Source organism: Talpa europaea (genome assembly GCF_964194135.1).
Source record: "Talpa europaea genome assembly, chromosome: 2".
NCBI classification, from domain to species: Eukaryota; Metazoa; Chordata; class Mammalia; order Eulipotyphla; family Talpidae; genus Talpa; species Talpa europaea.
The window spans coordinates 34249554-34321642 of NC_140068.1; positions in this window are offsets into that span (position 1 = coordinate 34249554).

Consider the following 72089-nt stretch of genomic DNA (forward strand, 5'->3'; position numbering starts at 1 on the left):
GTCTGGATTTCTTACCAGAAGAATAAAATAGAGAAACGTACAGCTGAACCATAACAGTCCTAACATGGGTAAGACATTTACCAGTTATATTTCAGAGTATCTTTCTGAAATATATTGAGAGCTATTTATCATTATGGAAATTATTCCTGTAGAAGTAAAACCATTTCTCATTTTCATACTTATTTTTATTCTATATTCCACCATGTCTTTTTTTTATGAAACAAGTTAGTTTTGTTTTGATTGCAGAAATATTTGAAGATTTTAGACTGTCTTTTTGAAATTCATATTCCAGTTTCTACAAAAATGTTTTTAATTTTTCATCTGATTAAAAAAAAAACATTTACCTTGAACAATTTTCAAGAAATGAGATTTTTGCTAGTTACATATGTTCATTCATATCTTCAGTCTTTTTTTCAATTAGGAAAGATTGATTTCCAGAACTCTGCTTACCTTCCTCATTAGCTTGCCTCTATTTTTAATTCTATGTGATACTGAATTTCAGGATATGCTTTACTCAGAAACTCAACATTTAGTTCAGATTCTCATAATCCTCATTCCATACCATGAACCTAAAGGGCTTATATTGAAGATCATTGTGATTTCTCAGTCTTATAGGTCCTTTGTCCTCTCAATTATTTTGTTTAAAAAAAATCTTTTGTATATTAGAAATTGTGATAATACCTTCATAGGAAAAGCAAGTAAAACAGTAACTTTCTCAAGACTGGGCCAGAATGGAAGAAACTCAGACATCTTCCTGTAGCTGAGTTATCACCCCATTCCACAGCAGACTGGCTTGGCTTGAAGAGGTTAGCAACTACATTTATTTTCCTGAGTGCTTTCTTTATCAGCATCTCCCCCTCTACCTTGCTCAAGTAGGCTGGGCATTACATAGGCAGTTTCGAGAAAAAGAACTCAACCAGTGGTGAGAGTTTGATATACAGGCAACTTTTTCCTTTGAGTGGAGTAATCCTGAAACTCAAGTGCACTGCCTCCAATAATTCCTCAGTAGGAGTAAGATCTTATAGTATATAGTAGTAATTCGCTTTTTAGCATACACTTGATTGACAGTTTGCTTTTAACTTTCTCACTCTCATCTTAAAATCCTCTAGAAATAGGAGCTGAGACAAGGAATCATCATATATAATTGATTTGGGGGTGGTGGTGAGGGGGTGGTATAAGGAATATTGGCAGGGAAGGGGAAGAAATATATAGTAAGGAACCAATCCATTCCAGTGCATTACTAAGCTGACAACCGAGGATTTTCTTAACTCTAGGGGAAAGGAAAATGCATGGCTCAGTGTTATGTCCATCAAGGGAAAAGAGAGGTGGGATACACACCAATTCCCCATAGTTACTAATTGAGGACTTAATGGGATTCAAATAGTTCCCCAATAAATCTACCCTGCTAGTTGCTCTAGTAGAGTGAGCTACATATTGGGGGAAGTCCCTATTTATAGAGATGTAGATACTAGCCTTTACAAACCATAATAACCATGTTGAAATAAGAGGGCTTGAGGATAGTGGATAGGACAGGGAGGGCCCTGGTGCCAAGAACATTTCATTAAATGGTTACAGAGCATCAAGGGTGGGGCCACGGAACTTCCTGGCCCAGATGGAGGCAATAATGAAAACAATAATAATGCCAATTAGAAATTAGCCCAACTTTATTATCATACACATTCTCAATTCTTAAAAATATTGATGAAAATATATTTTATCTATGATCCTGTTTCTGTAGTAATACATATGTATGATAAATATATGCTTATTTTTATATGTTTGTTAATAAACTTTGTACATTACATAAAAGTTATTTTGAAAACTCTCTGGTTATCTAATGCTTAGAGATATTTAGCCAAGCGTTTGCAACAGTTTAGAATCTTTTGAGCTTTCTTCTAGATCAATGTTGTGTTTTTCACCCACAATCATTTGTATTCCTTCATTCAGATTGTAGACTTGAAATAAAGACTGATATCCAGGGATTATAAAATGAAGAATCAGAAACTGAGTTACTTCTGTTCTGTCATTTGGGAATGCCAGGGGAAATGACAAAAGATGCTGCTGTCACACTGTCAGCAAAACTAAAATGGCTAATATTTGAATGACTTAATTGTTTATCATAAACTGAACTCTGAACTCTATGTAACCTCAGTGTTGTTAAAGTGTTATAAAAGCTTGCCTTTCAGACTTTCCTGTTTTCTTTTTAAATGGAAAAAAGTTTTAGAAATATTTAGCAAATATGTAAGAAATTCAGGGAATTCTTTTTTGATGAAACAAGTTAGTATAGATGTTTTGATTGAAGAAATATTTGAAGATTTTAGACTGTATTCTGAAGATATGTAGGTAGGGAGAGTATGATTTATTTTGCATTTCTTGCTCGGTGGGATGTTTCTGACTCTTTTCCAGGATTAAGCTAACAGTTAAGATAAATTTTCCTATTAACACACACATACTTTTTCAAAATTTCCAATACAAAAATGAACTTTTAAAAGTGTTTTTTAGCAATTAAAAAGGAAAAATTGATATAAAAAGTTGCTACACTATTAAACTTATATGTAATTTATTTAGCATAAATTAGACATCTTTGTTGTATTGTCTTATGAATTTTAATGCATATATACATCAATATAATAATGACCACAAAGAGGATATAAAAAAGTACAACTGAATTTTTCTCATGCTACTCATTGGTATTCAAACCCCCTAGCCCCTTAACACTGGCAAATATTTACAATGGATATAAAGTATTATCTTTTGGAGAACATCACATAATGGAATCTAATAACATGTAACCTTTGCATCTGACTTATTTTTCTCTACATAATGCCTTTGGGATTCATCCAAGATACTGTTTATGTAAATAGCTTGTTTCTTTTAATTGCCGAGACCATTGTATGGATATGTTACATTTTGTTTATTGGCACTTTAGAGTCAATTTTTTTTCCCAACTGTTGATGGTTATGAAAGATGCTACAAACATCCAGAATAGTTTTTCTATTTAAATACAATTTTTTTTCTCTCTAGGATGAATGTCTTACAGATGTATTTCTGAGCCATAGGGTAAGTGTAAGTTATAAGTAATCGCTCAACTTTTCCACAGTGACTGTATCATCTTGCATTCCCAGCAGCAACATACTAGGGGATCAGGTGTTCAACATACTTTCTTGCACTTGACACAACATTGTTTATTTTTATACTAGTCATTATAATATTTGCATACTAGTATATCATTGTGTATTAATTTTCAATTGCTAAGGAAAAGTAATGACATAATTTTTTCATGTCCTTTGTTACATCTATATGTTATCTTTGGTGAATCATTTAAAATACCTATTTTCAATAGGATTGTTCATTTTTTTAGTGTTGAATTTTAAAGTTCTTTATATATTCTGGACATAAGTCTGTTGATACATAATTTGCAAGTATGTTCTCTTCAGTCAAAGTATGTCTCTTTTTTCTTGAGTGACTTTTACAGAACAATAATTATTTTGATAATCCAGTTTATCAATCTATAATGGATTATATTATTTTATTACATCTTCAAACTCTAATCTCAGGTCAGAAAGATTTTCTCCTATGTTTACCTCAACAGTTGTTTTATATTTATATTTGTGATTTGTTTAAATTTTTGTCAAATGTGGCTGTTTAGAATAAGCTTCTTCTTTTAATATATCTATTGTTCTAAAATTTTTTGTTGAAAAGATCATACCTCCTCTGAACCTTTGTCACAAATGTAATAGTCATATTTTCTTGGGTAAATTTCTGGATCTCTATTTTGTTCTAATGCTATATATTCCTATATTTCACCAACACAGATTGTCTTGGTTGCTGTGTCAATTATATTCTTTTTTCAAAATTACTTAATTTGCCCTATTTTCCATATAAATTTTTGTAGTTTTTTTTTTTATTTTGTAAAGAATCCAGGTTGGATTTTAATTGAAATAACGTTAATTCTATAGATCATTTTGGAAATTTTTGAAGTCTTAACTATGTTGATTCTTCCAGTTCATGTACATTTTGCTTTGTCATTTATTTAGGTCCTCTTTAGCATTTTGTGGTTACGAACATTCAGTTCCTGTACATGTTGCACATATTTATGCCTAAATATTTCATTTTGGAGTTAGATGATCATTTTTCAGTTTCTAATTCCACTGGTTTATAGTCAATGCATAGTAATTAAGTTGAAATGTGTCTGTAAAAGTTATGATCTAGATAATGCAGAAACATATCTGTAGGAGTTGTGATCTAGATAATACTCTAGGAAATATTACATATTCTTTGTAGATTCCTTGGAATTTTCTACAAAAATATTCATGTCACCTGTAAATAGGAAAAATTTTATGTCTTCCTTTCCAAAGTATATGTTCATTATTCCAGTTTCTCTATTTCTTTGACTAGGACTTTCAGTTATAGTTTGAATAAGTGTAGAGAGAACATTCTTATTTTCTTACAGGTCTTACTATGAAAGAATTCATTATTTCACCATTTACATAGATGTTATCAGTAAATGCATTGTAGTTGTCTTTCATCGTGTTAGTAAATCTTTTCTAATCCTAGAAAATTCAACATTTTATCATTAATGATAGTTGACTTCTGTCATATGATTGTCTGCATTAATTGACTTACCATACGCATTTTTGTTCCCTTTCTGTTTCTATGGAAGATTGCATTGATTTATTATCAAATATTGAATCATCTCATCATTCCCATAATAAAATCAACTTGTTCATATTACATTATTATTCTCATGTATTTCTAGATAGTATTTATTAACGTTTTTGAACATTTTGTATCTATATCCATGAGGATTGGGGTCTGTATTTTTCCTGTATTGTCTTTCTTTAGTTTAGGTATTAGGGGCATTAGGATTCTATTTCTGTATAACAAACTACTACAAATTAGTGGCTTAAGACAATATTCAATGTCTCAGGCATTTGGAGGGAAAGTTAAAAGACTAGGCATAGATGGCTTCTCTGCTTAAGGTTTCACAAAGCTAAAAGCAGACTGTTGGTTAGATCGCATTTTGGATCTAACTAGACTGGAGCTTAGACTAGTCTTTCAACTAAAAAATATTTTAACTTCCCTTGAGATTACCTCATTGAATCATGAGCTATTTATGAGCATGTTGTTTAATTTTCAAGAGTTTGATTTTTCTTTTATGGTTTATTAATTTCTAACTTAATTCCATTACAAAGTATATTTTGCATAACTACATTTCATTTCAACTTGTAAAGGTATGTTTCATTGCTCAGGATATGATCCATATTCACTTTAAGGAATGTGTATTCTGTTGTTAATAAATGGAATATTCTGTGAATGTTAAATAGATGCCCTTGGTTGGGGGTGTTATTCAGAACTTCTGTTATTTTGCTGATTTTCTCTGGTTGTCTTAAATAAATGTCTGAATGGTAGATAGACAAAGAGTTTATTATACAATCAAGTTAGGTTTATTAGATAATCAAAATGAGTACTGGAACCCTGGAAGCAAACCTACAGATTCTACTCTGAGACTGTTCCAACAATCACAAGTTTTAGTTCAGTATATATGTCTTATTATAGAGTAAAATATACACAGAAGAGAAATGAACATTTATATAAAAAATACAATTACTCTTGCTGGGGCTTCTGGTTTTAGATCTTCTGATTTTCTCAGTTATCTTGGCCTAAAGAAAATGTTCCTGCTACTATCTCTGCACAGAAGAGGGAAGTGTTGGATTTTAATCACTTTCCTGATTTCTAAATAATGCACCATGAAAACTCAAAGGCTAAGTACTTATTGTTTAAAATCTTCTTTAGTGGAGGGTGAAAGGTTGGTAGGTACCAGATATCTGCTTGGCTGCTTCACAGAACAAGACAGAGTCTGTTTTAACTTCAAGTTTATGCAGATGGTTTTGCTCTCTTGTCTGCTAGACCAAAGAAAGGGGTCCCAGAATGTTCACAATATGTTCACAGTGTCTATTCTATTTATTAGTGAGAAAATATTCTTGACATCTCCAAATATAATTGTGGATTTGTCTATTTCTTATTCAATTTGTCATTCCCCCGACCCAGTATTTTGAATAAATGATTCAGTTACAAATTGAAGGCCATTTTCTAGGGAATTTTTATTAATCAGGGGGATCTGTCTTCTTATTCTATTCAGGCATTATATTTATTCTATTCAGATACTCCATATAATGGAGAAATACTCAACTTAAATATTAATCTTACCCAAGCAAATCTCCAAATGGACACATGAAATTAACCATCACACATCCTTTCTTTCTCCGCCCCCCAACTCTTTACTTCTCCCTCTTCAATCCCCCTTTCTCACTCTCTCCTTCTTATTAGAACTGTTTGAAGTGGTTTATATGCTTATCTGCTGAAGAAACCATATAAGAAGAGGTAGAAGTTTGAAGGGAAGGATTATTGATTAAAAAAAAAAAATTGCCTGCATTACTTACAAAGCCCAGATGCAGATAGTTATAGATCAGAAGAAAAGAAACCTCATCTACTGAGAAAAGAGAAAACCCTAGTACTGTCTATTTTCCACCATACTTCCACTCTTCCCACCATGCTGAACTTAGTTGCAAATATGCCATCTTAAAAAAATAACATATGCAATTCTGCCCTTGAATTTCAACCACCCATCTCATTTCTCCATTCAATCCTCCTTCACTATCTGCTAAACTGCCAATCTCTCTTATCTCTGAACTCTCTAGTAAAAAAAAAAAAGTTTCTGATTTTTAAATAAGATTATATTCTTTATATAGCTCATATCCTCCTCTAAGCTGTCTCCTAAGTATTTATGGATATATTAAAAAAATTGTATTGTTCTTGTTTGTTTGTTTTTTTTACCCTGATATCTTATTTGGTTCCCCTATATTCCTCCTATAACTGAAACCATCCAATATTTTTCTTTTTCCTGCTGACTTATTTCACTGAGCATAATTTCTTCTAGCTCCATCCACTTCTGCAAATGGCATGAGTTTACACAACAAAACAAAAACAGACCATTATAAACCAGAGACATCTGCAGGAGAGGAGGCAGGAGAGGGATCAGAGAGAGGGCAGGAGGGAGGAGCACAGGGGACTGAGGTGATGGTGCACAGGTGCATTGGGGAAGGAAATTCTATGGGGACTACACCTGGGGGTGGGAGGGAAGCAAATATTGTTTAAAAATAAACAATGATGTAAAAAATAATTTTTAAAAATTAAAAAAAAATGCCAATGGGATTCAATTAAAATAATCATAATTCTTAACTTCATCCAGGTTTTTACTTAATTTCAGAAGCATATTTGTCTTGTAGGTTACATGTCACAAATTTCTGGGACCTAAGATGATTCCAGGATTCAACTTTGTTTCCACATGCTTAAACTTCCTTAACTTATATAACACTTCACAGAAATTGCTGTATGTTATCTGTGTTCTTCTTGTGACTGAGTCATAGGCTTCTTCTCCTACAAAGTCCTTTTTTTCTTCTTGATTTCATTATGTTTACTATATCCTTCTTGAAAGAACCCCATCTCTTCCTTTCATTACTGATTATTTTCTGTTTTCTCAAACATCAAAGATGAATCAAAATTGCCCTCAAAATATAGTTTGTTTTATCAATGCCTACATTTTTAAAATGAGATTTTTTTTTTTTTTGTTCTCAGTTACATAGAGATATTGTGAAGAAATACTGAAGAAATACTCATGGTGCTTTATCTTGTCTAACTAACATCTAGAAGACTTCAAGAGTGAGTATTTTTCAAAAGATGTTATTTTCACAAGTTAGCTTGGGACATTTGCAATCATTTGAAAATAATATTATAGCAAGCATTACTCAGTAAAAATGAAAAGACTGTACTGCTTTGAAGGGAAGGTCGACCACCTAAGAATATACAAGTTGACATAGCTAGAACTACTGTAGTAAATACTGATGCATGTATGCAGCTGGGTCAAAAATTAAGAGACCTGAAAACCTCAGGTGGTGCTATGATTAGTATCAACAAAAAAAGTTTGAGTAAATTAAGCCTCTATCAAACTTAGGAAAAAGGCAACTGACCATAATAATTGTCATTCACATAAAGACTTATAATATGTAGAATAATAAACGAGGCCTAAATCACAGAGTAAAGATTCAGGCTCAAAATACATTAAAACTCCCTCTTCTTTATAAAGGTCATTAAGTAGTGGGAGGAATTAATAAGAGAATTAAAATAAATTCATTCCTTGTAGGTTTTAAATGATAGATTGGCATCTATTTATCTATCTGAGCTGGCATAAACACGGGGTGAGGAGTTGAATTTAGTAGTTTCCTGAGAAAAATGTACCACTATATGCTAATAGTCAGGAAGATTACAATAAACTCATAAACAGCCGCGTTAGGTCCACCCAGAAGATAAGAACAACTGGGACAGATGGGACATTTTTAAAAGGAAATACTTCCTTTTCTTTTTTATATTTTCATCATATATAGCATACATAAACACTTCTATGCAGAAGTCTGAGATAGATGAACACTTTTAAAACTAACAAAGAAAACAATTTGCTAGTAAAATTCTTTCATTGAAGAGTTTATGTCACTGGAAGACAAACTCTTCACTGCAAGTTTGATTTTTTTTCTTAGATCATCAACAATTTAATTGAAGACGCACTGTGTGTATGTTTGTGTGTGTGTTTGTATGTCTGATTTTTAGCTAACAATTATTATTAATATCTTATTTTTACTCTAGTAAAAATTGTTTCTTCACTCACTTCTCTGTCTTTAACAGTCAGGGAATCTCATCACTGACCTAGAAAAACCCTGCCTCATGTTAGCTCGAATCCTGATCTATCCAACACACTAACAATATTATTTTTGACAGAAATCCAATTAATTTCAAACCTGGTCTCTATAAACCATTTACGGCTATGAGCAGTCCTCACAGGCAACTTTATTCTGTATTTATGAATCCTTTTGGAGCAGATTTCTTATTGTAGCTCCATTTCATCAGAATAGAAAGGGGCCAAATACCTATTTCTTTCAAAAATTTTTGTCCCTAGACACACGTATCTATATTCAAAGAAGGAATTTCTAGAAAAAGTTAAACTCATTCACAATCAATTGCTCCTTTTGTACCAAGCAATTTCATTTGGGACTGCAGTGATGGACATTTGTAGGATGAAGCAGCAAATGCATTAGTTGAGTATTTGGAATTTAGCCTGAGTAAACCTTCTTAAAGAATTCAAAGTGCTGAAACTCTAAGCAAGACTATGTTATGAATAGATTTAGGAATTTTATAAGAAGGAAAATATACCATTCTAAAGGATAACTTCATTTGTTTTTTGACATCCCCAGGATCCAGTTACCTTGAGGCTAAAAAGTTCTCAGTAAAATAATAGCTCTCACAGCTCAATGCTACAGTCTAATGGGGTGCAGCAGGTGGGGCAAGGGTTGAAATTATCATGGTTTCCAGCAGTCTATGCTATATTTTTATCCTTGGTCCTTTCATTTAATCACAGATATGCTTACAGAAGCATGTAGCATTCTCTTATCATAAAAAAAACCCTTTCAACTGAGAATTGGTGAGAATTACTATAATAATCTCATTATTATTACTTCTTGCTTTTGTCTCCTCTCTACTCAATTGGTAGCAGTCTCATTATTAACTAAGACCTTTGGTAGGTATAAAATTCCAGTTTCAAAGTTGCATCTTCAAATATTGTTTCTGAAGTATAGTTTTGGCCTTCAACATTCCCCCCATCCAACCTACCATTTTAGATTTTTATGCTAATAATTATTGACAATTGCAACAAAGCATTATCTAAAACTGTCCTAGAGTTCAACAATTAGAACAAATCAACTGAAAGGATTTCAAAAAATAAGTTATTTGAAAAAAAATGAACTAAAAATATTGAATCATAATTAAAATGAGACAATTTCAATTATGCTATTCTCAGAAAGAGTATAGATTCCCTTTTACCAGTACCTTAATTGCAGATTAAATTTTTTAATCAATCTGTAGTATTGCCTATTTGTATGGAGATAGCACAATCGACTATTTTTGGCATGACAGCAAAAAAATGTAATTTGAATTATTTGTAATATTTCAAGTATCTGTATTTTATATTAATGTCTTTATACCACTCTCATAATATTTATACCATTGTACTCACCATGGAGAGCTAGATAGTTAATTTTATGGGTCAACTTGCCTGGGCAAATATTGGTCAGTTTGGTCAAATACCAGCCTATAAAAGTATTGTTTTCATGTTGTTAACATTAAAATTCGTGGTCTTTGGGAAAAGCAGTATATATTACCATAATATGGGTGGATATTATCCTTTCAGTTGAAGGTCCTCCAAACAAAAAGAAATTCTGCTTCCATATTGCTTACAGAGTCAAAATGGAAGCATCAACTCTTCCCTGAATCATTAGTCTGACAGTCTGCTTTGCAGATATTGGACTTGCCCCTACCATTGTAAGATTTGATTTTTTTAAATAAACATGTGTCATGTTCACTATTGCTATCAGTCTGTCATCTATCTATCTATCAAATATCAGGTTAAATATTTAAATTGTCCTCAGACCCTAAAGCACAAAAGCAAAACAGAGAGCTTATCTGACCTTTTCATTGAGATTTATTTTCAAACAGCAGTCTGGATCACTATTAGGAAATGACCCATTCTGAGCATGCACAGATGCAACTAATCTTAAGTTAAGCTCCAAGTGGGTCCACACAGAGGTGGGGAACTCCCCAGAGATTCACACTTGTGGTTTTTGGACTGCCCTGTAATTAGCCAATAAGCTGCAACTAAATCCATTTTCTTTGTCGTTAACCTGTTTTTTAGTCAATAAGATTTAACTCCCTTGTTCTCAACTCCATTCCCTAGGGGATAACCAGCAGGCCAAAAGACAGATGAAAAATTGTTCACCTTCACTTCTCAATAAAGGGATGCAGGTTAAAACCACAATGCAAACTGGTACAAGCTTTATGGAAAGCTATCAGGATTTCCATGAAAAAACTAAAAATGGAAATACTGTAAGACTCTGCCACCCCACTCCTGGGTATCTATCCAAAGAATATGAAATCATCAACACAAAAGCCCATATATCCTACATTGTTCATAGCAGCATTGTTTACAATAGCTAGAACATGGAAGCAGCTTAATGTCTTTTGCTGGATGACTGTGAGGAGTTAGACCTTAACAGGCAGTTAGGGATGTGGCCCTGGGGGAGACAGAAATGGAGGGAAGTTCCAGAATATTCCATCAAGGTAGGGCAGGCATAAAACACAGTATCAAAAGCATGTAAGGGGGTCTCCCTGGTGGTGCAGCAGGTTGAGCACCATGCTGTGAAGCTGTGCACAGCATCTGCGGCATGGGTTAGATTCGCAGCCGGTCAGGGAGATACCCACATGGCGAAGCAGACCTCTTCTGCCTTGCCTGCTGCTACCCTCAACAGTGTATTTTGGTTGTCTGCCTGTTCTGTTCCCCACACTGTCTCTGGTAATTGCTCTCACCCTCCCGTGCCTCTGGCCTGCACCCCAGCTCTTGTATAAAATAAATCTTAAAAAAAAAAGAACGTTAGAATGAAAGTTCCAAACCATCAATTGAAAACTGCATAACCAACACGCCCAAGACCCAAAACCTGAGCACTGTTACGAAAACGCTGATGTGATCTTTACTGAAAGGCAATCCTTGTTGGGACCCCTTCCCTTGTGGGAGCTGTTCTTCCCCTTTATCTGTCCTTGAATAAATCTCAGGCCTGCTGGCTGCTGTCAGGAAGGAGCTGGCCTGTTTCTTTAATATATTATATACTGATGAGTTCTCAGTAAAATAATAGCTCTCACAGCCCAATACTACAGTCTAATGGGGTGTGGTAGGTGAGGCAAGGGTTGAAATTATCATGGTTTCCAGCAGTCTATGCTATACCTTTATCCTTGGCCCCTTCATTTTAATCACAGATATGCTAAGCAGAAGAATATAGCCATTTTCAACAAAATTAATGGATTTTGAGAGAATTATGTGGTAAAGCAGATTAGTATGATAAAAACAAATGCTGGATCTTTACATAGCAGACAATTTGATAATGTAAACTTAAAAAGCCAGTGGATATAATTAATACGGTGAGAGCTCTAAAGTTAAGTGGGGGGAAATGAAGGGGTTAAGGGGACGAGTGGTGGGGTTAAAGGTAGATAAATAGGTTGATGAATGCTCAATCAATTCAATGAAACACATAAACAAATCTTGACTGGAAGCATGGACAGATATTAGTGGGTAACCATCAGGGTGAAAGCAGCCTGTTTCTACACCTCTCCCAATGCAGGTTATTTGAGTCCCCCATTATCAGGAGTTATCAGGAGTCCCCCATTTAATTAATGCTTCTTTCTGAGAAGCCCAGCTTGACGGGGAGCTAGAAATAATCAACCATCACTTTGGAAAAGGTTTTCCTAGATCCTTTTAGGTTACTGTGCAAAGCATTATACATTCTCCTATTTTCCCTCCTGGGGAGGGAAGGAAACATATCGGTGGAAGATAAATTCACAGGGACCTATAAAACTGTTTTATATTGGAAAAAAATCAAGAGGTATCTAGCTTAAACAGATCTATTTCACAACCATATTTAAAGATTTTAAACTTTTGCCTAACTTTTTAAAAAAATTTTAAAGATTTATTTATTTATGCATACAAGAGCTGGGGTACAGGCCAGAGGTGCAAGGGTGAGAAGATTCACCACAGACATTGGGGAAGAAAACAGGCAGACTGACTGAAATACACTGCTGCGGGGAGCAGCAGACAAGACAGGAGAGGTCTGCTGCACCATGTGGGTAGCTCCTTGGCCGGGGATCAAACTCGTGCTGCAGTGGCTGCAGATAGCTTCATAGGTTGTGTCTTAACCCCTTGCGCCACCAGACATGCCCCTTTTGCCTAACTTTCAGTATACATATTGCATTGTGAACATATTAAGAATTACTTGATTAGTTCTTATTTTCCTTGACTCATTCAATTTATACACTTCTTATGTGTCAAAGAAGTATTTAGGACAGCTTAAAGTGAGAGCCATCTATTTTAACTACAATTATGCAGTTAATAGTGTAAAACTCAAAATAGCCAGATACATAGATAACAGATTTTCTTTATTAAAATTTAAACTCAGATTGCAATTTCAAACTGGAAATAACTAATTTTAAGTATATTACACTCCATAGGTGAGGAAGAGGATAAACAATTTTCTGTTTTTATAGAGAGAAGTGTTAGATACCTCCCCCATCCCACCTGACAGAGTGGAAAATAATGTAGACACATGCAATGTAAAGAATTCTAGGCTTTTTCTCGAAGTCCTGGGAATTTAAATACATACCTAAGAACAAAAATCCCTAATATCAAACAATCTAAACAATAGTTGTCTCCAAGCAGGGGTTTTATGTGTATGGGTGTGCACAGATCTATAGGGATGATGTTTGTCTCTAGCCTGGACCTTAATTCAAGCTGTAACCATTGACAATCTAAGGTACACAGAAATTTTATTATTATTATGGATCAGTACAATTGTCTACATAAATGGCTCAAGCTCTAATTCTGATCGTATGTGAGAAGTAAAATATTTCTACAGGAAGTGAAAGTAAACATCTCTTACATATATATTGTGTATACATTTCCATATCTAAGGAGATGAGGATTTTTTCGGGAGCACTGGGAAATCTCCAAAGTTGCTTTAGTCTACTTTCAGGCTAGAAAAATGTATTGGATAATGTCATGATTGATAAAATATTAATTTAGTATAACATTTCTCTATGCCAAGCAAAGTCTGGTTATGATTTGATTTTTTTTCAAGCCATAAGAAAAGATAAACTGGGGCTTCCTTGCCCCTCCCTGGCCTGGTTCCATGGCCTGGGAGTCTGACGTTATTTATGTTCCCTTTCTCCTCAATAAACTTTTTCTTTCTCTAAAAAAAAAAAAAAAGAAAAGATATACTGACTAGAGTATTTATTTCATGTCTATTTGCAAGTTACTTTTATCATATTAATTAATAAATGATCATTTTGTTACTTCACAATTCTCTTGGAAGTTGATCAGAATAAGACAGATTAATGCAGCCGATTAAATCTAGCTCTGTAACTAAAAACTTAATTCTAAATCTTGGATTTTCCTTCAGGATAAAACTATTTTGATGTTTGGCTGAATAAATCTCAGATTTAACTAAATAAATACACTTGCAAATTTCTCCTTGAAACAGCCCTGACTTTTTAGAATGGAGAGAAATTTTGGAATGGTCTTATTAACTTTCCTGTTTCACATGATCTGCTTTACCTAATCTGCTTTACCTAAGGACTGTCCTGGCTAAAATTATTTTAAAAATATCCATTCTAAGTTTTTTTTTTTTTTTTTTTTTACTTCACTGGAATACATAACTCTTTTGTCATGGCAACCACTTCTCCAGCATCCAAGGATTATGCTACAGGACAGCACCCTTACAATATCCACTTCTAAGCTCACCCATAGGTGTCTCACTCTTTCTTTCTTCCTCTCATTTTTTTTTTTTTTTTTTTTGGTGGTGTGTCCTTCCTCATCATGTTTATCTATCTCTTCCCATGGAAATAAGACATGGTAAATAAATGAACTCATGGTTGGCTGGTAACGGTCATTTAATTTGACAAAACATTTAACTCATCCTTTACTCATCTATTATATAAAAAATAAATTAATTGGATAATTAGTCAATAAATATTTCCTCTCATATACTGCTCACGCCATGAAATGAAAGCTGAGAATGAGAAATGAGAAACTATTTATAAAAACCCTAGGTTTTTCTCCCCTTCAATAAAAATAACATACTGGGTTTTGAAAATGCTATTATTGAGACTTCACCTTAGATACTTTGAACACTGAGACTAGAAACAAACAATCTATATACTTCATTATTATTTCTGATTACAGTCAGGGCTGAATTAGAAATTGATGCATTTTCAACATAAATTGTCATAAAACTGAATTTTTGTTCATCTTTATACCTCAATTACAGCAAATATCTTTTCACGAGTACTCATATAAAAAAATACCATTTTTATCACTGATTGAGAACAAGTCAAATGACCTTAATACTTCCATTCAGAACTTTACTGGAGAAGCACTACAAACATCACAAACATTCCTCTTTGATCATACTAAAATCAACTAGAATTTTACTCACAAAAACAAAAACAGAAATGTCCTTCCAGCAAGAAATTTACAGACTGCCTCTTAATCATCTAGATAAAAAGAAACTGGAATATAAAGATAATGACAATAGAAACAGCACGTATCATAATTTATGGAGCAATATAGGGAGGGAAGTGGTAAACTTGTTGCAATAAATACTTTGTTAAAATAAATAAAAGAATAAATTAACTAAAAAAAAAACAGAAAAATAAAAGAGTACAATGAAAGAAATAAAAAACAATGCGGTTGAAAATTAAAAATATTAGATTTAATTATAAACAAAACTACATAGACTAGTTCCTTAAATAAAATGATAGAATACACAAACCAATTTCCATTGATAATGGAACAAAATGGAGCAAGGGCAAAAGAAAATATAAAAGGTAAACAACTGTGAAAATGGAAGAAATTTTTAAAAATCATAAGATCACTTTGATAACCTGTATGGAAAAATAAATTAATTTAAATGAGAAAGACAAGTCCTCAGGAAAAAGCAAATACTAAAGTTGACCTTATTTGATTATAATGCTTAATCATTTTTTTTTAAATTTAAGAACTTCATAAAATTTATTTACAGAGAACTTTCCTTCTATCCCTTATGATTCACTCACCATCCTTCTTGACTCTAACATCAGCCCAAGGAAGAAGTCTTCTACTGACCACACTAACAATGTCCTCCTTAATTTCTAATTTATTGGTGGTATTCTTCAAGTTAGTGTCATGCCTTTCTACAATTATGAACATAAGCATGCAATTGGCTTTCTAATTATTTCTAAAGAAATAATAGGTTACACAAAAGTATTTCAAAAAATTGAGTTATCTTAGCATAAACACCATTTAGACATGATAAATTTTTATATTTACTTTTATTGGGCTATTGGTTTCTATTTGTCTCAGTAATTTAAGAAAAACATATTGAAAAAATCAAACAAATAAAAGGTTAACCCATTCGCCTATCACCAACCATATATACTGTAATTTTATATCATCTATACCTTCTCCCACTCTGCAGAAATTTACTCAATTTTTATTATCTTTAACATTTGTAATGATTCTGAAGAAAATGTATATATACTGAAAATGTACAAATCTCCTTTTTATTACATATGCAACCCTTGTCTAATTTCTTTTTTTTTTAAACTTTCATAGATTATATTTGATGACAGAAATATAAACAGAATCATAATGTAGTTTTGTTTTTGTTTTTGTTTTTTTTATTTTGCTAATATTAGTAGCAACCCAGGACACATACAAAGCATTTGAACACATAAATGAATAAATTAATAAATAATGTGGCAATTTTTAGGCTTCATGCAATATACTAATCTGTTTTTCCTTACTGATATAATTTCCCATTATACAAACTCTAATTTTGGCCCACTTTGTTTTAACATAGCATTCAATATTCATATATGTAACTAAGAATTATATATTTGAGCAAAGAAAAAGGGAATAATACAAAAATAGATTCAAAGTATTCTTTATAAGTTTACAGTGTGACACAAGGGACAAATAGTGAGTTTTATATTGTGATAGATTTGCAATCCAATATTGGCTTAGTCATTTAACTGGTTGGTGATCTTGATAAAGTAGCTAATTTCTTAAGTCTGATAGAGGATAAAAAGTAATAACACTGGTATTATTTACAATGTCATTGCTGTTTAAAAACTATTTGTAGCAAAGTGATATACCTATTTTTGTATATGAAATTCCCAAATATAATGTATTTAGTGCTAATTATATCTTAATTCACAATACTGTGTTAGCCATTGGGTCATTTAAGAATATTGTCTTCCAATAATTCTCTCAAAAGTTTTAACTGTGCTTCATTTAGCATAAATGCTAGACTGGTTCACATCATACAAAACCACATAAACAATAATTTATATTGTAGTCATATTAAAATTTACTCTTCAGAATTTTAGACAATTAAGGTAGAGTAACACCTCTTCCAACTGTATTTTTTCTTGAATTCTAATGGTTATAATAAATAAATTCATACAATGTGATCCTTTCCAAAGTAGATTTACCCCTGTCTTATGCATTGTCTTACACATTGCTATCTGTGGGGAAAGAAAGCAAAAGAAGGGGATGTGTATGGAGTCCAAAGAGCAGTCTGATTCTCTCAAGGAATATGTGTTCCTCTACAGCATGTTTAAGATTGGTTTCAGAGAGCAGGGCATCACCTCATTAATCAAAGGCAAGAGAAGATAGAGATCTGAAGAGTCCTTTGTCACTGCCAAGCAACAGTCTAAAAGCCCTTAAAGGGAAAAATTATGGCCATCTTCACAAGAATAACTGACATATAATACTAAGGCTGAAACAGCGATGTAGCAGTGCGAGAGATGGTCAAAGGACAGTGCCAAGGTAGAGGTCAGGTCACTGTTTTATGTGTTCTCACCTGTGCACTCAATTGCAAGACCACTCAGACTCAAGAAACAATTTCCTACTTAATAAAAAGGAAAAACAATGAGTTTCCAAGGCCACAAGTGATTGGCATTGTTACTCCAGATCTGTCCGGAAGTCCCAAACAAAAGGCAACTCATGTAAGATGTCCTGCTAATGAGGGCCTGGAGCTTGTAGCACACCGGCAAGCAGTGGGACAGGATCCAACTCACAAAGGCAGCTGGAGGTGTTCACAGGTGGGGCTGCTGAGGTGACAACACAGCAGCCCACAGTAGCAGTCTGAAGGATGGGCTGAACAGCACCAGATGCTGGACCAGACAGCAATGTAAGTAGAAACACCAGGAGGTAGTGTTGGATGATCAGAAATGGTGGAAACATCTCAAAGGTGACCTGGACTCAGAGTGCCATTCACCTGTCAACAGTGCTGGACGAGATCTCTATGAAGGTCTTCAGCTTCTCTCTTTCTTCAGAAGTCAGCTGTGGAGCACTTCTTTCTTTTGGGGTTGGGTACTGATCCCTCTTTTTTCTTCTTTCTTTGGAGGCCAGGAACAGAATGCCCTAAGCTGGCTCCTGCCCTCCCTTGGATCCTCTATCAGCTACCCTTAGGGGCTTCTGCACTCACATCTGGCTTACACTGGGGGAAGGACCACCCTCAGGCAGCATAAGCCAGCTGTGGGCTGGAACTCCTGCTGCTGCTTGCACATTTTGGGAGCAGCAGCTCCTACTGCTGCTGCTGGCCAATTTCTGCTGGCCAGCCCTCTAGATGTACTTTCTGAGGCTGGTGAGGTGGTATACTTGCTGAGGTGGTGGCATCCACAGAGCCAGCACAACACCAACAGTGGCAGCAGATTTTGCCCCACAGTTAGTGCCATGGGGATCTAGTTTCAAAATTGTGGAAATTTAGGGTGGCCAACATGGCAAGGATTATACAGCTATGGTAGATGTATAATCATCAATCTTTTGATGATTCAAAAGAAACACTATAGCATCCAGTGAGAGGAATCTGATACTCAGGATGTTGTCCTGGAACTGGAGACACTCAGGCTGACTATTCATCAGCTTCATTCATCATTCATCAGCTTCTAGTACCTTCGGACAACTAGCTGAAACCATGCATGATATATAATCAGAAAGAATAAACTGGAAAATGGAAAAGAGGGCTCAGAAAATCCTGACCAGGCTCAAGGTACTGTCCCCAGATACTGCTGCCAGCCATGTTGGTCCCAAGACAGGAACTGAGACTTAGTGGGGTGTCCTAGCCAAGGCCCAAAAGATGATCCTGCTTTTCAGAATCACTTCAGAAATGGTTCTGTAGCCAAGATGTAGCAATTGTTTCCAGACTGCAGATTACCTTGGATACTCAAACTCAATCTTACAAATTTCCTTTAAAGGTGACAGCAGACTCCTTATAGCATCCCATGTTCTAAAAACCCGATTTCTAACTTTGTAGAGTCCCACTTTGAGAATGTAGATTTAGATAATATCAAGTTATTCTTCTTTCCTTTAATCATAAGAGGGATTACTTGTTTCTTAAAGTTATCTTGAACTGTCATGTTTCTCTTCTTGCTCATTAAATGCTCCAACACCTCCATGAACAATCTTCTTTATTAAATTCTCACTACTGAAAAGTGGCAGGATACAAAATCAACACGCAAAAGTCAGTAGCCTTCCTATACACAAACAATAAATCTGAAGAAGAAGAAATAAAAAAAAAAAATCCCTTTTTTTATCGAAAAAAAAAAATCAAATATTTGGGAATAAATCTAACAAAAGAGGTAAAGGACCTATAAAAAGAAAACTATAAAACACTGTTAAAAGAAATAGAAGAAGACACAAAGAAATGGAAAGACATCCCCTGCTCATGGATTGGAAGAATAAACATTATTAAAATGGCCATCCTACCAAAAGTAATATACAGATTCAATGCTATTCCAATCAAAATTTCAATGTCATTCTTCAAAGAAATAGAACAATTTTTGATGAAATTCATATGGAATCACCAAAAACCCCGAATAGCCAAAGCTCTACTGAAAAAAAAAGAAGGAAATGGAGGCATCACACTCCCAGACTTCAAACTCTACTACAAAGCCATAATCATCAAAACTGCATGGTATTGGAACAAGAACAGACATACAGACCAATGGAATCGAATAGAAAATCCAGAAATAAACCCACAGATTTATGGTCAACTAATCTTTGACAAAGGAGCAAAGACTATGCATTGGAGCAAAGAAAGTTTGTTCAATAAATGGTACTGGGAAAACTGGGTTGCAACATGCAAAACAATGAAGCTTGACCACTACCTCACACCATACACAAAAATCAACTCAAAATGGATTAAAGAACTAGACATAAGACCTGAAACCATAAAATACATAGAAGGAAATATAGGCGAAACACTACGTGATTTGCATATCAAAGACATCTTTACAGACACATCACCCAAAGTAGTGATAGTGAAGGCAAAGATAAACAGCTGGGACTACATCAAATTAAAGAGCTTCTGCACAGCAAAAGAGACAATAACAAAAACAAAGAGAAACCCCACCAACTGGGAGAACATTTTTGCACACAACATTAATGATAAAGGACTGATCACAAAAATCTACAAAGAGCTGATGAGACTCAGCAACAACAAAGAAAATAACCCAGTCAAAAATTGGGCAGAAGAGCTAAAAAGAAACTTCTCTGAAGAGGAAATGCAAATGGCCAACAGGCATATGAAAAAATGTTCAACATCACTTGTAATCAGGGAAATGCAAATCAAAACTACCATGAGATACCATCTTACACCAGTGAGAATGGCACATATTAAAAAAACTAGCAACAACAAATGTTGGCGAGGTTGTGGAGAAAAAGGAACTCTCCTGCACTGTTGGTGGGAGTGCAAACTGGTCCAACCACTATGGAGAGCTGTGTGGAGATTTCTGGACCTACTAAACATAGAGCTTCCATATGATCCAGCAATTCCACTCCGAGGTATTTACCCAAAGGACACAGAAACATGAATTCCAAAGAACACCTGCACCCCTGTTTATAGCAGCACTGTTTACAATAGCTAAGCTTTGGAAACAGCCCAAATGCCCAAAAATAGATGACTGGTTCAAGAAGATGTGGTACATATATACCATGGAATATTACTCAGCATTCAAAAAAGATAAACACATGCAATTTGCAGCAACATGGATGGCGCTGGAAGGGATCATGCTCAGCGAAATAAGCCAGAAAGAAAAAGAAAAATACCGGATGGTCTCACTCATAACAGGAATCTAGAAAACTTAAATAAGGGACCAGGAAAATGAATAACTATAAGAAAGTGAAAATCAAAATCAACAAAAAACTATGAACCAGAGACACTTTTTGGGGGGTGGGGGCCAGGAGGGGAGGGATTGGGGTCAGAATGGGGCATTTGCAATTGTATCGGGGAATATAAAAATAAAATTTATTATTTATAAAAAAAAAGAAAAAAGAAAGATTAAGAGTAGAAACAGGACCAGTTAGGACCCTGTTGTGATAATCCAAGGAGAGAAGATTGTAAATTGGAATCAGGATATGATCAGTGGAAGTGATTAACATCTGGGTTAATTGGATTAGTGACAGCTTGGATTTGTGGTGTTAAGTATGAAAAAAAAGTGTTTTAGACTGACCTCTTGGATAGATGGAGTAGATATGAAAGTTGGTGATTGGTGGGGTGGGTTTAATGTTTAGAATTCTCCCAATAGCCCCATTTTGACTCTCTTGTGGATGGAAGGAGGCTGTTTAGGCAAGAAATGAGCTAGGATAGAAATATGCTAATGAAGTATGAGAAGTACAGTAACAGATTGTAATGGATTTTTAAGTGTTCCAAGTTATTATAGTAACAACCAGTTTAGATCTATAAGAATAATGACAATGCTTCAACTTTAGTCAAAACCGAAGTAGATTACCTTAAAATGTTACAATGTATATAAAATTAACATGCTAACAAGCTGTCTAGTTTGGATTAGAAATGCTTTGCAATAAAGGCGTTATTTCATGTGAAATAAATAAATAAATAAATAAATAAATAAATAAATAAATTCTCACTACTGAAAGAGCTAGTATGATTTTTATTCACTTACCAAAACAACTTTCTAAAGTGATCCATTGTGAAACAAGTACTGTATGATTGATATCTGAAAAATGATTTCATTAGCAAAGATCCAAACATTATGTCCTCTTTATATTAAGATAAAACTGACTAATTTATATAGATTTAAAAAGGATATAATATGGAATAAATATGGAAAAATTAAAACATTGCACTGCCATAACTTTAAACTTATTTTTATAGAAATTTGTTATTACTGTAATTGATAACATACATCAAATATACATGTATTTTGTGTTATTCTTATTTCTTTGCCATTATTAATTCAATCATAGATTTTAAGTGGATTTTGATACTTGAGCATTAGATTTTTGCATTTCTTTCAATGTTTTCCAGTATTCAAAAGCAGTAGGATATATTTCCTGAATAATAAAACTTGGAATCTACCTTAAAAAATGTGATAATTATGTATGGGGACCATAACCAAGATGAAAATGCATACATTGTGAAACATGAAAAATGATTTAAAATTGCATAAAATAAAAAAATTAAAATATGATAATTAACAAAAGACTTTAAGCAACAGAATTTTATCAAATATAATCCAGCTAAGACCATTTTATATTTTGTCTATTATGTATTGTATTTGTAATAATGAAGTAGAAATCAATATTAATGGAATTAAATATGTACCACCCATATCCATTATCCTACATATTCATTGAAATCGCCATACCATAGAATCAGTTTTATTGCTGCAAAGAGAAGTGAAGATAATATTTTCCCCTGTTACATAAGCAGAGTAATTACATCCAGACTATTGACAAATAACATAGAACATCTCATTATGGTAGAGAACAGTGGCAACTTACATTGAGCTTAGTGCTATTTCTTTTGATAGATTTCAAATCCAAATCTACAGTTCTACTTAACAGATGAGAAATCCTACAGACAGTACATTCTCTCATACTGCAGTAATCAAAATAATGATAAACTGTAAAATTGCAAACTGAAAAAGTCAAGTACATTTTCTCAGTTGACAAAATGATCCAGACCTTTAGGTGAGAATGGAAACATAAAATATCCATTTGAGCATTTATCTTACTCTCTGACTTTTCTTAGAAAGCACAGAAATCTTTGAAGTCAGAATCAAACTGAGTGACGGGAACACTTTTTTTTTTTTTTTTTTTAGTAATTTGCTCTATTCTAAATATTTTTGTTTCTTCCCCAAAACATCTTCACATTCAGTAATTCTGAAGAGCAAAAAAAAAAAAAAAAAAAAAAAAAAAAATTCATTCAATTGAGTAACTCTTTAAAGTCAATGATACCAGATAGAAAAATCCCATGTAATTCTTTATTTGCTTAATATTTAGACTATGGTGACACTGAAAATAGTAATGGAAGAAGTTAATATAATTTACAAAATATAGATTACTATGTAAAGAAACTGATTTATTTACATTAAATAGTTTTACTTATTACAATCAATTTTTCCACTGCTCATGTAGTTAAGCACAAGACACCAAAAAGATAAAAATTCTTTTCTTAATGCCTCAATTTTTACAGAATTTCCCATGATAGAACTTATTCTCTTGCCTGTTAGGTCTCTCACTGTAACTAAGGACTTCTGAGGATTTCAAAACACATCTGTAATAATTCTCAGCTTTGCAAAATACATGTCATAACAAAAATACTGTGATGTATAAAGAAGTGAAAGTGCTAAATATTTGCTGTTTTATCCTTTTTGTATTATTCATTAGAAATGTAAGCTCTTTTAAGCCTTACCTATTCTACTGTTATATTTTTAATACTTGTGCAATTAGCAAAAAAAAATTTATAATCATGACAAACTATTTCTACCTACTGATCTCAAAGAAATTTGTGAATAAAATATTTAAATTTAACAGAAATGTAAGGGAGGAACTGTACTTTCCACAAAAGTAAACATATATTTTATGTCTCAGGAAGATTCAAACATTTGTCAAAAATTCAGATTCTTGACATCTATCATAAAAATAATATGATGCATTATTTACAGAATATTAACTGATTATACCATATTATTTTGTATTCACCTTTATGTGTATATACCGCATTTTATGTGCACATGCACATAAACCCAAATGTTTTCATTTACTTTTGTAAACTGATTGTTGATTGTTTGTTTTTTCATATAGAACACCCAAAAGGAGGGCCTCCCCTGGTGGCACAGGCAGTTGAGAGCAGCACTGTGAAGCTGTCTGCAGCCGGCCAGTGAGGGTCCCACGTGGCACAGCAGACCTCTCCTGTCTCGCCCGCTGCTCCCCTCAGCAGTGTATTTCATCAGTCTGCCTATTCTGCTCCCCACTCTGTCTCTGGTGAATCCTCCCACCCTCCCATGCATCTGGTCTGTGTCCCAGTTCTTGTATAAATAAAAAAATAAATCTTTAAAAAAAAAGAACACCCAAAGGAGCATCTTACAGAGAGGGGGAAATATAGAAAACCAGACTCATTCTGTAAGTTCTAAAGAAGCTGTGTACTGTAACCTTTGTTCAAATCCTTGTACTGAAAATATTAATATTAATAATTAATTATTAACATACTAAGAAAAAAATACTAAGCAGGTGCCTAAAAATGCAAACAAATTGAACTGCATCATAAAATGCATCTTTTTGTTACATTAGTTAAACCACTGCTACTTTGTACCAAATAATTTAAATTAAAATATATTTAACATGTACAAAGTGAAATAATAATTAGGCCAATTTTGAAAATAGGAATTCTGGTCTAAATGCATCATCATATTACTAAATATATGTCCTTTATTATTAAATTTTTATAAGCATGTAGATGAATTTTTAAAATTCTATTTGGTCTTTTTATTGTAAAGGAAAAAAAGGAGGAAAAATTTTGAATAATCACCAAAAAAATTCAAAATGCGATTAAAATTGTAAAACTATAGAACCAAGAGGTTTAACAAACCCACAGATTCAAGAAACTCAAGTACAAAAAAAAAAAAAAGAAAATTCAATCAAGCCATATTATAGTAAAATTCTCAAAATAATTGATAAATAGAAATAAAAGCAGCCAGAAAACAAAAAAATAAATTGCTCCCAAAGAAAAAATAGTGATGACACTAATTTCATGTTATAAGCAACTGAAGAGAGGAGAAAATGGAACAATGTCTTAAATATGAAAGAAAAAGTAAAGAAAGACTTCTGTCCAATTTGCCTCAATTTATGATGGGGTTATATACCAATAAACTCATTACAAGTTAATTAATCAAAAATGCGTTTGATACATCCAAAAACCTAGCTACCTTAAACATGTTCAGAAGACTTATGTTAGCCTAGATTAGATTAGATCATCTAACACACAAAAAAGTGTTATTTCACAGTGCTTGTCTGTCTGAAAGACTAATGGTATATGTACTATCTCTATGTACTTACCTGTGTGCAGTTTGCATGCAAATGTTTTCATGACTTTTCCTTAAGCCAAGTTATGTTGGGAAAGTTAGCCCAACCATGACACATTAACTCATATGTACCAAGTGAATCATTTTGAAGGTCAAAATCATAATCTCAATTGCCTAATAAAGGCCTTTGAAGGCCTTATAATCTAATATATTATTAAAATATTTGGATAAATATAAATAATTCTCCAAGATATCTTCAAAATCTTTGGTAGGTCTCATTTCTTTTTAAATATTTATTCTTAACATAATTAGCAAGAAACTCTATTTGCAAATATCTATAGGATGCATGGTAAAATGTATTGAAAATTTCAAATTAGAGGATTTTGCTTAAGACGACCTTAAATGTTAAAGGAATTTTGCAATTTATAACTATGTAGCATAATTCTATTATTGGCTGAGATCATTTTAATAACAAATGAAATCCTAGATTCTTCAGTTGAGTTATCCCATGAGCAGAGAAAAAAGAATCTGAATTCACAAAACAGAAAAGTTATCTTAAATCTATACCTAAGTTAGCAACCAAGAAATCCAGAGTTGAATCACAAAAAGTGGAAAAAAAAAACCCCACTCTTTTTAGTAATGGATTTAAATATGAAGCTTCCCAGATCACTACAGAAAATGTGTAGGAGAATATAGGTATATCATTTCTTGTAACTTGCACAGAGCTTTATTGATTTATTTATATCAAGACTGTCACTCTATCTGGCAGGAAAACATGTAGAAGCTGAAAATGTGACTAGCATACTTATTGTAACCACTGAAAGAAATAAAAAATATATTTAATCCACATACTGTCGTTTTATCATGGTTGTATTATTTTTAGTTAAACTAAAAATACTGATTATTTAGATGCCTATCAAGATACACAGAATGAAAAATGAGACATATAGATCTATGTTACCACAATTCTAAGTATTTTCAAAAATGTCTAGGGAGAGAGTGGTAGGAAAAGAGGGTAGGTGGTGATTACAGAAAAAAGGGTCTGAAATCAAGAGAATACTATCCTTTAAATTTAATTTGCACCTATAAGTTTCATTTTATTTATGTTTATATTTGTGAATTTGTGTGTGTGTTTCTATTTACTCCAGATTTTTTTCTTTTTTTTAACATGTATTTATTTATTTTTTAAATATTTATTTATACAAGAACTGGGGTACAGGTCAGATGTGTGGGAGGGTGAGAGGATTCACCAGAGACAGAGCAGGGAGCAGAACAGGCAGACGGACTGAAGACACTGCTGAGGGGAACAGTGGGAAGATAGTACAGGTCTGCCAAGCCATGTGGGTTTCTCTCCTGCTGGCTGGGAATTGGAACCGGTGCTGCAGAGGCTGTGGACAGCCTTCACCGTGCTGCACTCAACCCGCTGCACCACCGGGGAGGTCCTCCAGATTTTTTCCTTACTCTGTATTCATTATAGGAACTTCAATACTACCTAAATTAGTTTAGCTATAATGAGTACAATACTAAATACTTGCTAATATCTTCTGGGAAGTAATTCAGAATATATTAGACTTTAAGGTGAAAGTAATATTTAAATGTGATAATTTACAAAGTTTTTTTAAAGATTTATTTATTTATTTATTTATTTATACAAGCACTGGCTACAGTCAGAAGTGCAGGAGGCTGAGAGAATTCACCAGAGCCAGAGCAGGGAGCAGAACAGGCAGAAGGACCGAAGTACACTGCTGAGGGAAGCAGCAGGCACGGCAGAAGAGGAACTGTTGCACCATGTGGGACCCTCACTGGTGGCCGGGGATGGAACTAGTACTGCAGAGGCTGCGGGCAGCTTCGCAACCCAGCACTCAACCACCGAGCCACCGGGGAGGCCCAATTTACAAAGTTTTTACAGTGGCACACATAAGCTCATATCAAGTACATTATTCATTCATTCATTCATTCATTCACTTATTTTTCTGACCTGGCACTGAAACATCACCTGTCATCGTTTTTCTACTGCTGTAACATTTACCCACCACCAAAACAGCCATAATCTTCCTCCATAGTTCATTGTGATTCCTTCCCATTTTGTTCTTTTTTCTTGCTCTCACAACCTCAGTTCTATAGTCAGATTTCTACGATTTGTTGTTGGTTTGACTTTATCTGGCATTTTGTTTTGTTTCTCCCTATTCCACATATAAATAACAGTGTTCAATGAAGATAAACTCTTGCCATTTGTGACTACATGGATGGAAATGGAAGGAATTCCATTAAGTACCATAAGTCAGAAGGAGAAAGACAAATACCAAATTATAATTTATTGTTTAGAAGTACCAAAAAGTTCATCTGGGATTGTGGTTCTTAATAATTAACCAATCCTAGGTTATGTAAGAAATATTTTATTATCAACATAAGTGTTTGAATATTTTATTAATGGTATATTGTCACTGTTTATGAATGATTTTTTCCATAAATGAGATTACATTACAGATGAAGCATAGAGTGATATCTATCTTCTTTTATTCTAAGATATTATCTCTGGTGGGGGAAATATAAATGAAAGATTTTACATATTTTTCAAACATAAATTTTAATAATATTATTGGAATATATACATTTAATGCTTATTTATCATATGAGTTTGTATAGGAAACTGAAATCCAGGTTCTAATAATTAATTTAAGACATTTCTAACAGATGCAATTATGTTTATTACTCCATTGAAAATCTCTTGATCACCTTTGTAGCCCTATAATAGTTACAATATTGAAAATATATGTGGCAGGTCTTGTGGATTGTTTGCATTATTGCCACTCCCTTCCACGTGCCTTCCTGTACTGAAAAGTCCAGAAGTTGAAAGACCTATTTCCAAGCCACTTGCCAGGTTTCTTGAAGTGAATTTCATTCTGTAACTGACTACAGAATTCCTTGCAAGATTTTGCATGGAAGTTGATAGAAGTGATCTTACTACATACTCCTGTTTTACTACAGGCAAGTGAAATCATGGAGACCCAGGTATCAAACGGATGTTGCAGTATTTCAAAGCCATCACTAGATTCATGGGAAGCTGTAGAGGCAACAGTAGAGTTGGGAGCTAAAGCTCCAACTATTATCTCTGTGGTCTCTTGCCTCCCACTCTGACACAATTTGCGCCAATTTGCTATGCACTGCGTTCTCTGTATTTAATCCATTCCAGCTTAAACTATCAAATGTGTTTCCTGCTTCCTGCACTAAAGCATTACTGATACAGGAGGAATGATATGCAACCAAAATATTTCGGGAAAGTTTCAATTTCCTATATATTAAAAATAACTGAATAGATATAACAAGGACTAAAAGTATTAAAATGCTAAAATCATTTCAATGTTCTTTGCAATGAATATGGAAATGTATGTGTGTTTGTTTTCTATTAGTGTTGGTGGGAAAAATTAAGAATGAAATTACATTTCTCCAAAAGTTTGTTTCTTATTGATCTGACAATCATACTGTTTTTTTTTTTTTTATTTAGAAGAGGATATTGTGTTTTTGTTTCTTGTGATTCCATCATTATCACCAGTACAATCATTTTAAACCTTTTATAACTGAAAATTTAGAGGATAGGTATTAAAACTGTTTTTTTCCTCCCTCCCCTCAGCCCCAGCACAGCCACACCATGGGCACATTCTGAGACGTCCAGAGCACCTGATGGCATCATGCTCAGGGCTAGTAAATGTCCTGGTTGCTACTTTGTGCTCCAAACTGTATTTAAAAGCATCCTGACAGAGCAGGCTTTTATGAAAAGCAGAACAAAGGCTCAGAAATAGAAAGTAAAAGGGCCTCCCCAGTGGCGCAGCGGTTGAGCGCTGGGTTGCGGGGCTTCCCGCGGCCTCTGCGGCGCCGGTTCGTTCCCGGGCTGCTCCCCGGCCACCAGAGGAGGGTCCCACATGGCGCGCAGACCTCTCCTGCCGCCCGCTGCTCCCCTCAGCAGTGTACTTCGGTCCTTCTGCCTGCTCTGCTCCCCGCTCTGGCTCTGGTGAATTCTCTCACCCTCCCGCGCTTCTGACTGTACCCAGTGCATGTATAAACAAAAACAAACAAAACAAACAAACAAACAAACAAATAGATAAATGAATAAAACATGCCTCTATAAAAAAAAAATTAAAAAAAAAAAAAAGAAATAGAAAGTAAAAGATCCCCTGCCAAAAATAAATAAATAAATAAATAAAAACCCCTGCTTTTTAAAGGAAGCATTTCCTGTTATTTACTAAGTTGGCCTTTTTCTATCAAATTCATCTTGACTAAAACTAGAGTTACTTCAACAAGACATTAGTTTAAAATTAGTTTAAGTTTTTAAATTATCTTGTTTTCCTGGCTTTATTATGTATAGTTTGAGCTGTGATGACAACCTGAAATTTTTTAAGTGAAAGAGTATAGCCTGCTTCACTTGATTAAAAATATGAATTTTGAATTATAAGGAAAGCAAGATTCTACACTGTTTAATAATTTTATAATTATACACATTACTTATAAAAGATATTCATATATTGGGGCCTCCCTGGTGGCCTAGGTGTAAAGTCTCAGCGCTATCACTACAACAGCCTGAGTTCTATGCCTAGCCAGGGAGCTAACCCACATATGACACAGCTGACCTCTCCTGCGTCACCCATTGTTCGCATTAGCAGTATAAATCTACCTGCCTGCTCCCCCTCTGTCTCTGTTGAATCCTCTCACCACTCACATCTCTGACCTACACTCTAGTTCTTCTACAAATGAATAAATAAAATCTTTTTTAAAATTCATATATTGAGTCTCCCTGGTGGTGCAAGGAGTTAAGACGCAACCTATGAAGCTGTCCACAGCCTCTGCAGCATGAGTTCTATCCCCGGGCTTGCCAGGGAGCAACACACATGGCGCAGCAGACCTCTCCTGACTCGCCTGCTGCTCCCCTCAGCACTGCACTTCGGTCAATCCACCTCTTCTGTTCCCCACTCTGTCTCTGGTGAACCCTCTCACCACCCCCCACACACACACCTCTGGCCTGTACCCCAGCTCTTGTATGCATAAATAAATCTTTTTTTAAAAATTCCTATATTGGGGCCTCCCTGGTGGTGCAAGGGGTTAAGCACAGCACTGTGAAGCTATGCACAGCTTCTGCAACATGAGTTCGATCCCTGGATGGCCAGGGAGCTAACCACATGGCATCGCAGACCTCTCCTGTCTCTCCTGCTGCTCCCCTCAGCAGTGTATTTCAGTCAATCTGCCTGTTTAGTTCCCCACTTTGTCTCTGGTGAATCCTCTCACCCCCCACACCTCTGGCCTACTTCTTCTGTGCATAAAAAAATAAATCTTTAAAAAAATTCATATACATTAGCTCATGTAATTCTCTTAATGATACTATAACAATTCTGTTTTGCGAAGGAGAGAAGAGACCTGTGAATTTAAATGTTTGGACCAAACTGATTAGTCAAGAGACAAATGTAAAATTTCTAGTCAGATGATCTGAACTGTAAGTAATATAGTATTTTTATTGCATTCTGATATGTACTGTATATTTAGCATCTGTATTTGTTACATTTTATCTGACATAAAATTGTAAACAAAAATGAAGTATAACATACAATGAGAAATTGAAAGCTTTAGTATCTGAACTCAGATTAAAATTAAATTCTCATTTACTGGATAAAATTCACATTTGGAGGAAAAAATAATTGAAAAAAATATATATAAACATACATGTGCATGATTTAGTAGTGTTTTTTTTTTTCTGTCCAAACTCCCCTTGCATTAAATAAATTATATTTCCTAGAAAATCACATGTGATTTCAAGTAAGAAAGCCAAAATCTAATCAACTATGGTATACATTACCTGAGGAAATAGTTCATAAAAAGAGAAGCTAAGAAATTACTTAAGAGTTAGTTTTAACCTTGATTCTGGCCTCAGTAGAGCCTGCCATAGCAGTGAATACAGGTATCTTACCTTGATGGATTTATAGGGAACTTAGATTCTAAAATATGGCATAACTTAAGAATACAATTAAGATCATCCACCTCTCCTTTTTCTAATCATATTTTCATCATGTAATTTGATCTTTTATATCTTTTTTGGAGTGGAGAAATCTTATATTGAGAAATCTTATATTGTTTAACCATATACTAAATTTGTGACTCTGGGAAATTTATTAAACTTGTGGTGATTTAGTTCTATTTTATACAAATAAAACTAGTAATATTATCTATGTCTTAGGATTACTGCCATTTTGAATGAGTTAGCACATGTAAAATTATTAGAAGGTTGGTGGGCATATAGAAAGTGTTTAATAAACACTAGGTAACACTAAATAATAATTAGCATGTATTGAATTTTCATATAGATGAGGTATTAAATTAGACTTTCACATGCAACATACTTTTAACCTTACAACTGAATTATGAGGTAGGATCTTTTCTTTAGATCAGGAAAATGATCTTAAAAAGGGTCCCACTGATTATTAATAAATACTAATATTCCAAAATGTTTTATAGATATAAATTTCTCTCATCTGAAAATGTTTTTTCAGTATATTGTTGAAGTACTATTGGTTTACATCTCTGTGTGTGATTCAGATATGTAGGATCACACTCCTTCTGCCGTACATTTTTTTTTAACTACAAAAGATAAAAATAGACTGAAAGTAAAAGGATGGAAAACAATCCTACAAGCAAATGGACCAAAAAAGAAGGCAGGAACAACTATACTTCAGATAAAACAGATTTCAAACTCAAAATAGGTAAAAAGAGATCCAGACAGTCACTATATTATGATCAAGGGGACAATACTTCAAGAAGACAAACACACATTAATTATACTCACCAAATGAAGGAGCAGCAAAATATATCCAACAACTATTATTATCTCTGAAATCAGACATCAGAGAAAATACATATGTAGTAGGAGACTTCAACACCCCACTATCAACAATGGATAGATCAACGAGACAAAAAATAAGTAAGTACACTAAAGCTCTAAATAAGGATCTATACCTCATGGGCTTAACTGACATCTATAGAACACTAAACCCAAAAAAAATCTGAGTACACATTTTTCTCAAGTGCACATGGATCATTCTCCATGGATCGATCACATACTGGGACACAAGACAAACATCAACAGATACACCAAGATTGAAATCATACCAACCATCTTCTCTGACCATGAAGGCATCAAACTAGAAATAAACCATAAAAAGAAGGCAAGGAACTCTCCCACCTCATGGAGATTGAAACCCACACTACTGGAAGACCACTGGACTAACGAGGAGATCAAAGAAGAAATTAAAAAAATACTTTGAGTGGAATGACAAGAAGGACACCAATTTCCAGAATGCATGGGACTCTGCAAAAGCAGTAATAAGAGAAAAATATATAGTATACAGGCTCACATGAAGAAACAAGAAAGAACTCAAAGAAACAACCTAATCACACTTCTCAAAGAACTAGAAAAAGCACAACAAAAAAAAAAAACCCTAAAACCAGTAGAAGAATGGAAATAATAAAAAACAAAGCAGAAATAAATGAAATAGAAACTAAAAAAAATCCAAAAGTTCAATAAAAACCAAAAGTTGGCTCTTCAAAAAAATAAATAAAATAGACAAACTCCTACCCAGCTTCAGCTGTACATTAACATATCATACCCACCACATTTGGAGGCCCCTGTGAACTTATTTTCTCTCTCCCTTTCTTCTTCTTTCCCTCCTTTCTTCTTCTTCCTTGCCCTCCTTATTGTTCTCTCTCTCTCTTTCTGCCTCTATCATCATTATCATCATCATCATCATCATCATCATGATCACTGTCATCATCATTGCCATTATCATTTTAGCCTGTCTGCCCTCAGAGAGGGGTATATTCTACTCAGCTTTCACATATGTGGTAAGTGCAGGAAGACTGGATTGTCCAGGGTAGTCTGTTGATAATTTGATAATTCCACTTTATCCTGGGATGAATTATTAGGGAACAATTTGAGTCATACCAGTGAATACAGGCATCTAACCATGGATGTATCATGATCCAAAGTCACACTTTGTGCTCATGATTTTAGTAACAAAGGTATGATTGAATTCCATATCAGCCTCTTAATTTTGAATTATGAAAGATATCTAATATATATTCTCCCCTAAAACTTTCAATTCATGGGCAATCATAATGACCAAAATTGTGACTCCCCACACAGGCAAGAAATAGAAAACAGAAAACTAGTTGTTGAGCTAACTATATTTCTTTTCCTATCTCTTTTCTCCAATATATCTGAGGGTATCGTCACTGCCTTAGTCACCTTCCAATTTACCTTTTTTGTTTTTTCTTTTTATCCTGGAGAAGTGGAGTTATATTCAGAAGCTGATTGCCTACACACTGAATACTGATTTTTCTGTACATTTAAATTATTTTATTGAAGTATTATGTTAAAGATTGTCAAAATAAAGTATATGTTATGCAAACAAAAATTTTTATAATTTGGGAGGAAACAAAGAAATCAATGAAACCACTTTTGACACTATTGTAAGAGCAGCCAGAGGGAGTACATTTGTACTAAACTCTCAATAGGCAGAAAGGACAACAAAATAGGTCATTTCTGACTTTCATTTCTCCACACATTTGGATTCATTAAATTTATTACTAAGCTCCCTAGAGACCAGAATTAATTTGCCTAAAATCACACTCCATTCTTTCATAGCAAAGTATAAAAGGTTTTCATATTCTGTATTCATTAGGGTCAATATATTTGTGTCTCATAAAAGTCCCCAACATAATCTGGACATCAGAGGAACTAGCCCAAAGAATGAAAGGACAAAGATGAAAACAGAGTATTTTGAAACACTGTTGTCAGAATGTCTGCATATATGCAATCACCTACTGAAAGGTGAGTTCCTCACTTAGCTAATGCTAATTGCTGCTAATTACTAATAGCTAGAAGATAGAAAATGCTTTTCAGAGGTTGAAACTAGCCTGTTCAAAGGTTATTTCCCAGACCTCTTAAAAAAAAAAAAAGATTTACTTATTCATGCATACAAGACCCAGGGTATAGGCTAGATGTGCGGGAGGGTGAGAGGTGTCACCAGAGACAGAGTGGGGAGCAGAACAGACAGACTGACTGAAATACACTGCTGAGGGGAGCAGCGGGTGAGACAGGAGAGGTCTGCCGTGTCATGTGGGATTCTCACCAGCCAGCCGGGATCGAACCGGCGCTGTAGAGGCTGAGGACAGCTTCACAGCGCTGCGCACAACCACCTGTGCCACCAGGAGAGACCCCTAGACCTCTTTTGTGAAAGACTTTTGTGAAAAACCCAGGAAAATTACAACAGAAGTGCATTTTACTAGAAAGAATTCCTAAGAATTAAGAGGACTCAAATATATTTGCAAATTTAATAAACCATTTTTACTTGTGAATATTAGTAGCATTAGTTAATATTAAAAGGCCTAATTTGGTTCAAACATAGACCAGCTTCTAATGCATTTATTCATGAAGACTAGAATCAAAAAAAATATTGAAAAGAAGGGGGAAATGACATTTTATTTTTATATTTTTCTATACAAGACATGTTTAAAAGGAAATCTATTAGTGATTTGATCTTTATGATGGCACAAGGTCTTTCTTTGAAATATTTATGAATATGATATGCACCTGGAGAATAGCATCATAATAAATTGATTTAAGAAAGATCTAATTTTAATTTTTTAATGATAACGTGTGGACAAAAAGAAAAAAAAATACCAGAGTTTTCAGAGGAATATGAAATTACTTGCTACAAACATGTTTTCTTCAAAAGCATTAGCAATGACCTTATATTTGAATATGTAACATTACGTTGAGCATTTCAAACGTGTATACATTGGTCAATACTTTGTTCTCTTCCAGCTCCCTCTTTGGATTAGTAAGAATTATAGACTGTCTTTCTCTTTACTCTCTGATTCATTTCTGCCCCAGAACATGGTTAGCTGCTGTAACTTTATGCTAATAATAAGGTTACAAAAATCATTAGGTTATTATTAACACTGACAACATATGGTACATAAGTGTCTTAAGGTACAGAACACCTTAGCCTACTAGTCTAAGATAAAAACTGCTGAGTTTTGACTATGTGATAAAAACGAAGCAAGCTTCTGCCTTTTTCCACTTCTGGTCTTAATACAAATATTTGATATGTAACTGCTCACTGTTTAAAAATTATAATTGCTGACAATTAATACTGGAAGACATCCATGGTACTTGCTGGCATGGAAGAATTTGATATTTTTCTTTTAAAAATACAATGTCAAATCCCTAGTAAACAACTAAAGAAAATAGCCTTTTCTTAGTTTTCTATTGATTTTTTCAGCTATATTAATGAAAGTCATATAAAATATTAATACAAATACTGTACATATTATTCACTCACAAAGCAATCATTAACTCTTTTCTCCTTGTTCCTGTAGCAATAATTGCATTCAATAAATAAATATCAATAGATTTGACATTTTATATTTCAGTGATAATAAACCAATATAGCCTATTAAAATAATTTCACTTTTAATAAGACAATTTTGCACTGGTAAAAATTTAAAAGGGTAAAATCAGCAACTCAGCAAAAAATCAATTGTATCTAACTTTCTATGTTAATTACTGAAAATGCGTTTGATTTAAAAAATGCATGGAGTTTTCTCAATACACCAAGCATATATTCTTCACAATTTTTTCACCAGGTATAACCATTATTTCTCCATATACAATATAGTGTTGGTACCTACCTTTTCCCTTCTTAATCTATCACAGCACTTTTTGATTTAATTTGTCTTCTCAAAGATATCTTCCATCGAGTCCTGAATATATCAGCTTCTGTAAAAGTCCAGGGAAATATTTCTTATGTTATTCTTAATAGAGGATCAATATCATCATGTCAATTTATAGAGTTGTGCATGGATGAATATTCCAAGTAGATATTTTTGAATATCAAAATCTCACAGAAAGTGTCAAAACTATCATTGGGTTCACATAAATCACCACAGAGGGCATTATTGTTATATTTCTTCTTCTTTAGGAAAGAGTGTTGAGTTCTGCAAACCTAATTGTCCTTTCTCCCCAGAATTTGCCTCACATGTACGAACAAAGTAAATACAAGAATCCTCTGACCATCAAATCATTTAAGCAGCCAGATATTCTTTCTTTTTTTCACTTAATTTTTTGAGGTAACATTGGTTTACTGCACTTACATCACTCAGAGGTATATGTCCATACCGTTTCAGATGCATGCTACCACACCACACCCACTACCAAGGCTGATATTCTTTCAAACATAAATGTACCATATCATTCTTTAAACAGAAGTATGAGGTTATTAATAAAATCAATGACCCATATAAATTTGTACCTTTAGAAGATCTCAAATAGCCTTGCAGAGTTTTATCCATAAAGACTTCAGTAAGTAATATGTAATATATATTCATGATTTTCTAGAAACAATATTCAATCATAAAGTTTAAATATATGGTATTTGGATTTTTGAAAAATAGCAGCTTAACTGGTAAAGAATAAAAGCACATTTAATGCATTGGGAAATTATCTTTAATTAATTCATTAAGTTAAAAACAACATAGACTTGTATGCAGTATTGTATATCAGTCAACTCAATAAAAATAATTTTTAAAAATAAATACATTTGCTGATAAAAAAAACCCATAAACTTAAGTTTAGGAAAATTGGAACCCAACAATCACTATTTGTATGAACTTTTAATAAACTATGAAAATATTTTCTTTATTTGTAATGTGAGAATTTTATACCAGATGAAATTTAATGAACTTTTCAGATTTAAAATCTTGTGTTTTTATAAAAATTCAATAAAAATACAATTCCATGTTATGTAATACTCTACATGTTAATATGAAGCAGAAGTTTTTAACCAAAGCTATTTCATTTAAATAGAAAAATATCAATTAGGGCCTCCCCGGTGGCGCAGCGGTTGAGCGCTGGGTTGCGAAGCTGCGCGCAGCCTCTGCAGCACCAGTTTGATCCCTGGCCGCTGGGCGAGGGTCCCATGTGGCGCGCAGACCTCTCCTGCGGCCCGCTGCTCCCTTCAGCAGTATACCTCGGTCCTTCTGCCCGCTCTGCTCCCCGCTCTGGCTCTGGTGAATTCTCTCACCCTCCCACGCTTCTGACTGTACCCAGTGCTTATATAAATAAAATAAGTAAGTCTTTAAAAAAAAAAAAAAGAGCATAGTTCAATGATTTAAAAAAAAATAAGAAAAATATCAATTACCTTAACTAATAGAACTAATAATATTTTCATAGTTAAAAACAACTGAACAAAAACTTAAAGGAAATAAAATGTAATTTATAAATTGTAACTACTTTCCTAATTTTTCATGTTCTGCAGTTATGGGAAGTTGGCATTATTAGGTGTAAATGGGTATTGTGAGGGTATCTGATAATATCTTAGTAATTGTGGAACTGAATGAGCTCACATAAGGGGTAAATATTATTGATTGCAAGTTTCAAATTCTGGCGTGTTAAGAAAAAACGTCTAAGAAGAAACAGTTTGCTAAATTGGTCATTCCAAAGGATACAAAAGCTTTGTATAATTTGTAATCCTCATGAGATGTAATCTATGTGCAAATATAATCAAGGCAGATTAAACTAAACGGTCCAAGTCTTTGAGTACATTTATCTAGACTTCAGTCTATTTGAATAGCTTGGCAGGTGAAATGATATGCTAGTGTCTGTATAGTCAGAAATTAGCATTAATAATCCTTCTTTCAAGATAACTTAGAACTATTATTAAAAATTATATTGCTATTTTGTATCCACAGCTATAAAATCTTTAATGAAATACCTTACCTTTCTGATTTCTACTACCTTAACCTTCAAAGGACATTTCCCATAAACTTTTAGAAATCCCCCAAATAATTACCTTATAGTGCTTTATTTTTAAAATATCAGAGAAGATGAAGAATCTAAATATTGAAAAATAAAAACAAAAGAAAATGAATAAATACATGGGATGTTCTAGAAGGTGAAGAAAATCTAAATCAATAAAACTCACTTATTGTGAAGTTACATGAAAGGGGAGAAAACTGGACCATGGAGATATTGAAAAGGGTATAACAGCATATTGAAAATCCATTTGCAGACAATTAAATGAATCGATAGGCAATATGGGGAATATTTCCAAAAAGGAAGAAAGCAACCAACACTCGTATAAAGAAGTGAAGACAGAGGAGTATATCAAGCAAAGGAAAAGGACATATAAAACTACACCTCTAGGGGTAGATAAGGAGAATTTAAGAATTGGGAGAAAATGAAAAATGGACTCTTCTGACTTTGTATTTTAAGGTCAACTTCTGGTGGCTCTGAGGTATAATAGTTTTAGACTATTTGGTAATCTGCTGTATTCTTTGTCATAAGGCTGAAAATGCTAGAACAAAATTAGGTTTCAGAAAACTGAAGTCTAACACTAAAGAGAAAAATTTAATAAAGGAATCTATACATCTTAGTCAAGAAAAATAATTTGCCGAGTGTCTAAGAAAACCTTTAAATTCAATAACTATGACATGTTACCACTCAGCGAGAAATCATGAAGGGGGCACAAAGACAGAATATGTGGAAATAACCCTTTTTTTTTGAGAAGGGGATGATGCATTCCACAATCCACAGGCCAGTGAGCATGACAGTAAGTAATAAAACAAACAAACCAACACTACTTTCTACTGTGAGTACTTTCAGTAGGAAGACATGCATTGTCTCTTTAAAATCAATCCTATAAGGCATATTAGTATGGGTGATTTCATACCCTTTATATAATTGAAACTCAAAAAGATTATATATTTAACAAATTATCGTACAACCAATAAGTGGCAATGCTTAATCCAGAAGCTAGTTCTTCTGATTCCAAATCCAGTTGCTCTATCCACCTCACTCCTGACCTTAGAATATTAAATCTGCAACACTGGAGATACAAGTAACTTATAATGTTTAATTTTATTTAAATACATAGTAGACTATGAATCAGTTGCCTATTGGTATATAACAAACCAACACAAAGATTATTGTTTTAAACAATGACCATTTATTATTCAGTGTTTTCTCTGAACTACAATTTAACTGGGCTCAGCTGTTCAATTGTTCTGGTCTCAGCTGGGGCCCACATTCAAATCTGTAGTCAGCAATATGTCAGGAGAGAGCTCTGGCTCTTGATATTTGCTGGTTTACAGCTAGGAACAATGGTAGATGGACAACTGGGCCATGCACTCCTCATCATCCAGTTGGCTAGGCTGATATTGTGTACATCTCTGCTTAGAAGTTTCAAAAGAGAAGACCTCTTTAGATTAACTCAGAACTGCATAATGCCATTTCCTCTAAACTCTCTTGACCCAAACAAATCTCAAATTCCATCTGCTTTGTTCACCTACCCGTCTCTCTGTTGGTAAGGTAGGAATTCTTGCCCTAGGTTATTCCCAGACACATGACATCTAAAACTAGACAGACAAAATTGACAGCAATTAAAATTTCAGTTACATATATTCACATCATGGGAGGAAGAGGAAATCATACGGGTTCATAAAGTAGCTGCTCTGTGGAACAGAGGGAAGGGGCAGGGATGGTAGAAGAAAACTTAATGATAGCAAGAGGAGGATGTGCCACCTGGTTCCCACAGGCAGATGTGATTAGCATGTTGGCATAATTGTTTGAGTTGGCAGGGGCATGAAACCCATATGGTTGAACACCAGTGGAGTACAACTGGTCTGGTTGATGGGGGAGCAAGCTAGGTGGATAGCCTTTTCCACTGGGTGAGAGGAAGACTTGGTGACAGCATGAGATCTCTGGGTTATGTTTTGCGTACTTGTGAGACACAGTAGTGGGAAGGCAGGACTCCTACACAACCTACACTAAAGGTGTCCGCACCTCTTCTCATAAGATATATAGAAATGTGAGGCACTCAGCTGTCCCAACAGTCTTCTCCTTTAGCATCTCTTCCTCCTGGATTAGCTTTTCCTGCACGCTACTTATGTCATTTAACATGGAGCACTGAAAGCAGTGGGAGAATATGTTACTTCCAGGTTGCTTTGTGTGTTCCTGTTCCTCCTCATAGTTTCCACATTTGTACAGCTGCCCCTCAATATAAGTTTATCTTTTGAACTGCCTGGTATCAGGTACAGAAGCAATACGTACACACACATTATTTAAACAGGTACCATAATTGTCTTTGACCTAATTTTCTTTAATAAATCTTTTATTCCATAGTAGTCCTCCTATTTCCACCTCTTCCACTAAATACAAAATTTGGTGTAACATTGCAAAGGTGTGCCTAAAGGGAGAGAATGAGAGGTGGGTATACTACAGACTATGAAGAAATGATTAATTTATCATTTATTAATTTTTAAGATTTATAAATTTTATTCACGTTTTCCTTAACTATTTGGTATATTTGTAATATTGTTTTGAATTAAGACAAATTGCTACCCTAAGATGTCATTTTAAACCCTTTCCTCCAACTGGTGTACAAAACCAATATTATCATGTAACAATTGTATATTGTTAGCTGCATTCAGAGATGTGGTGATACATGTTTCAATGACAGCTGTTAATTTTCATAGTATAAATTGTGGCAACCATAGGTTATTTGAAACTACCAACACAATGTTCTTGAAATCAAAGGTCGTAAGAGATGTACAGAATCAGCTCTGATGGGCTTTTACTAGCAGCCTCCAGCACACTCTGGTTCTATATCTGGACTATATTTCCCTACAAATCAAAATGACTGCTGTTCTATTATTTACATTATTTAATAATATGCATTGATGTCTGCAAAGACATTTAGCTTTAATTCATCTTTTTCCAAAATGAGAAAATTTTAAATTATATTTACAGAAATGTCTATTGATATTACATTTAGTCTTTAACATGGAGGAAGTGATATTTTTACAACAGTCAAAAATTTCCATCAAGAAAAGAAATAGTTTTTCTCAAGTCTTAGTTAATATTTTACAGCACTTTTTCCTGTTCATTTTTTCTCTAATATTCATTACTATCCTTATTTCAAGTACATTTAATTATCTGTGAGTGTACTTTTATTTGTTGATGCTATTGTTAATGAACAGATGTCTTTTTATTTACCTACATATCTTCTGTTTTTTACCAAATGATTGCTTTAGTATACTACGTCATTTCTGTATCACTGAAATAATGATTCTATAGTGGCTTTGGTCAATGTTCTGTGACTTTCTCAGTAAAGAAGATGGTGCTGCATTTAAAAATCTAAGATCTATGACCACCTGATTAGATCTGAATCCGATTTTGTAATATGTTGACTGTGTAGTCTTAGGTCCTGTACCTATTGTCTTGTTCTGCCTATTTTCTCATTTGTATTTTTTCCTGATAACAAGATGTATACAAAATAATTGAGAGGTTAATTAATAAAATGCATAGGATAGTATAAGGTGCAGTGTAAGACCGCAACAATTTTAGCAATTTTTACTATCCTCTATACTTTGCACATTTTGTTCAGCATCTTATCATGTAGGTTAATTCTTTACTTATAATTATCCAGTAAATAATGTAGTCGGAGTTTTTTTCTCCATCAACTTTGTATCCAGATGGTTTTTACTCTTACCATTGTCTTTTCTTGTAATTGATTGCTTTTCTACATTTCAAGTTTTCAGAAAAGGAAATGAAGATTCTATATTCTTTGCATTTATATTTAATAGTCAGAACATCTTTTGAATACATAATAATTACTTCAATGTCCCTTTCTCTGCCTCCTAATTTCCAGTATTACTTTTGTTTCATGTTACTAAAGGTTACATTTTCCAGAGGTTAGCTCAATTTATCAGGAGCCAGTGCTTGTGTTTATTACACACACTACTCATTTAAATTATCCAACTCTTTAATAATTGTCTGCTATTCTTCACTCTCCATTTTCATTATAATTCTAACTTCCTGAATTGTAAACAAGGTTCAACTATTTCCTATTTTATTAAAAGCATTTCCTTTAATTTTTATTTCATTGTAATGGCATTCCATTTGTTTTGAATGTGTAGTGTTTTTGTTCCCATTGTTTTTTCTTAAACTCTAATAGCACATTTGATGTTTTCATGATTCACTAGTTATTTAAGAGAGTGATTTCCATTCAGTCAGACTTACCGTTATTGTTCTATGAACATTTAAAATTAAATTTTCCCTCTTATAGGCATTATTGTTCAGGAAGGTAGTCTATTGCAATTTTTGTTTTTAATCTTTTCTAAATGCTTCTTTTATTTAATTTTGATTAGTCAATACACAAGATGACTAAAAATTCAAGACATTAAAAATGTGATAAAGAGAAATCTTCCTCTCCCACGTCTAGTTCTCAATTACAAAATCCTCTCTTTAGCTAAAATTTATTATTACTGTATATATCCATCCAGATATATTTTGTATATGTATAAGCAAATATTTACATACATATACATATGTGTATACTATAGTTGTCACTTTTCTCATACAAATGACATCATTGATCAGCATATTACTTCTTTTTTAGAGTGAAAGAGGCTGTAACCAATACAAAGAAACACCCCTCTGAATGGGAGAAAATATTTACACATCATACATATGACAAGGGATATCAAAGATCCACAAATTGCTTATACAACTTAACAAAAACAAAACAAATAACCCCATCCAAAAATGGGCAGAAGAGCTAAATAGGCACTTCTCCAAAGAATACATGCATATGGCTAACATGGATTAAGAAGATGTGGTATATTTGCACAGTGGAATACTGCTCAGCTATCAAAAAAAGATGAACTCATGCCATTTGCAAGAACATGGGTAGAACTGTAAGGCTCTATACTACGCAAAATAAGTTAGGAGGAAGAAGATAAACATTAGATGGTTTCACTTATATGTGGAATATAGAGAAACCAAACAAAAGGTCAAAGATAAATCTTGAAATGTGAGCTAGATCTGAGGCATCTAGGAGGGGAGAAGGAAGGAGTGGGAGAATAAGAAGGTGAAAACAGAGGGGTAAGAGCACATTGGACAATGACTAAGGCTACCAGAAGGGAGATGTGATAGAGTGGGAGCAAAGGGGAGGGGGGATGTAATGGTGGCTTACTGGGGCTTTGGTGGTGGGTGTGTTGAAATAATATCCATTTGTGTAGGTGTAAAACTATATCCCTAAGACATATGTTATGATTTAAATCAACATTACCTCAATCAATATAAAATAAATAAAATGTACCTAGGAGGATATTCAGTGTTGATAAATTAAAGTTCTCAGTGTTTTTGTGACTGTATTATCAAGGTATAGACTTACCACAAAATACCTAAATTGTTGTCAAGTGGAGATCTACATCCTTCACAATCTTTTACAATTATTACTTGTGATGTTGTAGTTATTAACACTACATCATTTCCCACATACATGACTAAATCTGTAGGACAAATTCCTGAAAATGGATTGCTAATGGGTATTTATAAATTAAAAATTCCGATGGGGAAGAATTCCCTATTCCCTTTCATACATACATGCCAATGTAGACTACTACAGGTATAGTATGATAGCTCTTACTTCTCCAGAAATTTTCAAATAAGATTATTAGATTTTTATTTTTAATAAACTGATCCATGAAAAGTTGAATATCATTACTATTTCATCATGTCTACTGACTCGCAGTAAGAGAGGTTAAAAGATCATTTCATATGCTTAAGAGCCTTTTTATATTCCTTTTATAAAATGTCTTTTCCCAATTTATTTTAGTTTCTTCTTTGCACTGGTTTGTAGGTTTGCCCCATAGATAACTTTCATATTCATAATTGATTGATGAGTTGGAAATATTTATAATATCTAAAGCAATTTCTAATTTAGTTTTAATGTTTATATTTAAGTATTGGTGTGATTTAAAGTTATTGTTTTTTAAGATGTGAGAAATGGATTTAACTTCACTTTTATGCTATATGACTTCCAGGTTCAGTATAATTTACTTACTTATTCATATTTAACCCAGTAATTAGTATGCCACTTGCATTTTAATTTGCATTTGGAATTTTATTAGTATTTTCTCTTGCATTCCATTGCTTGTTCAATTTATTCATTAACTAACACTAGAATGTTAATTGAAAGCTGATTTAATATCTAATAGGACAATTTTCTACTTGTTGGTATTTTTTCAAAATTCTCCTGGACATATTTGCTGGTTTATTAACTACCTTAGTATCAATTTGACAAAAAAATCTCGTATGCTCTAGATATTTCACATCATTATAATTTCAGTCTTTACAAGGGAAGGTTTATTATATTTGATTAAGATATTTTTATGTTTGCTATCAATATTTTAAGATTATGTTTATATAAGTATTTCATTTTTTGTTGCTATCATAGCTGAGTCTTTTCTTTTATTATATATTTTCAATGATTAGTATCAGTACATTATAAAAATGATGGGTTTTTACTATTTATTCAGACATTTTCATGATTTTTCAAAATGTTTACATTGTTTTTCCACTACCTCTCAAGTAGTGTTAGAGATAGATGGTTATATGTCTGAATAAGTGACATTAAAGCTCTGCCCCATTTTTATAGTTTAATTCCATTTCTTATTTTCCCTCTCAGAGTTAAAAGTCAATATATATTGATAGTAGTATTAACAGACATAGCTGTAATTTTTAAAAAAATATATTGTGAGTGGGCCTTACATTTTCTCTTTTGCATGATGTCAATTTGGGGTTGAGATAGATAGTTTAGTGTGAAATGGTAATATGAAACAGAGTAATTATTCTTAATTTGTAGTTTTGCTTAATGTCATAAAATGGTAAGTATACATTATTATCAATACCATTGTCATTTATCCTAATGATTTTTTTCTTGGATATGTTGAATGATAGATTGATTCCTAAATAGCAAGTATTTCCAATATTTGAGGATGTTCTGTCATATGGACTTTAACATATGGTTAATTGTAAAAATCTTAAGAGCACTTAAATTGTTTTCATTTTTCAGGGTAAAGCATTAACATGATACTTAGGTATACTAAAACATTTTTTTAAACTGCCTGTAAAAGGAGTGGCAAGCTCTACTTTTATTTCATAGAATCCTTCATTTCCCCTTTTTCTTTCCCTTCACTAACTTCTCTCCAAGGGGTATATATTCTTTTCTGCACATTCTACTTAAGAAGCCAAGCTTTTTGAAGAATATTATATATTGCCACACACAAGTCTAGTCTCTTCTCTAGTCAGAACCCTGGAAGATCAAGTACTGATCCATATTTAGCAATTTAGTGTATTTGCACTTCCTGTTTTAGGGGATTGATTCCATCCTTGTTTCCTTAAGTCTTCCATCATCTCTACTTTTAGTCATACACAAAGTCTACTCTTTATTTTTTGCAGTGAGTGCTCTATTGGAATTAATTTCTCTGCTTATAGATAATAGCAAGGATCTAATTGTTTTTGCCTTCTAGTGAGAAGGTATAGACTATGGGACTGTATGGTTGAAATCACTAACAAATATCTAACCAGATGTTTTTCCCACTCCCCTTTCTTAAAGTTCAGCTATACTCAGGTCTTTGACAAGTTTTGCTACTGTTTTGCAACACCAATAAATAGGTACAAATCCATTTTATATTCTATGATTTGATTTTGTAAGTTTTACACAATCAATTGCTGTAAATGTGATAACAAAATCAAAGAGGCTGTCACTTTTCAAAAAATATCTATTCTCTTAAAATCATTTAATCATTAAAACTAAGCATGTTTTCTACACAAATATCCACACTGTGTTTTAATTTATACTGTAAGAATGCTTGTTAAAATTAAGGAGAATATACATTATCCCAACAAATAATAAGCATTATGAGAAATGAGAGTATGACAAAATTAAATGCATCATTATTTTTTGTTTTTAGTCCTATATTATTGTAATTAAATAATTAAATTTCAAAAGGGTCTATAAAGTTTCCTTCAGCTATTTACAATACATTTTAAAAAGGAACAGTCAGAAAAAAGTTTCTTCCCTATTTAAAATTGTTTTCATCCTTATCTCTAAAGACAATGTAAGTACATATTCTCATTTAACCGTCTCTACCTTAAAATGTTCCTTAAATGGCCTGTTTTGTAGTTTATAGGAAGAAAAGTCATTTAAAGTATCCACTTTAAAACAAAATTTAATAAGACCTTTGTCACCACAGCAGGAAAAGGAACAAGACACTCAAGCAACCATGTTAAGAAGTCATTTAAACATTCATTTCCTTAGACATACAGGAAATGAAATGCAAACAAACTAACTAAATATAGGCTTTTAATCCACGCCTTACCAGTCTATATATTCAGAAGAAAAAACTGTTATTTCTGCATCAGTGGAAAAGTGAATTTATGAATAAAGAAATGTACAGACATGATTATATTCTTCATTTTTTTAACATACAATGTCATATAATATAGATATTTCATAACTTGACATAATAAAGCTCTTGGACTAGAAAAGAAATATCCAGTAGAAATCTATTTCTTCACTGATATTTTAGTACTATTAGCTCAAATATTTCAAAATTAAGCTATTTGTAAACTCATTATTTTATTTTCCACTAAGTTTCCAATTTTCTTTGCACAGGACTATTACATGAGCACACACATTAATAAAAGGCCATTGTTTTTCCTAGAACTGAAAAAACAGTAAAGTAAGTGAAAAAATAGTAAAGCTAGAAATTAGAAGTTGTTACTTTATCATTTATTTTCTTGTTATATTTTGTTTATAACACAACCTGGTTAGGAATGAACGAATCCTCATTGTTTGCTACTTAGTCAAGATTAATTAAAATGAGCAATGGGAAATTAATATATTTAACATGTCAAGATATAAATATATATATATATATATATATATATATATACAAGTAATATTTGTGAAGACTGGTTGCAAATATCTTATATGATGAGTAAATTATCAGTATGTGTAAATATTCTATGTGTGTGGTTATGTGTGTGCATGGGCTATATGACAAACAGATATCAACTTTTCATTTTAAAAGATAATTTTTTGCTTGATAACAACCATGCAACCCACTTCAAAGTTAAAAAAACTAATGATTTTTACTAGGTCTTAAGCAGAACTCTCAATAATATTTCTCTACTTTTGTAACTGGGTGGTCCCCAGGAAAGGGGGAGGGTTCCAGTTTCCTTGCCCCACCCAAATGGAGGGTGGAGCTGAGCAGGGAGAGAAGAAGCTGCAGAGGAGACTGAGGAAGGAAGGAAGCAGGATGGAGAACAAAGAGGAGACCTGGAGGAGGCACATGGAATGGAGAGACATGTGAAGAAAATGTGCTTGCCTTTTGGTCGTGGACTGGGTGACACAGTTGTGGGTGAGACCCATGGGGAGGTGACAATGGCAGCTTCTATCTTGATTTTGATTTTGCTCTTTTCCTTCCAGGCTTGTCTGGTTGTTTCTGACCCTTTTTTGTGGTTCCCCACTGGAAGATGCTTTAGACTTATGGCAGGCTTTGGGGCCTTGCTCTGGGCCAATCCCATTTGGATGGAGTTTTACCCACAAGGGGACGGGTAACTTTGGGTGCTTGATTTAGAAACTAGATTCTTTGCCTTTCCTGTCTTGTTTCCTAGTTGTATTAAAGTTCCTTCCCATTAAATCTCATATGTTTTGTGTTAATGCAGCTGATGGCACATCCCATATAGAATAGGCAGGTTTGTGGGGTTTGGGCTGCCCCTTTTTTTTTTTTTTTTTTTTTTTTTTTTATTTTTTTTTTTTTTTTGTATAGAGGCATGCTTTATTTATTTGTTTGCTGGTCTGTTTGTTTGTTTTGTTTATACATGCACTGGGTACAGTCAGAAGCGCGGGAGGGTGAGAGAACTCACCAGAGCCAGAGCAGGGAGCAGAGCAGGCAGAAGGACCGAAGTACACTGCTGAGGGGAGCAGCGGGAGGCAGGAGAGGTCTGCGCGCCATGTGGGACCCTCCTCTGGTGGCCGGGGAGCAGCCGGGGATCGAACCGGCGCCGCAGAGGCCGCGGGCAGCTTCGCAACCCAGCGCTCAACCGCTGCGCCACCGGGGAGGCCCTGGGCTGCCCCTTTCCCTGCCCTGTAACACTTCATTTTCAAGAAGTATGCCTAACAATTTATAAATTCCCCAACAAAGAAACATTAAGATATAAATTTAAAGAATATATGTTAAAATCAAAACATATTCAGGGATTTCTAGAAAAATTCCAATATGCCAAAAGTTTTTACTAAATGATCAAAATTGTGTAAAATAGTCATTCAATACATAGCTGGTAAATATATTTCATTTGATGAGAAACTTTCAAAACATGCCTGTGGTCTGCACAACATATCTACAGATGAATATTCCAAAAAAGCAAAAAAAAAAAAACAGAACAGAATATATGTGACTATGGATATTGAAAGGTTCGACGCAGTAAAGAAAAGGAGAGCCAGGCTAAATTTCTCAAAGGAAGGGAAACTTTATTGTGCCCGGGGCGGACCTCATGGACCCAAGTGGGGGACAGTGAAAACATGCACGTTGTCAGGAGGAGGCAGGCTTTTATAGGGTGAGGAGAGGTCAGGTGGGAAACTGGGTTCATTTGGAGGGAAAAAGTTTGTAGGGCGTGAAAAGATTCTTAGGATGGATGGAGGTTCTTTGTCTGAGAAAAGATTCGTAGGAGGAGGGGGGAGGCTCATTGTCTGAATCCTCTAGGCAGGCTTCCACATTCCTGGCCCCAGGTGGGCTTCCTGGTGGGTTTTTGCATCCCAGTCTCCTGCATGGACCTTTCAGATATTCCTTATGGTTGTCAGGGAAAGTCAAGGAGATTATATCTCAGTCAGTCTCTAAAAAAATTAAATTTCTATAGACAGAGAAGAATGCATAAATTATTCCAGATTGACTAAATAACAATACAGAAAGGATATGGGAACAACATAAATGTAAACAGAGGAATTAGAGAAAATACTAAGGCAAAAGTGCCCTAAAGCTCAACTGCTAAAAGGCAGCTGGAGATAAAAGACCAAAGATAAAAGACCAAAGCAGAGGTTTTAGAGTTGAGATAGTGGAAAGAATTGTGAAACTGTTTACAAAGTAACAAAGATGGAGGTAGACTTTAGAGTACATCAAAATTTGTTTTCAGAGGGGCCTCCCTTGGTGGTACAGCGGTTGAGCGCTGGGCTGTGAGGCTGCCCGCAGCCTCTGCAATGCCAGTTTGATCCCCATCCGCCAGCGAGGGTCCCACATGGTGCACAGACCATTCCTGCCGCCCGCCCACTGCTCCCCTCAGTGTACTTTGTCAGTGTACTTTGTCAGTCTGCCTGTTCTGTTCCCTGCTCTGGGTCTGGTGAATCCTCTCACCCTCCCACACTTCTGACTGTACCCAGTGCTTGTATAAATAAATAAATAAATCTTAAAAAAAAAACACAACAAAAAACAAAAACAAAACATGTCACCCATATGCATGTAATGTTTAAAAAAAATTGTTTTCAGAAATATATATGAGGAACCAGTAGAAAATGTACTTGAAAACATCCAGAAATTAATAAGCCATTCAAATTTGTGCCTGAAATAAAGAACATTAGTTGTCTGCTTCTATTTTTTTTTAAAAAAATCTCTTTGTAAGGCGTTTTCAAAACTATACTTAATCTGTGTTAACATTCAAAAACTAAATTTGATGTAATCTTCATGAAGTTGATGTTCATTGTAGTTTTGTAAACTGATGAAAAAAGAAAATAAAAACGTGGATCAGTTATCAATGTGAGTTTAGACAGATGAATCTTAAGAAAAATTGCCAAATGAGATCTGAAAATAGTCATCAGAAATGAAAGAGAATTTAGTGTGTGTTGCTAAGAGTAAATTTGAGAGGGTAATATGTAGTAGTAAAATCAATGTCTTCAAATGTTGTGGCTACATAGATGAAGACAGAAACTGGAGAAAAGAAATCATCAATGCCCTGTCAAGTAAAGTATGTGAAGAAGGAAAAGAAATGATGTGTTTAATCCATTTTTTTTTGAAGGGAAATGAAATAAATGGCACTTCTAGGATGACATTCTTCATAGGAGGCAAGGTCAGTAAGAATGTTAATGCGGTAAAAGAAAATAGGAGTGAGAATAATCCATCAGTCTTTTTAGTTCTGCATCATTTCAGTGACCTAGAAGTTCACTTCACTTCAACCCTATACTCCAATTGTAACAAACTCTACTCCATCATTTCCCTGAACAGTTCAGCTTCTTAAATGTTAAATTCAAACTCATTCTCTTTGCTAAACATGCTTGTTTTTCTTCTCATTCTCATGTTACTTGTTCTTTAATTTCAAACAAGGATACTTCAAATTCTCCTCTGTGTATCAGACTTCCAATCATCAGATTAACTTCAATCATCAAGAGAACCAAACCAAGACATCAGACAAAATTGTGACAATATGCTTGATTCCATATCTCCATATTTTAATTTTTTTTTGGCATAGAAGAACTGGGGTGTAAGCCAGTACAATACCTGGCCAGGGAGCTATGATATAGCTCCCATATATGACATATGACATAGCAGGCCTCTCCTGTCTCTCCTGCTGCTTCTCTTAACAGTGCATTTCTGCATTTTTGAAAGCTCATACGGTTTCAAAATTGAAACAAAGGATTAAATAAATGCTTTTCTACAGGCTACTGGGGAAGGTGAAACAGTAACATTGTACCACAATGGAGAAAAATCAAGATATTCAAGACAACTTCAAAGCTGTCTTACAATCTTTGTAGGTTTTCCAAATCCTATTTTTCATTTTTACAGCAACTAATTGACTTTCTATCAATTTCTTCAACATACTCCCTTAAATGCCTGTCCTCCAATTTAGCTCTTATACTCACATGCTCTTTCTAGTCAAAATGATTGAATTTCTTATGAATTTTCTACTCTTCACTTACTGTTCAACCTTCACATACATGCTTGATATATTTTTTCTCACAAAACTATCAGCACAATTTTTTCACAGATTTATTAATAATTTGGATACTAAATCTAGAAGACATATACATTTTTATTACAACTTATTTTCAGCAATGTTTACCACTACTAGCTATTTCTTAAATGAGTTTCTTTTGATGATTTTCTTTTTCCCATATTGCATGATTTTCAGACTACTTTGTAGACTCCTTTATTTTTGTTTATATCATAAATGACATTATTCTTTTCTTTTTTCTTAAATATTTTATTTGTTTGTTTGTTTGTTTATACAAGAACCGGGGTATAGACCAGATGTGTGGAGAGTGAGAGGATTCACCAGAGACAGAGCAGGGAGCAGAACAGGCAGACTGACGAAATACACTGCTAAGGGGAGCAGTGGGAGTGACAGAAGAGGTCTGCTGCGCCATGTGGGACCCTCGCTGGCCAGCTGGGATCGAACTGGCACTGCAGAGGCTGCGGACAGCTTCACAGAGCTGCGCTCAACCACCTGCACCACCAGGGAAGGCCCTATGACATTATTCTTTAAGTTTTGTCCTAGGTTCCCTTTTCTTTCACTTATCTTGATTGATCTCATGCACAATCAGAACTTCAATAGATACCTATAAACAGCTTACACTGAAATCTATTGCTTCTCACCAGTTCTCTCTCCTTAGACTCAGATTTAAACTAATAACTTGGTATTTCCACTAGAGTTGTCACATAAACATTTCACTATCTCCTACATTGAGCTTAATGTTTTGCCCTAAAACCTGATTCTTAAGCTGAGTTGCCAGTCTCAATGAATGTTCCCTAACTGCCAATATATTAGTTGATTCAAAGAGTTTTATATCATTTAAAAAATATCTTCATTATTTACACCCTTCATTCTAAACCACCAAATCATGTTCCATTCCTCATGTCAAACTCTCAAGTCCATCTATTCTTTTTCATCCCCATTGGCACTAACCTAGATAAGTTTCACCTATATATAACTGAAATACCAAACAATAAATATCTTTTTCACAATCTGCCTCCCTCTAAGTTTTCCATTCTCAATTTATTCCCCATACTAAAGTCAAGAATTTTTCTAACCATAAATTCTCTCCCTTACCTTTCAGAATCACTTCACTTTCTTTCAGGATGAAGTGCAATAATCTCATCATTGTCTTCAAGTCCCTTCATGATCTGATCTCTGCTTAACTACTAGACCAGGAATTGTGAAAACACACACCTTTATAGTTAAGTACATTCAATTCTCACTCCTTTGGTTGTGCATGTAATTTTTAACTTCCGAGCTTCTCTCCACGTATAACACTCTTATTTTTACCACATATTTATTTTTATTCTTACTTTACAAATCCTAATAATACTTCATGTTTCAAGGTTGTTTATTATTGGAAAATTTCTAAACCTTACAGTTGGCATATAACACTCTTCTGTGTTCACAATGCTTCAAGCAATTTGCTGTGATTTCTTTGTTACTTATCTCATCCCTTATAAGGCTCTAAGTTATGTGGGGGCAAGACATTTCTATTCATTGCCACTGTATCCAAGGTACCTATGTCTGGCTCCAGATGTGTTCAAAAGAAATTTATTAAATAAAAGGATACACTCATAAAAGCAAAAATATGCACATGAAAAAAGTTTGAAAGGAAGGGATAGAAATTAATCACTCAAATACATTATATTTTCCCCAACAAGTCTAATGCATATTTCATGTTCTAATCTCACTAGGTCACTAATCTCACAAGATAGTTAGATTAGAGAGCTATTACCCTGAAAAGGGTCCATCTTAATTTTTGGGTCATATCAAACAATTGTTTTTGACACCAAGCAGACATGGTAATGTCTTGGAGACCTTTTTGATGGCCATTAAGTCAGGGAGTGAGGTGAGAGAAAGTGGCTACTGGCACCAGTAAATAGAGGCCAAGATTTCAGGAAATGCACAAGAAAATACAACAAAGATTTATCTAACCTAAGCTATGAATAGGGCTCAGGTTGTGTGAAGGTCTAAAACTAATGTTATAGTGTGCCTTGAAATCTGATGAAATTAGGAGGGCTACAAAGAACCAGGCCACAGGTACCAACGTCTCTGATCCTGTGGATAAGACTCCCTAGTCAAACAGCTCTCCACAAATGAACTAGTTACAATTCCTGGTTATCTCTGAGTGGCAGACTTCAATTTCCTGCCAAAGAATTATTGCAATGATGAATCATATCACCCTGAAGGAACCAGGGAACACCTTGGCCTCTTGATAGTCTATGAGCCTCTGGTCATAAATACATGTGGCTTACAAACTGCTGCTGATGCCTTCCATTCAGTATGGGGTGACGGTTTTGCCTTTATAAATATGGGAATTCTTCCCTCACCAATGGAGTCAAGAGTTAGTGATCAAAGCAAGTTGAGAAACCCTATTTTGAGGGAGCATGTTTCCATGTCTTTTTGAGAGATTTTAGATTAAATGAAGATTCTTAAAAAGTTAAGAAATGGTGATTCTTTCGAGCTTCAAAGTTGAATAGACTGAGAACCCAGATCTCTTTCCAGGTCTTTACCGGGATGGACTTCTTATAATGGAGTGACTTGGAATCATTTAGCCTCTTTCTTTTGGGATCTCTTTCCTTCAAGTAGGTGGAAAACTAATGGAATAATAAGACTAAATAAATTAGCTTTCTGAAAAAAAAATATTATTTTGTCTGTGCTCTGTGGGCTTTAGAATTTTCCTTGCAGTACTTAAATCTTAGTCAGATATATTTTCATGGCCATGGTGTGGTCAACAAAAATGGTTAACAGCCACTTTATACTATACTCAGCATGTGGTTGCCGCCAGAATTAAATGCAATTTAAGAAATCTTCTCATAGCATTTATTTTTTACTAAAGACGCTGTAAAATGATGGAAGAGTGGATCATTCAGCAACACTGCAAACTTCAGTACTGTTGATGGTATTGTTTTCTCAAGTGATGTGAAAAATGAGGAAAACAGTAGCATTAGGAATGTAGAAATACACTGAAAAAGTTACTGTAAATGCTATATTTCAAAATATTTTTATTACATGTACTTTATATAATTAAATAACTATTCAGCATTAATTTTGTTTTCCACATTAAGTCTTAGAGAACATATTTCTGAGATGTTTTTGTAAAAATTCTATTATAAATTGTGGGAAATGCTAGATTCTTGGTCTCTTCATTGAGTTTCACAAGAGTTTATCTAATATTCTCTGTTATTTAACTGAAGATTTCCCAAACTTATTTGATTAGAGAATTTATTTTTGTAGGCTAACTTTTAATACAAGAAGTATTTTGTGGAATAAAGTTTAGGACATGTTATTTTAGATGATTTTGGAATTGATATTCCTATATATGGTTATATTGTACATACAGATATGTGTCCATTTATATATGCTTTATCTCTGTGTAAAATGTTTTAATGTAAGCAGAGAGACAGACACAAAATCATTTAAAAAATTATCTATGTTCTTATTTAACTGGAAACACAAATATGTTCTGCAAAGGGCTAGAGATTGCTTAAAAATAATATAGTTATGATAATAAAAATTGGATTTACAGATTCAGAACCAGAAAACACATGTTGTTTATTTTTGTGCCTATTATTTATTATTAAGTATTATAACAAAATATTTTGTTGAAATATGCATACATGTACACCTTTGGGAGGAGGTCTCATTATCAATGGCTTCAATGAGATGATCAAAAAATTGGCTAAGCAGAACATTTATATCTTTTAAAATTATAGATATATATTATTCAGTTTCCAGTGCCAATTTTCTTATGCTTCTTTCATTATATCAACAGATATTGCTTTATAGGCTAATTTTATGTTTGCATAATTGTTTATTTCATCCTGCCTATGCCATGGCAGTAGCTTGTATTTACTTTTCTCTGGCTTCTAGTGTGAATAAGAATCATGTTATAGCTTATTCTGCATAAACTCAATATTGGCCTTTTGTCAATATTTAAGAATAGAATTTGCATTTCAACACCACTGTGACAGCCAGAGTTGATTTAGAATGCTTTAAAAGATCATATACTAGCTCAGCAAATTTAAACTGAAATATACTTTTGTCATCTTTATATCTTAATGATATCAAAATGCTTTTTGGGATAATTTAGAGATTTTTTTTCTTGCCAAATATAAGAAATGTAAGAATAAAAAGGAGTAAAAATGCTCACAGTTGGTGAAGTCAAAGGATCTAGATAAATTGACTAAAAGTTGTAGCCTTATTTCTTGAGCCTTGATAGTTGATATTCTTTAAAAATTACATAAATGAGCCATTTCTCCTGGAAGAACAAGGTTTTTCTTGAAAGCCCAGGTTAAATTTATACATTAGTTTTAATCCAAGTCTTTGCTTAAAAGTCTCCTTTCTTACAAAGTGTGCTTGAACTATAGCATCTAAAAAATCTAAACCGCTCGCCTACCATGCTCTATCCTCTTATGCTGCTTGATTTTTTCCTTAAAATTTTAATAGAGATTTAATTGAAATGTTGATCAGTTTGAGTGGTATTTGACATCTTAATAATGTTAAATCTACCAACCTAGGAAAAGTTCCAATCTGTTAGTAGAAAGATGGGATATATTTCCATGTAATTGTCTTTAATTTATTTCAACAATAATTTACTGTACAAGTCTCTCATTTACCTGTTTAATTCTTAAGTACTTTATAATTTTTGAAGCTATTATGAATAAAATTGTTGTCTTAATTTCCTTTTGAGGTTGGTCATTGAATCCTTTTATAATGATAAAGTTTACCTTTCAATATTAAGCTGCAAGTTTTGACATTTTACAACAATGCATTAAATCATTAAAATAGAAATAGAAATTTGAAAACTTAATAAAATTTGGGATTCTATCTAATGTAACTCAGCATTTCATAGATAAAATAGAGAATAAATGACACAAAGCGGGCCATCACAATGATTTAATATGAGCCACCATTTGTTTATATAACAAAGTTTCAGTAAAATATACGTAATGTAATTTGTTTACATTTGAGTGGTTGAAACTAAACAGAGACCGTGTGGCCCACAATACCAAAAATCCTAGAATACTTACTGTCTAGCTCTGTGCAGAAAAGTTTTGATTATCCATGATATGAAGATTCAACCTATTTTTTCTATTAAAAAAATGTGGTCATGGGCCTCCCTGGTGGCACAAGGGGTTAAGCACGGCACTGTGAAGTTATAAGCAGCCTCTGCAGCATGAGTTCCATCCCATTCCTCCAGGAAGCTACCCACATGGCACTGCGACCTCTCCTATCTCGCCCTCAGATCCCCTCAGCAGTGTATTTCAGTCAATCTGCCTGTTCTGTTCCCCACTCTGTTTCTGATGAATCCTCTCACCCCCTGCACACACCTCTGGACTGTACCCCAGTTCTTGTATGCATAAATAAACCAATCTTTAAAAACAATGTAGACATGGCTTAAAAAAATAAAGAATTCCTTTTGTCTCACATCCAAAATGTCTTACTGTGGCTGTTCCTATCTCATGAAGTAGCTGATATGGTGTTTATCACGACTCAGAGTTTCAACTTATGCTGTTTCTCCAAAACTGATTCTCATAATAATATCTCTCTAAGCAAAAGGAGTTTGGGAAGCAAAACATTTTTTATGTCAATAAAAAAAAAAGGTATTGGTGGTGATTTGCAAAGTGTGCTATATTATCACATCATATTGCACTCCTGAACTGTCGCACACCATGGAAAATTGTAAGAATTCATTGCACTATATGATGAAAATAAATATCTCAAAGTCGATGTGCAGAATTTTTAGTTTGATGCCAGTGCTGTAAAAGCTGAAATTAATAACACTGTTTCAGCTAAAAAAATAAAAAAATAAAAAAGCACAAATGTTTGTAAATGAAAAATCTACTCACTATTAAGTAATACTTGGGTCAAAGAGGATGACAGCATTGCATTACATGGCCAATTAAAAGAAATGAAAATTATAATACCACATTTCAAATAGGCATTTAAGTTACATTCAGATGAAAAATCTGTGATTTATCATTATACCTCAAAAGCTGTACATTAAAACACACTATAAAGGAAATCATTCAGGGCCTCCCTGGTGGCACAGTGGGTTGAGCGACACCCTATGAAGCTGTCTGCAGCCTCTGCAGTATAGGTTCGATTCCTGGCTGGGCGGTGAGAATCCCACATGGCTCAGCAGACCTCTCCTGTCTCGCCCGCTGCTCCCCCCAGCAGTGTCTTCCATCTGTCTGCCTGTTCTGTTCCCTGCTCTGTCTCTGGTTAATTCTCTCACCCCCCGCGCCTCTGACTGTACCCCAGTGCTTGTATAAATTAATAAATCTTTAAAAAATAAATTCAGTCTACCTACAATAAATTGGTCAAAGTTTATAAATAAGCAAATGAAGATAGAAAAATTAATGTAAGTAAATATAAAGAAATATGTTGATTTAGAAAACACAGAAACAAAATAATGTATAGATATACTAAAGAGTTTAGTGATATACTGAAAAACCGGTTGATGCTGTCTTTGTCATGCCTTCATGCACCCAAGTCATTTTTGAGACCATCTATACCATCACAGTCCACCAACTGCTTATAGGCAGCATCTGCTCTGATTACTGTCTATGCTATGGTGGTTATTTGAATATTATGAGTATTACTGATATGACTATCAAATCTAGTAAAGCTTAATAAGAGATGCTTATCATTAACATAAAAAAGACTTAATTGTCAAATATAACTGAAATAAATACAACTGAAATATTCAAATAGGTTTCCTTCACCTGATGACAACCCACAAATCTGTTTAAGCTATCATCTTTCAGAAGCTGAAGTGCAAAGGGTTTATTCTTTAAGTGAATTGCTTTAAGACTCCTTCCTGCCTCCCTCCCTGTTATCCTATCTCATCCCTTTTCCCTTCCTCCTTGCTTCTTTCCTTTCTATTTTTCCCATGTGGATCACATGATAGACACTTGTGTCTTACCATCTGAAATATAAAATTGGTATTTCTTACACTTTTGGTTCATGCATGCTGAACATTGAGATATTGTATATGAACATTAAATATTATTGATGTCAAAATTTCTGGGGAGAATAAATGTATTGGGGTCATGTTGTATATCTTATGTTGGCACGAAAGGTCAATACTTAAAGGCAGAGACTAGGGGATATTGGTTTTCCTAAGTAGGATAGATTGGGAAGAAGCAATGTATGAGCTGATGTCTCCATGAAAAAATATAAAGTTGTTTTTTTCTGATTTAGATTTGCCAAATCTAATACCAGACTCCCATGCTAAAAGCAATTTATCAACATAATATCAATAAACAACTAATAGCCTGCATCCCATCAGTCTCTGCTTTCTCTAAATTAAACAGGGGTCATAGAGGGACAGTCTCACTGTATAAACATCTACTATGGCTAATCAGGAAAGATGGAGAAACAAAAGCACAAAACATGAGGAACAAACAGGAACGATTGCTGCAGTTATGGAAGACATCACAGAACAATAATTATGAGAGGATACTAAGTAGGACACACTGTTCATGAATTTGAAAACCTCCATTAAAGTGGATCATTTGCTTGGAAAACATAGAGAATAAATTTATCCCTATATGGGAGAAAAACCAATAATGTATAAAATTGAGGGGGGAAAATGAAGAACAATTCTTTGAAACAAAGACTCTCATCCATATTAATTTATGACTCAGATCTTTCAAACTCTCGCTAAAAGATTATTTTATTAAAAGCTGAATCCAGGTCTAAAAATACACATTTAGTGCATTACATGGAGGTCTTGCTCATTCCTTTTTCATAGATTTTTGTTACAAATGTTAATGTGATTTGTTTTTCAATTACTCTTACAAATTGTCTATTGTTTTCTCCAAAGTTCTATGTTACCTGGTCACATTAAAGAATTCTTTAATTTTGTGCAAGAATATGTTTAGTTGCAAATTAGTAACACCCAACCAAACTAAATTAAGCAAAATATGAATTTAATTAACTTACATAATTAAGCACAGCAGGCTTTATCTGGTGTTCTATGGATGAACTCTGTTATAAGGGCTTAAATAGCATTTAAAAGCAGCATCCATCTCTTGGTTCTTTTCCTTCAATTGGGCTGTCTCTACTTCCAGATATTATTATGATCATGTGAAGTTATTAGTAGCTCCTAGAATACTAACTATGTCACATGCAACAGTTAGGAGAGACTGCATACTAGCACTCAATCTAAGACTGAAACTATCTCTAAATCACCAGGGTCAAGAAGATATTTTGCACCTATTAGTTTTAATACTCATATCCAATTTCTCCCACTTGGTGTAGAAGAGATGAGTATGGTTGCGCCAAAACATTTATAGACCCTTACCCTGGAGTAGAATTGTCATCACATATTAATAAGCAATATGTGTTATCCCAGCCTGATTTTGTATAAATAGATACACTCAACATATACAACAAAATCTAAAGGTCTTATTCTTTTCTAGGACTAGCCAATTATCAAAGAAAGCACATGCCCTTTGAAGATTTGCAGGAACCTCATAAAACTCTAGGCCTTATAAATTTATACCTTTATAACACTTATAAAACTTGATTCGTGTGTGTGTGTAAGAATAAAGAAGGAAAATTGATCACTTTTCTTTTTCAATTATTTTGTCATCATATGTTAGTTTTAATTTTTACAATCAATTTGATTAATATATTCAATGAAAACTTAAACTTCATGAGATAAAATTGTAGTTATTAGTATAGTTCCATATAATTTTAATTAACCATAATTTATTTAAATCTCTACCATATCAACAACTGTATTCTTAATGCTTTTCACCTGTTTTCTTGATCAGTTTCAAAGATCTTTCCCTCTATTCTCTGCTATTCTAATAACCTCCTTTCTTTCTCTCCTCTCTTTTTGCTCTCCCCTCTTCTTTTCCCCTCCCCTCTCTATGTGTATGGGGGGGGGATACATAATCATTTTCCTAAGAATTAATAGTTCATTTAGATGACCAGTTATTTTTTATAAAAGTAATTTATACTTCGCATGTATTAATGCTGTAATGACTTTCCCCATTTCCTCCATAGTTATGATTAGATTCATGAATGGAAGCTGATATCTAGGAGTCTGGAAAATACTGTGTTATAGTTGCTAAACTCTTAGGATCAGGAGCAGGGCTGCTTGTGATTAAATTATGGCACTATCACCTATTAGCTGCATAACCTTAGGAAAGCGTCTTAGTCAATCTTGTCTTAAACTTATTTTTAAATAAGAGTAAAATATTTCAGTTATGAAAAGGCATTCACCATAAAATAATACTTATTTAGCCACCACAGATCTGGCTCAAGAAATCAATATTACTCGTGTCATTGAACATCCTGGAGGCACCTATCTCAACTGCATTAACTCATTTCTTTATATATTAACTCATGATAATATTCTTAAGCATTTCTAAAAGTTACATTGTAGTTTTAAGTTTCTACAGTATACATAATTGGTTTCAAACAGCATGCATTCATTTGAAAATTCCTTTTTCCCCCTTAATAATATGAGTTCAGTTCTTTTCACTTTCTTATATTTAAGTATTATGATCATATCACACTGACTTTTTTCATTGACTTTCATTATTTCAATAATTTTCAATTTTATAGTATTATGAGCATGATGCCATGAAGATTTTTATACCTATCATATAATGTGCAGAAGCAATATATCTGTTAAGGCACACTCAAACTAATTGAATTCAAAGATAACAGGATATGCAATTTTCAGCTTGCAAACAATATTTGTACACATTTTCACTCCTATTTATGGCATATGAGAGTTGCCATTAATCCAATCACTTGACAATACACCAATCTGACACTTGTGTAAGACTTGAAAATGTTTGCCAATCAAATGGGCACATGTCTCTCACTGTGATTTTAGAATGCACCTTTCATATTATTGAGATTGAGCATATTTATATATATTTGCCAGTAAATTTTGCTTTTCATAGAAATGTTAATTTGTATATATTTTTGATGTTTCTATTGAAATTTTTTCATTCACTCATGAAAGATCTATATATAGTTCTCAAAGTTCACATTGAGTTTTGTTTTTTCCTCCGTTCTTAGTGTAACCTGCTTTCTTTGACATAAGATAAACAATTGTTAATTTTAATGTAGTTAATTTTATGAATCATTTTATTTGTTATCTGTCCTATTTGAATAATATTTAAAAACTCTTGCTTTACCCCCAAGTTATAAAGGTGATTGCTATATCATCTAAACATTTATAGGTATCATTTTTCAAATTTAACTTCTTAACCTGCCTCAATTATATCTTAAGGAAAAATATTTTATTTCATATGGATAACTAATTGCTTCAGTGCAAATTATTGTATTATTTATTCTTTCACAAGTGATATACAATTTCAAGCTTCATATGTGTGTATGTGCATTATGTGATACTTTCCTTCATTTTCATGTAAGGCACTAAGATAGTACCAAGGTACTATCTTATCCACAATAACTTCCACACTACAAACTAGTGTGGAATTGTTTAAACTGAGATGTAATGGACATATAACATTATGCAAGTGTAAGGTATATGACATGTTGATATGATACTTTTTTTTAAAGATTTATTTATTTATAAAAGCACTGGGTACAGTCAGAAGGGTGGGAAGGTGAAAGAATTCACCAGAGCCAGAGCAGGGAACAGGACAGGCAGAGTGACGAAATACACTGCTGAGGGGCGCAGTGGGCATGGCAGGAGAGGTCTGCTGCGTCATGTGCGACCCTCACTAGCGGCCAGGGATCGAACCGGCACTGCAGAGGTTGCGGGCAGCTTCGCAGCCCAGCGCTCAACCACTGAGCCACCATGAGGCCCTGATAAGATACATTTTTATATTTTAATATGATTATCACTATAGCTTTAGCTAACACCTCTACTATATCATATAATTATTTTATGTTTTATTTTATTTTATGTTTTGTAATGAGAACATATAAGATCTAATCTCTTAGTAATGTGAAGCATAAAATACAGCAATGCTGACTATAATTTTTATGCTGTTCTTAGCTCATTGGTACTTATCTTCTATTATCAATTTTCTACCTTTTAACAACATCCCCCTAGTTGCCCCATCCTCAAACCCCTGGTAACCATTTTGCACTGTTTCTACTCCCACATTTTTTTCAACTAATATTTGACAAAGGACCTAAGAGACTCAATGGGGAAAGGATAAACTCTTCAATAAATGGTGCTGGGAAACTGAAAAAAAAAAAAAACACAAAATAACACAAGCAGAAAAATGATATTTAAGGGGGTTAAGTCTCAGTGCTATCAAGTTATCACCAGCCACTGCTGCACGAGTTCGATCCCTGGCCAGGGAGATAACCCACATGGCGCAACAGACTTGTGTCTCACCTGCTGCTCCCCTCAGCAGTGAATTTCAGTCAATCTGCCTGTTCTGCTCCCCACTCTGTCTCTGGTGACTCCTCTCACCACCACCCTCTCCCCCTGCACCTCTGGCCTACACCCCCAGTTCTTGTATGCATAAATAAATAAATCTTTAAAAATGAGAGAAATTAATAAATACGGTTTCCAATGAAGACATCTAAGTTGCCAACAGATACATGAAAAGATGTTCCACATCACTAATCACCTAGGAAATACAAATCAAAATAACAACTAGCTATCATCTCACACCTGTTAGGATGATTATCATCATGACAAGAGAGAACTCATTTTGGCAAGGATGTGGAGAAATGGAACCTTCATGCACTATTGGAATGAGAATGTAAATTAGTTGTTACTATAGAAAACATGAGATTTCTTAAAAAATTAAATGTACAACTACCATATGGCTTCCTTCTGGATATATACTCACAAAAAATGAAAATAATGTGGAAAAAATCGGTACTCCCATGTTTACTGGAGCATTATTTGAAAAATAGCCAATATATGGGGAGAATCTGTCCATCGCCAGATGAATATACATGTAGTGCATATGTGGAATATTATTTAGTCATGAGAAAGTGTGAAATCCTGCAATTTTCAACCAAAAGGATGGATAATTAGGGCATTAGGGCATTGTGTTAATTGAAATAAGCCAAATAAAAAGACAAATTTTGTAAGATCTCACTTATATGTGCAATCTGAAATAGCTGAACTCAAAGAAACAAAGTATACATTTAAATCTTTTCTCTAAAACTTATCAGCTGTATGACTGCAAATATACTATTAGTCTTTATAAGATATAAAGTAAGAATTTGACAAGGATTAATGTAGTTTATGCATGTACAAAAAGTAGGATGTTAGATGTGACTAAATATATAATGAAGTCTTAAACTGATAGGACTTACATATCTTAGAGTGATTTTTTTCTGAGGGAAATTATAAATAGCCTTGACCTCTTTATTAGAATTATTAGAGTTTGTTTTTGCTAACCCAAGAATTACAGGGTAAATGATATATTATTATGGACAAAAAGAAAACGAGATACTCTGTTTCTTCTTTCAACTGGAATATTTATGCAATATCTTTTAACAAGAACCTGGAACATTTTGTTATGCTAAACAGATACAAGAAAATATCCTTTTTTTTCTGTGACTTTGTGTGCCAAAATTTAACTTGATTCAGTTAGTCAATGAACAAATTCAGGAGACATGTGAGTTCACACAGATGATTGGAAGTATATTAATTATGTGAAAAAGAGACCATTCATTGCATTAATCATTCTAATTGGCATTTGGTACCACAAACCTATATTATGCTGTTGAGTCCCCAGATTGCATTGTCAACTTCATCCCTGTGTCAAACTACTCAAAATGAATATTGCTTTCTCCAGTGTACAGTTACTCAAGTAATTAACTGTAGGTCCCTTGGAGAAAGATGATGCTATGGATTTATTTCTCTTGCACACATGACCTCCTTACATTCAGAACCTGGAAGCTGGGCTAAGTATATAACATTTTATTGTGGATTTTAATTGCCTTCAGCTTTTTGATAATACATCTTATTAATAGATTTCATAGGATTATAAAATTTAGTGAATCCTTTGTTTTCTGCCTATCTGTTCTGCCTCTATAAATATTTTATTCAATTTTCAATGCCCAGACTTTTTGATTTGGGGCCATAGGTTGCCACTGTAACTTTACCACACATTAGAATTACATCCCTCTGGTTTGGACAGATAGTTTCAATCTCCCTGGCTTCTATTGTTTTAGCAGTCTGTCAACCCTCTCAGTGAGCCTAGTTCAAAAATGGCCTTTCCTCTGTCCACTCTGATGAAAGAGCAAAATCAGATTCTGGAGTTTCTCTCCCCACTGCATTCTTTATGGCTTTGGTAACTGAGAGGTCTCTTAGTTATCCTTTTAGAACACAGTTCTGTTGTTACTTCTTGGTCTTACATAATGTATCCAGCCCAAACCTCCCCCCCCCACTTCCTGACCTTTAAAGTCCTTTCTTCACATCTACCATGGCACTTATGGTATCATGACCTCATATACCTTAGGTCATTCTTGCCCCATGTTCCTAGGTAGTGTGTGCCATTTCTTGGAAATCATGTTAAGCATTGCATCTTGTATCTCAGGAGAATGCTCATAAATCAATAATCACTTAGATGGCCTAGTACCCATAAATGAGCAACTTTTTGCTTAAATTCCTGACACATTTTTTTTTTTGATTTCTGCAGGCATATCAAATAGAATCTCCTGCTGTGTAACTGCTCTGACTTGTGAGATCCTCATGGATTTTGAGATGATGCTAGTGTTGTAACTTGAAAATTTGAAAAGTGCAAATTATTTTATACTCCCTGAAAATATTTGTATAAAATTTGTGACAATTTTCCTTGAATATTTATATAATTCAAAAGCAAAAGTCATTGACCTAGGATATTATGTATGAAATAACTTCTTTTTTAAAAAAGATTTATTTATTTATGCATACAAGAGCTGGAGTACATGCCATAGGTGTGGGGGGTGAGAGGATTCACCAGAGACAGAGTGGGGAGCAGAACAGGCAGATTGACTGAAATACACTGCTGAGGGAAGCAGCAGGCAAGTCAGGAGAGGTCTGCTGCACCATGTGGGTAGCTCCCTGGCCAGGGATCGAACTCATGCTGCAGTGGCTACTAATAGCTTCATAGGTTGTGTCTTAACCCCTGGTGCCACCAGGGAGGCCCTGGAACAAACTTCTTTAATTGCCTTTTGACTTTTAATTTTCTGCGTGTAAATATCCATAAATTGTTTTTTAAAGGAATGTGTCCATTCAATTCAAATTATCAAATTTATTGGGTACAGTATTTATAAGATTTTTTATAATTTACCTAACCATTCTGTAAGACATAATTATAACTGGCATTTTCTCCCTTTTTCTTAGTCTTTCAATGATTTATTGATTTTGTTAAACTTTAAAAGGAATTGAATTCTTGGCTTTGATATTTTCCCTGCTGTCTGTCTGCTTTAAATTTCACTGCTTTCGATGTTTATCTTTGTAGTTTACTTGCATTCTTTCTCTCTCTTCAAGTTTAATTTTTTCTAGCACCTTGAGATGAAAACTTCTATCATTAATTTCCAGTTGATCTTATTTTTCAATATAGGAATTTAAGAGTAAGTAAAGCCAAGCACTATTTTAACAGTACACTACAAGTTTTGATAATATATTCATTATCCTAGAACAAGTATTATTTTTTAAAACCCATTGTTCTATTTTTGTGATACATTAGAGTTTTAATTGATTTATTTTCAAGTAGTTGAATATTTTCTAGTTTTCTTCTGGTTATTGATTTGTAACTTCTGTCCTCTCTGAAAAGATACACTTTTAATGATGGCTATGCTATGAAACTTGTAGAGGTTTCCTTTTAAAATCAAAATGTTATCGGGCCTCCCCGGTGGCGCAGCGGTTGAGCGCTGGGTTGGAAAGCTGCCCACAGCCTCTGCAGCGCTGGTTCAATCCCCGGCTGCTCCCCGGCCACCAGAAGAGGGTCCCACATGGCGCGCAGACCTCTCCTGCTGCCCGCTGCTCCCCTCAGCAGTATACTTCAGTCTGCCTGCTCTGCTCCCCGCTCTGGCTCTGGTGAATTCTCTCACCCTCCCGCACTTCTGACTGTACCCAGTGCTTGTAGAAATAAAATAAAAATAAATCTTAAAAAAAATCAGAATGTTATCAATAGGCATACTCTCACTCTTCTATTTGTGTATGGATCTTAAATAATGGTTTATATCTATACCTATGTATACAGTAACAGCATTCTAATATTATGTTTCACGTGTGTATCATGATAAGTCATTATCTGTATATGGAGTCTATACATATATTCATTTAATTAAATTTTTCATTGTGCTTTTAGAGTTTCTATTATATTTCTAAATTTTTAATTTTTCTTTTGATTTATTTTGTTTTCATTTTCTGCTTCTGGCAAAGAGGCTATATTTGTGGTTCCAAGGAATTTTCTCTGTTAAATTCGATATTTTTATATGTCATAGGGAAAGTTTTCATTCCCAAATTAACTGCTAAAAATCATACCTGTGAAAATGTTTTTATACTTCTAATATTTTAAAATCAATACTCTGCTTACAAAACATTTGTTAATGTAATTGTTAATTAGTGTTTGCAGGCATGGCAATGAACATAAATATAGGAAACAGAAATAATTTGCCAAAACATTAACATCTCATTCTTAACTGTGTAGGTGGGCAAGGAGAATGTGGTGAATGATATTGTCAAGTAAGAGTTTATGTAGCATTCAAATGTTCTTTAAGAGCATATATTTCATTATTCTGTTTAATCTTCATTTTATCATCCAAAATAGTTTGGGATACAAATACTATGTAATTTATTTGGGACACAAATACTATGTAATTAGTACATATTAGTATGATATGTAAACATATTGCTAATATAGTTATCATGGATTTTTTAAGATTTATTCATTTATTTATTTATTCAAGAACCAGGGTAAAGGCCAGATGCACGGGAGGGTGAGAGAATTCACCAGAGACAGAGCAGGGAACAGAACAGGCAGACTGATGAAATACATTGCTGAGGGGAGCAGTGGGTGCAACAGGAGAGGTCTGCTGCGCCATGTGGGGCCCTCGCCGGCTGGCCGGGTATCGAACCTGCACTTTAGAGACTGTGGACAGCTTCACAGCACGGCCCTCAACCGCCTGCGCCACTAGGGGAGGCCCTATCATGGAATTCTTTATAATAATTCTATGGGGGAAAATTCAGACAGAATTTTTAATTTCATTGTTTTGTTACAATTGTTATACTTATGTTCAGGTCAAATTCATATTTATCAATTAAAGTGTTTTTCTTCAGAATTTCATAAATTGATGTAATGACTTTTTTCTTAGACAACAACTTAGATACAAATAGGCAAAAAGAAAGCATATCTAAGTGCAGCAGACCTCTCCTGTTGCACCCACTGCTCCCCTCAGTAGTGTATTTCGTCAGTCTGCCTGCTCTGTTCCCCACTTTGTCTCTGATGAACCCTCTCACCCTCCCACGCATCTGACTGTACCCCATTTCTTGCATAAATAAATAAATCTTTAAAAAAAAGAAAGCATGTCTATAGAAGTGTTTTAATATGGATGCTGAGTTGAAAATAGTAAAAGAATTCTATGGAAAATAGTTCCGTTGGTCTATATTTGATCCAAAGTTCTCTGTTGTTTGTAGCCTAATACAATTATGACTATACTTTTCTTCCCAAAGATATAAAATACTCAGCCTCATTTCCAATTACTCAATAACAAGTACCATTTGATTGACAAATTTTAGATAGATTTCAGTTACTTTGTATTACAAAATAATAGTATCTTGTACTAGGAGTGCTATTTTTAAGGAAAATGAAAATTATGACTTATTTATATGAGGTACAATATAGTCATTAATTCATGGCAAAATAACAATCCCAGTGCCAACAACTAAAAAAATCAGGGTAAATACATTTTTTTAAACATTGAGATCTAGAAATAACTTGGAGTAAATAGTTTAATACACCAGGGTAGGTAAAGGATTTAAAATCATATGCAGCCATTTGAGAGTGGTTTATTTGGGTGGGGTCATGCAAGGAAGAAATTTTTTAGGCAAGAGGATACTTTTGATTTAGTACAGTTTGCAGATTCTTTTTTTCCTTGATCTTGGTGGTTTTTACATGCTTGCTTTCCATATCTGAAAATTCATTGATCTCTACACTTATATGTTTGCAGTTTTGTATGTATTTTATACTTAAAGAGTTTTAAAAGTAAAAGAAGACTAGCATCAAAATACACACTATAAAATTTTGTAATTTTATGATATCTGGGAACTCATTGAGTTGAAAAATGGAATGAAGTATAATTCAATGGTGTTTGTAAATAACACTTGATTGATTATAATTGTGACATGATTTGAATGCATTCATTAATTTTCTGTAATCAAAAAATTTTTAAAATGCTCTTTATGCAGCAACAAGCTCAACAATTGATAAAGGTAGCTGCTTGGACCTTTTTATACTTACTAATGAATCTAACATTGTACCTTGTTTAATCCAGCAGAACTGCACCTGTCACTAAGCACATGCCATTACACAAAGGAATCTGCCCTCTTTCCTCTGATAAAGGTTTAGGCTTCACCGTTTCCTACTAGACAGGTTTTCTGTTTCTTAATAGCACATTATAGTTTCTTCACCATACATAAAATATATAAGAGTGCAAACAATGATATGGAGGTATACAGTTAATTTGTTTGCTTTATGCTTATTTGCAAATAAAAGTTGCAACAAATAAATATGTCAATGAAAATAATTAGAGTAGATGACCTGTAATAGAAAGAAAAAGTAAGAATATCCAGGTGTTACATGAATTCAAGAGAGTATGGAAGAAGGGCAAATGTGTCTGATATACTTGACTTCTAGAAAAATCCCTGGGATAGTGCAGATTATCAAATACTTTTTGAATTGAACCAATTTTTAAAAATAAAAAAAAATCTCTCAGTCTTAGAGTAAAATTAAACTTCATAGAACACAGTATTCTTTGTTTTTGAGAGCATCTTGGGACAACATTGTATTTCCTTGAATGCATATACCACTCGAGAGTCCTAGATATAAAGTTAGAATTGGGAATGTGTTAAAAGCTTAAGTCACAAGTTTGTTCAACACAGCATTCATTATAAAATAGAATACCTATACATCAACAATGAGGGTTAGTTAAATGTATTCATTGAATAATGTGAATTATTCCGTAGAAGCATTGTAACACAGTAGTTAAAAGTTTAGGATTAAAAAAAAATTAGATGATAGAAATAAAGCACTTACTGTGACTGGCACAAAGGAAGTACAATAGAAGTATTAAAATTACACATGGCATATGTGCATGTGTATCATAATATGTTGATATTATTTTCGGAAAACAGAAAACCTTATCATAATAATTAATTTTTTTATTTGGCTCATTGAATTGATTTTTCTATATACCACATATGAGTGAAATCACATGATGTTTGTTTTTCTCCATTTGACTCATTTCACTAATACCCTTTATATCCATCCATGTAATTGAAAATAGCAGGAATTCATTGTTTTAGTAGTTGAATTATATTTCATTTTGTATATATACCATACCTTCTTATCCAATTATCTGCTGAAAGACACTTAAGTTGTTGTATGCTCTTGGCTATTATAAATAGCAATCAACATGGGGGTGCATATATCTATTCAAATTAGTTTTTGTATTTTTTGGATAAATTCCCAGGAAGGGGCTAACTGGATCATATGAAATTTTTATTATTTTTTATCTTTTATCTTTTTATCTTTTATTTTTATATAGAAACCATACTACTTTCTATAATGGCTTCACCAATTTATAATCTCATCAACAGACTATAAGCATTACCTTTCCATATCATCTCCTACAATTGATTTTTGTCTTTGGAATACTATCAGTTTCATTGTTTTCTGATTTCTAGTTGTCTAATAAGAGGTGATCAATGTATTTTACCAGTATAATTATTTAAAGTAATATAAATTAAACACTCATAGTGAGAAATTGAAGCAAAGTGAACTACATACCATAAAATCATCATGGAATCCTATGAAGTAGATAGAGGAAGAGAAACTTCTCAGGCAGAGTAACATACAATGGAGCCAGTAGTTGAACCAGAAATCCCTTACCCTGACTTCTCCCATGCAATAGTAGGGAAGAGTCTCAATGAAATCAAGTGAAGTACAATATATGGAACATCTTACTTTCACTTTTTTTGTAACACATATAGTGCAGGGTTTGCCAAATATTTAACATTTTTCTGGAGAGGATCACATGTTGTTATTAACTGTGGATAAGTAACGATTGTTCTGGAGTGGGTTTCAATTCTAGCTATTGTACTGGAGATGAGTCTTCACCCTTAAAATAATATTGAAATCAAGCAGCTCCTTTGCCTTGACTCTGAAAATTCTCAGGTGGCAATAGGCCTGACTAGCAATATTCTTATTCCTCTTCTACTTTAGTTGTTTGTTTGTTTTGCTATTTCATTTCTCCTTAAGGAAAAGTTTGAGGAAGAGAATAGGAAATGTTTAAAACCTGGAACCATTCATTTTCACATCTGTTAGAATAAAAAATACATATGAGGGGCTTCCCCTGGTGGCGCAGGCAGTTGAGCACAGCGGTGGGAAGCTGCCCGCAGCCTCTGCAGTGCTGGTTCGATCAGGCTGGCCAGCGAGGGTCCCACATGGTGCGGCAGACCTCTCCTGTCTTGCCCGCTGCTCCCCTCAGCAATGTATTTCATCAGTCTGCCTGTTCTGTTCCCTGCTCTGTCTCTGGTGAATCCTCTCACCCTCCCGCGCATCTGGCCTATACCGCAGTTCTTGTGTAAAATAAATAAATAAATCTTTAAAAAAAAATACATATGAGGGCCTCCACGGTGGCGCAGCCATTGAGTGCGGGGCTGCGTAGCTGCCCACAGCCTCTGTAGCACTGGTTCCATCCCCAGCCGCCAGGCTAGGGGGTCCCACATGGCGCGCAGACCTCTCCTGCAGTGCCCACTGCTCCCCTTAGCAGTGTACGTAGGTCCTTCTAGCTGCTCTGCTCCCCGCTTTGGCTCTGGTGAATTCTCTCACCCTCCTGCACTTCCGACTGTACCCAGTACTTGTATAAATAAACAAACAAATAAATAAATCTTTAAAAATAAATAAAGACATCAGATCTTTTAAAAAAATACATATGAGGGTCTCCCTGTTGGCGCAGCGGTTGAGCGCTGGGTTGCGAAGCTGCCCTCAGCCTCTGCAATGCCGGTTCGATCCCCGGCTGCTCCCCGGCCACCGGAGGAGGGTCCCACATAGCGCGCAGACCTCTCCTGCCGCCCGCTGCTCCCTTCAGCAGTGTACTTCGGTCCTTCTGCATGCTCTGCTCCCTGCTCTGGCTCTGGTGAATTCTCACCCTCCCGTGCTTCTGACTGTACCCAGTGCTTATATAAATAATAAATAAATAAATCTTAAAAAAAAAAAAAAATGAGGGCCTCCCCGGTGGCGCAGCGGTTGAGCGCTGGGTTGCGAAGCTGCCCCGCGGCCTCTGCGGCACCAGTTCGATCCCCGGCTGCTCCCCGGCCACCAGAGGAGGGTCCCACATGGCGCGCAGACCTCTCCTGCCGCCCGCTGCTTCCCTCAGCAGTGTACTTCGGTCCTTCTGCCTGCTCTGCCCCCAGCTCTGGCTCTGGTGACTCCTCTCACCCTCCTGTGCTTCTGACTGTACCCAGTGCATGTATAAACAAAACAAACAAACAAATAAATAAATAAATAAAACATGCCTCTATTAAAAAAAAAAAGCATATGAAATAGATTGACACTCTATTAAAACAACATATTTAGATTACGTGTTTTTTTTATCAAATTCATTTTTCCCAATAATGTAGGTAATTAAATATTAATTTCTGTTGCAACTCATTTCCTTATTTTTCCTCCCTACATTGTCTTTAAAAGACATAGAAATCAGCCTCTACACATCACATGTGGTTAGACACTGTCATCATCCCCTCAACTAAAGGAAGTAGAAGTACCCTGATGGAAAAGGACAGGCCAGAGAGTTTTGATTTTATGCAATCACAAGGGATTTGGAGGAAAGCTAATCATTTTTAAGGGTTTTACATAGTTTATATATATAAGCATAAGTATGTGAAAGCACATGACAATTAGCTCTGCATATTCAATAATTGTAAAATATGTTAATTTTTGGGACTCAGTTTTAAAAAGTTAATAAC